Raw genomic sequence first — 72089 nt, 5'->3', positions numbered from 1 at the left:
CCCCGGGACCCAAAGCAGTGGAAATAGCAGTAATCAAGCTCACAAGCCATTTGTTGGCAACAGACCGCTGTCTTTGGGCTAAAATTGGAACGATACAGAGAAGATTAGCATGGTAACATAAACCATGTAGAGCATTCAAGCCAATTTTAGTACCACTGCCACTTTATCTCATGGTTCCACCTCATATATATATATATATAGTCTCAATAGAATATAGCCTCCCAAAAAGTACCGCCCACTTCTCTAGGGGGCTCAATAGGAAATGAGCCCCTTTGTGACATAAACAAGGGCCCGATTTCAAAAGAGTACCGCCCATTCAGAAAATCACTGAAATGAAAGGCAAGGCTTAGAGTTAATGAATGGGTTTTTGGGGGGCTGGAAGAGACACCGAAGAAAAAAGAAAAAAAAAAGAAAATCATGGTGGGTCCTTTAAGTTTGTTGCAGCTGGAGCATAGTATTGCAACTGCTGCTTATTTCAATTGTCCAGCAACCACAATTGTCTATCTCAGTCTTTGTGCAAGTGTCATTTATTGCACCACATTTTACAATAGAAGCGTAATTACTGTTAAAGAAAAAAATAAAACTACATGTGCTGCACCTATACAGAACATGTTTGCTAAATTGTTTCAAGTTAAAACGAAAATTACAGCAAGAGTTCAACAACTCATTATGCCTTTATGATATGTATAAGGGCAGAGAGACGCTTTCAAAATTAATAACCTATTGCGTATACTTATGTCTAAAGTTGAGAAATAATATGTACAGTCTAAGTCAAGAGATGTGCCATTTTGTTTTTAGAAAGCCTGCTGTCCCTTAAGCTTGAGATATGAATGTTCTTTTGCTTACAGAGGGCCCATCTTCACTGAAAGCATTTTCAATTTTGGAAATGAAAGAGCTCAGCAATTTCTGCTTCATGTCTTTGCCCATGAATGCATAGAGAAACGGGTTCATGCAACTGTTTGCACTTAGGAGAGTCGCAGATATCTTTAGTCCAGTTTCAATGAATGTGTGGTTAATTTCTAGTAAAACGAAGACGTGGTAGGGAAGCCAACAGATGACAAATGTGACTATCAGGGCAGTCATGACTTTGAAGGGCTTTGTGGACTTGACCATCTTGTTGTTCTGTAGCCTCACAATGATAATAGTATAACACACAGTTATGATTACAAGTGGCAGTACAAAGCCTAGAACAAAGCGAAAGACAGGAATAATGTTTTCACTGTTGAGTAGAATTGCAAAGTTGTTGTAGCAGAGAACCTGCTCATTAACAGATGTAACATTAGAGCCAGATGTAACATCACGAACCACTAAGGAGGGAATGCTCAGCACCATGGAAAAGACCCAGGCAACAACAACTGCAACTGCTGCCTTTTTCACCGTACGATTGTTTTGGGCCCAAACTGCATACACAACAACCACACAACGGTCAACACTGATAAGTACCATTAGGAAAATGCTGCTGAACATGTTGAGGAACAAAACAAAGGAGGTGAACTTGCACATGAAAAGTCCATCAGGGTGATGTTGAAAGGGAGAGTTGCACAGAAGATGACGTCGGAGATGGCCAGGCTGAGGTACCATGTTGTGGTGACTGTCTTCTGTTTTATCTTGAAGCCAATAACCCACATGACCAGGCCATTCCCCAGAATCCCTAGCAGGAAGATGATCACATTAATCACAACCAGGATGACACACAGTGCTTCGCATGGTGAAGGCTTATCGTCAAAGTCGAATGGATTTGGACCATCAGTGTATTCTGGAAAATCAGTGGTGTCGTCATCAATAGGTGTCATCAACAGTGATGGCACATATGTCATGGTAGTTAAAAGTGATGGCACATACGTCATGGTGCACTCCTATAGAAAAGGAAACATTGATTTGTTCAAGTTAGGTACATTATTGTAGACAGAGGTTCGGGCCGCTACACGTCCCTCACACCTCACGCTACACGTCGCACCGCCCACATGACCAATATGTCTGAGTCGTAGTGTCAGGGGTTTTGTCAGAGTACCCGTTGTACCAGTCTGTCCTTGTCCCTTTTATGCCCAAATATGGAGATCCATATATGGGCATATCAATATTGTTCAGTGGTTCTGGACAAGATATGCGGGCAGTGGGCACCACACGCCTCGAGTCCTTGCCGATGTGCACGCCTAGTTTGTGATGGTCGGTCACATATGCACAAGGCATAGTGCCTTCTTTGGTTTCCTACATTTCCGAAATATATTTTTTACAGTAATATTCAACACTACAGAGCATTTATTAGACACTTTTTAAAAATAATTTGAACACAACATTGAGGGCACATATTTAATGAAAACAAAGTGTAATGTAAATGCATTTTGCAATAAAACAAAAGTATAATAATCACAGTGGATGTATACTGTAAAATAACACAGTTTTAAAACATGAAATGAAAAGTGCATGCTGAAATATACTGTGCAAGTGCAAAATCAATGAGAGACCAGAACATTTAGTTTTGTGTTTTAGCAATTGTGAAAAGCTGGAAAAAGCTTTTTCTATGAGATTATTTTTGAATAGGACTATTTTTAAAATCCTCTTTTTGAAACACAGGTTAAAAAAGGCTTAATGAGATCAAATAAAATGGGAAAATGTTATTGACATGAAAAGTGCAAACAAGAGTATGTTAACTCACCTCACACAAGAATGTTGAGAACAGGTCTGGGTATGCAGTAGTAAAGTCTTTTAGCTGTTTCTACTTTCTGCAGCCAACAGGGAGTGGGGGTTGTAAAAGGGTGCAGCCTATGGGAGTTTTGACATGACCCAAGGAAAAATGTTGATTGTAGGCCCTACAGTTAAAGAGTTATAGGTCAAAATGTTTATAAAAGCCTTCCTGAGGCTACTGCAACCTACCCCGTTCAGTCCAGTCCAGCAGTGGCCCAGGCCTATAGCTGCGTATACAGTCAGAGGGACAGACGGACTGATGGACAGACAGAATCACGAGGGTGAAAACATAATACGCCCAAAAGAGCTACTGTTGAGTCAAAGCCTGCTTTCTTACATTTGTCAGAATTGTAGTTAAGAAAGAAGGAAGAAACATAGGCATAGATGAGCAGATTTGTTAATGCAGCACATTTATTGTATTCTTATTTTATATATATTTTTTCATTTGGCTACTATTATACAACTATAAAGTATATAGGGCTTAGGTGGATCAAATAAATTGAGGTCAGGCCAGGATACTCCATGAAGCGGTCCTACAGACCTTACCATGTCTGAGGAAGGACTTCATAAGAAAATGTTTTTACCGTATTAAACTCCTTGTTGAGATTTGTTTCAGTTTTGGCATTTGAGGCCTCTTAGTTTTTATTCTACATGAAGATACAAAAAGTCTTTGCACTTTTGTTGGAACAGAATAAAGAAGGTGGAGGACTTTAAGTACTTAGGGTCAACATTCCAGAGCAATGGAGAGTGTGGGAAAGCGGTTAAGAAACGAGAGCAAGCAGGTTGGAACGGGTGATGTATGATAGGAAAGTATCAGCAAGAACGAAAGGGAAGGTGTACAAGATGGTGGTGAGACCAGCTACAGCATGTTGTACGGTTTAGAGACAGTCGCACAGAGGCAGGGACGTCCTGGCCATTGGGAAAAGTGAGACAATTCCTGAACGGCCGGTACCAGTTCAGGCTGAACCAGGCCGGCCGTTAAAAAAGATAAAGAAAAAAGCCAATAGCCTATATAAATGTCCAAAATCCACAATTATCTTTTAACAAGGTACCGGTAGCATGCAGCATATAATAATGTCACAAAGCAACATGCACAGCATGGGCCAGCCAGGTGTGTGTGTGTGTGTGTGTGTGTGTGTGTGTGTGTGTGTGTGTGCGTGCGTGCGTGCGTGCGTGCGTGCGTGCGTGCGTGCGCACTAGCCTATCCTTTAAGCTACAGTCTATCTATGCTTGCATCACACAGATACACAATCTCTCGCCTTGCTTGGATAGATTGGAATGCTCTTCAATACTAAATCTTAAATATAACCTTTGTGTGTATTGTGTACCTTGCTGTTGTAATCGCCAATTGACCAAAATACAATCCATGTCAGTTTCAATAGATTAGGGTAGCGATGTCTCAGTAGATATTTTCAACCCAAATGTGCATGTTATAGTAGGTAGCTTAACCCTTAAGTCTATGTTTGCATCATACAGACACACAATCTCAATGACGTTATCAATGACAAGTGAAACATTGGGGGCAGATATTCTGCTCTGGCAACCAGGGAGTGTGCATGTACGGTTTCGCTGCCATCCTGCCAACGGTGCCGGAGATTAGCTGTCCACAGACGGAAGGACGGAAGGACAAAAAACAAATAATTGGAATAATGATGAGAAAGCTCTGTTCAGTTCCATGCACAAATACTGTACATAAATATAAATTAAATTCTAATGGGAAGGTACACAAATACATATGGCTGAGATACCAGTTCCTTTTTCTCAGTTCTCTGTCTGCTGGAAAGTTCGAGTCAAATGAGTTGTGGTTTGTCAGAATGTTTCTTCAAGTTACCTTTCGTCACTATCACTGCATAATCGTTGCAATTCATTTTCCCATCAAAACATTATTCGTTGTATGTATTTTGTCTCGTGAAATCTGTTCCAGGGCTCAACTGACTTCTTGTCTCATTAGTTGTGGTTGAAAAATAATAGTATAGCGTAATAAACAGGTAACAGACCTCTGATATACTGCCATGGTCAATCCTGTGTTAATTCACACTGCCCCGCTCATTTGTTAGTTTCAAGAGTTGTGGCTTCCACAAAGGTGAGAAAGCTTATTCGATGATGAGAACGTCTTAGACCAGCGCTATTCAACCTGCGGCCCGTGGGCCGCATGCGGCCCCAGCAGCATGTCTATGCGGCCCTCCATGGTCATACCAATAAAAAAATATTTTGAGGACAAATAATGTCGGATAATTTTTCAGTTACTCTCCAAAACCACTAAGAAACAATTTTTGCCTTGTTTTATACAAGACTTTTTTGCTTCTTCATACTTCATTAATCATTTCTTCTTTTTTTTCTTTGAGGTTTGTCCTTACAGATGGAAATGTGGAAATGTTTTCTAGTGCATTTCCTTCTTTTTTAGACTACTCATGCAGTGTGTTACAAAATCATTGTCTAGACTAAATGTCCGAAATATGACCGTCATTTTTATCTTGCAGCCCTCTGACTTTTTGTATTTTGCTGAGTGGCCCCTGAGCCATCTTAAGTTGAGTAGCCCTGTCTTAGACCATGCATGCGCAGGTGGTGGTAATGTAAGGGTACGCCAGTGGAACAATGGCTGTCTGTCTTGTCTTGCATCCTCACCTGATGCAATAGTGTACGCAATCTACGAATACCAATACGACAAATCTACAGAAACATATTTATGAGCATGTCATCTCGACACTTTAAGAGTCACCGATTCAAACAAATTCCAAATTCTTTAAAGACAATAATGTGAATATTTATAATTCTATTGTATAAAAATACAAAATGTTCTACAGAGATGGACAATTCTTTCCACGGACACGTTTGTCCGTGTATGGACATGTTGATGACCCCTGCCACGTATTCATTGCATCTTATGAGCAGTGAGGTTCATTTGGTGACCTGCATGTGCATACATGGTTCTTATCAGTGTGAGGTTGTCTGATAAGGGGGATACAGTATATAATCCAACTTTTCCACAACCACTTAAGAGAGAGGATTATATTGTAATAGTATATTTGAGTTAATTTAATGTTCACATCCCAGAATTCTTCAACAACTTTGTTTTAGTGTTATTCCCATCATGTTTGATGATTTTGCTTATATTGAAAGGGCATGACTACATTTTATGCTTTTGCTATAGTTGCTTTAATGCAAGCTATACAGAAAATTACCACATAACCCATGTAAATGTATGTGTGTGTGTGTGTGTGTATATATATAAATATAATTATATATATATATATATATATATATATATATATATATATATATATATATATATATATATGTTTTAATAAAGCAAAAACAACAGCAGCAGCAGCAGCAACAACAATAACAACACAAAATGGAAGAAATAATTTATATTTTTGACACATACTTGTAAAACATCAATATATTAAAATGAATTCTCTCTTCACAGGCCAACAACTATATGTGATGTACCTACATGTTTGCTAAATAACTTAAAAAGAGAATTACAGCTATAATCAAGTGTTCAACAACTTATTGTGCTTTTATGGTATTACAGTATAAGGGCAGAAAAAAGATTAATATCCTATTGAGTACACTTCTGCACCCCTCTTTCTTCTCCTCCGGTCAGTGCTATTGGCTGCCTTGCTGCGTCATGTGACTTGTCAGGAACTACTGGCACTACTTTTAATGATAAACAAAACAATGCTCTTCTGCGACATAAATATATTTACACCTCTTCATAATAATGTTGACATTCGGTCATTTCGGATCTCGGCTCAGGTTCCGACAGCTCTGCCCGGGTATCGGATCTCATTTTTCTAATAATGGCCGGTTCCGTTCGGATCGGCTCTAACATGTCTCGGTGCCGCTCAGGTATCGGTTCCCATATTTCTAATAACAGGTGGGTCCATTTGGGTCGGGCTCCATTTTCCCCGGGTCCATTTGGGTTTGGGTAGGTAAAGTTGGATCCGTGAAGACTTCTACTTGAGATAGGCCTATGGTTGCTGCTTTACTTACAGAGGGCCCATCTTCACTGAAAGCATTTTGAATTTTGGAAACGAAAGAGTTCAGCAATTTCTGCTTCATGTCTTTGCCCATGAATGCATAGAGAAACGGGTTCATGCAACTGTTTGCACTTAAGAGAGTCACTGATATATTTAGTCCAGTTTTAATTATGTTGTTAATGTGTTTAATTTGTAGTAAAATGAAGATGTGGTAGGGAAGCCAACAGATGACAAATGTGACTATCAGGGCAGTCATGACTTTCAAGGGCTTTGTGGACTTGACTATCTTGTTGTTCTGTAGCCTCACAATGATAATAGTATAACACACAGTTATGATTACAAGTGGCAGGACAAAGCCTAGAACAAAGCGGAAGAGAGGAATAGTTGTTTCACTGTTGGGTAGAATTTCAATGTTGTTGAAGCATTGAATAACCTCATCATTATCAGATGTAACATCACGAATCACTAAGGAGGGAATGCTCAGCACCATGGAAAAGACCCAGGCAACAAGAACTGCAACTGCTGCCTTCGTCATCGTACGATTGTTTTGGGCCCAAACTGCATACACAACAGCCACACAACGGTCAACACTGATAAGTACCATTAGGGAAATGCTGCTGAACATGTTGAGGAACAAAACAAAGGAGGTGAACTTGCACATGAAAAGCCCAAAAATCCAAGATCCTGTTGCCATCAGGGTGATGTTGAAAGGGAGAGTTGCACAGAAGATGAAGTCGGAGATGGCCAGGCTGAGGTACCATGTTGTGTTGACTGTCTTCTTTTTCATCTTGAAGCCAATAACCCACATGACCAGGCCATTCCCCAAAACCCCTAGCAGGAAGATGATCACATTGATCACGACCAGGATGACACACAATGCATTGCATGAAGGCTTACGGGTGAATGGATCTGGACCATCAGTGCCGTAGTCATAGTCAGTTGTGAAATTGCCATAATCATCTCCACTGGTGGTAGGTAACAGTGATGGCACAGATGTCATGTTAGGCAATGGTGAAGATACAGTTGTCATGTTGCACTCCTATGGAAAAGGAAATACATTGATGTGTTCAAGTTAAGTAACATTTTGTCATACCACAAGAGTGCATCACATGTATCAGTTGCACATTTTGGGCTTCAGAAAAAAAAGTCTCTTTACGCTATAGTTTCCCTCATTGTATTTACTAATATATAAACACTACAGACCATTGATTAGACACTATATAAACAAAGCAAAGATACAGAAAATGTTGAATATTGTATAGGAAGTACTGCAATACAGTGATTGTTTTCACTTTCATACAAGTAAAGAAGAAAGAATACTATGTAAATGAAAAGCACATTATGAGTACACTGACATATATTGTGCAATTTCTTTGTGAAAATGTATAATTTAGCAATGTGGAAAAGTGCTAAGACTGAAAACTGTATTTTTTTACATGGTGAAGGTGAACTGATTACAGTATCAGTTTCTATCTATTTTACAAAAAAAGAAAATAATAATAATGAGGCTTAATGAGATCAAATCAAATGGATTTTCGTCAAGCGTGGACAGGTGCATATATAGGTAAAGACCTGAAACTGTACAAAACAAGCTGAGAGATTCCTGCACACTGTTAATTCACTAGCAATTTAAACATTTATTGATCAAATAATGTGCAATAATTTGACTCACCTCACACAAGACTGCCTGTTGAGAACAGATCTGGGTATTCTGCAGCAGTAAAGAAGAAGTCTCTTACCTTTTCTACTTCTCAAATTCAGTCAACAACAGGGGTGGAAGTGGGGGTGGGGGTGATAAAAGGGGGGCCTCAAGGGAAGGCATTTAGGACATTTCAACAACAGGTACATTAACACAGCCGACGTTGCAACATTGACCACTGTGTTCCACAATTTCCACTCACATTCTCTCTCCACACTCCTGACGGTGGGGGAGGGGGGACCCCCTCCCATTACATATTGTTGCGACCGTTAGGTCGCAAGTTACTATGCAAAGCTCCACAGGCTGTCCCTCCGTCAGTCAGTCTGTCTGTCCGTCACGTCACTTTTGCCCTACTCTTATCTCCGGAACCGTTTACCCTATCCATGCCAAACCTTGCACACACAATCCTTGGATGGCAACTCACAACCTCCAGCCCTGATTTCTCACATGGCCGTCTTTTAGCGCCACCATGAGTCAGATTATTGCAAAACACATTTTTGGACACTGCTCCTACAGATTTTGACCTAAAATCACACGAAGCGGTGCACACTACACAGTATCTCTAAAGTCATGTCATCAACAAGGATCTGCTCCATTTCCCATATTCCCTCCTGATTGGCTACGATTGCCTTCTAAAGTTTGTGTATGCGACCTGACGGTCGCTTACAAGCTCTACAAGCTCTCTTTTTTGAGAGCTTGTAGATCGGCTATTTTTGGCTAAAGTGCTCCTCAGAATATGGATGTGAGGGTTCAAGTTGTCAATAATGCCCTTGTCATTATCCACATTGAAAACTTTGACGGCACTGGCTCTCTTTCCCCTGTAGAAGGCTGTGATGTTGGCCAAGAGCAAACACAGGTTGAGGCAAGTAGTCGTCTCTGGTTGACCTTGTCACATTTCCTGGGGCAATTTGCCCAGATCAGGCATGTCAGGGATGTCATGCATGTCATGTGATTTTCAACTGTCCGCCACTAAGGGGCAGTGGTGATCTGCTGCCTTGTTACTGTTTGTATTTCAAATGGTCAGTGGTAAGTACTAGACTACATACTTTCTGTTAATGTTTATGGGGCGGCATAGCTCAGGGGAAGAGAAACCGCTATTAGAGCACAAAGGGTTCCTGAAGGGTTCCCAGTTCGAATCCGGGCTCCCCATGAGTTAATGTCGAAGAGTCCTTGGGCAAGACTCTGAACCCCTAATTGCTCCCGGTGAGCAGGTTGGTGCCTTGCATGGTTTCCTCCCCCATGAATGTGTGCGTGAATGGGTGAATGTAATGCACAATCTCTGTAAAGCGCTTTGGATAAAAGCGATATATAAATGCACCATTTACCATTTATGCTAGGTGTATGCATGTTTTCTCAAGACAGCTCATTTGAATTGAGAAAAGGGAGAAAAAATAAAATAATAATAATGTGTTTGTTTCCTTAATATATATATATATATATATATAAAGAAATGGAAGGGAACAAAATGTTCCCTTAATTTATTTGAATTTATTTGAGTATAGTATACTGTAGTACTGCTCAAAGAATTAAAGGTGATACACCATGAAATTTCACTTTTCCTATTTTAAAACCTTTTTTTGGGGTCCCACTAGCACCTTCTATCCTCACAAAGTCCCATTTCTGACCGTTGTGTCTTTCTCTGGTTTTGAGAAGGCGAAGGTGAAGGTTAAAAGTATCCCACGGGTTCTCAAAACAGGCTGTCCAGATATAATATTATAAATAATAATCAAAAAAAATATTTTTTTCAAAAAACGTTTTTCTTTCAATTTTTGAGGGGGGGGTGGCGCAGTTCAGGCCAAAGGCGGTACTGCAGCTGAAAATGCTCTGAGAGCCATTCAAAAATGAGAGGCTCTCTATTTAGGAGTGGTAATTTAGCCTCAAACCTTTTGAAAAACGTTTTTGGGACATAAACAATATGACATAACTACTTTTTAAATGAATGGTGTATCACCTTTAAGAGAATATTTTGTTCCCTTCATTTCTTTGAGCAGTATATATTATATAGGCCTACACCTATTTCATCAGGAAATTAAGTATTTTCCCAACCTAGCTGATTTGCTGCCCACAAGGAGCGTGTGAGAAATTAGGGGCTAAGAGTCTTGCTCACAGACACACATTGACATTGCTACCTTGGCCTGGAATTGAACCAGGGCCAACCAGAGGCCCTGGTTTCCCAGGCGGGCTCCCTAACCATTCAGCTATGCTACGTTATTTATTTCAGTTTAGTTTTTTATTTATTTAATAAATTAAATAGCAAAACTAACTAAAATGTTTATAGTGTTATATGGGTGGCTGACTACATTTTATTAAAAGGAGTTTTGATAAGACAGACTGATGCTCTGCAAATGTACTCAGAAGGATGTATGTGTGTGTTTTACGAAAGACCATAGAGTTACCATGGCTTGGTCGTAGAATCAATGTGTTGTAATGTCTTGATCCTTGGGTAAGGCAGTTTGAATCCGGGAAGAAGATCATCATGTAAATTAGTTTTTCAATTTGAGTTTTGCCTATTATGTGTTCGTGGCAAAGACAGCCATTAAGATTAAGAATCCTTGTGCAAGGCTCTGAAGTCTCAACTCCTAGTTGCTACCGGTGAGCAGGTTGGTGCCTTGCATGGTTTCCTGCCATCTGTGTGTGTGAATGCAATCTGGCAAGCCATCGTCAAGAAAAGGGACCGCCCACTCATCCCTTTCATAGCCATCATTGACTCTTGTCTCGCGAGATTGGTGTGAATGTAATGCACAATCTATGTAAAGCGTAGATCGTCCATTTTCAAAAAGCCAAGGTATAAAATAGGATTAAAGTGGTTAATGTTAGTTTTGTAATATTATAATTTACTTCTGCAAAGTCCAACATTATGAATTGCTCAGCGGCAGCTCCGACTGATGTGTGCAGCAATAACAGCCTACAATTAAAAGTCTTTAGCAACTCTATCATCAGAAGCTTAGAAAGGGGCAGCCATAGCTAAATGGTTAGGGAGCCCGCTTGGGGATCCAGAGCCCCTGGTTGTCCCTGGTTCAATTCCAAACCATGGTAGCAATGTTGATGTGTGTCCCTGAGCAAGACTCTTAACTCCTAATTGCTCACATGCTCCTTGTGGGCAGCAAATCGGTTGGGCTGAAAATACTGAATTTCCCTCGTGCAAGGAGTAGGTAACTATTATTATTCAAATGTAGTTGACATAGGTAAGAAACCAATTCTGATTGTGATTGAACATAACCAATTCTGATTGTGATTGAAAATAAGAATAAGAAAGATTTTTGACATTTTTAGACACAATATTTTCTTTAATCTTAATTAAAACATAATTTAGCTAAATTGCATGACTGTGGTGGGGAAAGAAGAAACCAATCTGTTTCTGATTAACATTTGTATTTACTTTCCATAACATGCCATGGATAAATACATTTCTTGTATGAGACATTATATATCCTGCTGATGTTTGCTGACTCCTAAGTGCCACCCCGTGGCTGTATTTGAAACTACATTGCAAGACATACTTGTGTGAAGGCAGTAGAACGTGTGAAGTAAGTGAGATGAAAAAACCTGAGTGAAATGTGACAAAGTCAACCAGAGACGACGGGTAGATGCCAACTCGTTCATTCTCTTGGCCCTGACCCTTATTGCATTGAGAACTCGTAGATCGGCTATTTTTGGCTATAGTGCTCCTCAGAATATGTGAGGGTTCAAGTTGTCAGTAATGCCCTTGTCATTATCCACAATGAAAACTTTGACAGCACTGGCTCTCTTTCCCCTGTAGAAGGCTGTGACGTTGGCCAAGATCAAACACAGGTTGAAGCAAGTAGATGCCAACTCGTTCATTCTCTTGGCCCTGACCCTTATTGATGGTAACAGAGAAAGCTAAGCGAATAGGGAATCGTCGTCTAATGAAGGTGAAGGGAAGCTCATCACCTCTGTCATAGTGAGGTATTCTTGGTTCACCCCTGTTTGTGACTACTGCAATTCCACACTCAATGACTTTTTCCATCATTAGTGTGGTTGCCAACAGGGCAACACACTATTGTATGCCCAACTTTATTATTCAAGAGTGACCAAAGGTTTGGCGCGATACTCCTCCCACAGTTTTTGTGTCACACTCATTATGCCTCACTCATTACCACCATTGTGGAGCCATTCTTGAGAGTGCAGTCAGGAAGGTAACACTTTCTATGAAGCCCACATTTATAATGCATTATGAGGACTCATGATACTTCATGGGCTATTATAACATACTATGAGTCGTTACTACAGTTGACTTGAGTTGTGTGTGTAGGTAATCATAATGTATTACAAGTCAGTCAAGAGTGCATTATAATGCACTATGAGTGTCCTCATAATGCATTATAGATGTGGTCTTCATAAGTATTCAAGAGCATCCATAGAACACTTGGACTTAAGTAATTATAAGTGTCATTATAATGTTGTATGACTGTTGATATAGTGCATCATAAAGCATTATGTGTGTTTATGAGTGTAGTTATGAAGCATTATGAATGCATTATAATGCATTATGAATGCCCTCATAATGCATTATAAATGTGGGCTTCATAGAAAGTGTTACCCAGATTTCTAAGCAGCATGACTGGTGCACCTACTTTCAACTTTAGATGATCAGGGATTCCAGAGGGTGTCAGTGATCCCTGATGGCATCAGCAAGTCTGTGAGTGTCAGTGTGACATAAATCGCAACCGAGATCTCTGTATCTGTCTCTCCCCAGGGAGTGTGCATGTACGGTTTTGCCAACGGTGCCGCCGGAGATTAGCTGTCCACAGACGGAAGGACGGACGGACACGCACGCGGACGGACGGACAGGGGCGAAATCATAGTCTCGGCCATGCCTTTCGGCCTGGTGGAGACAATAAGTCAATAGTTAAATGTATAAAAGTATTTTAAAAGGTGTACTGCACATCAAACAATAACTAGAAATACTGTTCCTACAAAACAGTGTGGGCTGGCATGGAACACCATGTATGGGCACAAAGATCTACCAACGGGCACTACAACATAATATGGGCATAAAGATCTGCCCAACGGGCACTCCAACATTACTTCTCCTGCATTCAATCCCATATATATCCCAACATACCGGTACTACCAAAGATTACATGTGGGTGTTGTTGTTATTTATATCAGGTTGCAGTTGTTGGTGGTGATGTCACCAAGAACGCTGCTCCCTTATTGGCTAAATTTCTGCTCCTCATTGGCTAAAGGCCCTGCCTTTGTACTGTCGGTAATTTATTTAGGAGAATAAACTTGGTCTATAAAGATTTGGGAGAACATGTAAGGATATGCCAGCTGTCTTGCATCCTCACCTGATGCAATATTGTACGCAATGTACGAATACCAATACGACACATTTACGGAAACATATGAATGAGCATGTCATCTCGACACTTTACAAGTCACTAAATCATTCAAACAAATTCCAAATTCTTTAAATAATGTGAATATTTATTTTTCTATTGTATAGAACTTCCAACGAAAAAGACTGCAAAAGGACTTATTTGGGATGTTCTTTTTAGGCAGGGTGTTTAACTGTACTTGTACTGTGCTACATTTCTATTGTATTGACTATACTTGTACTAGTCTCCATTTTTGTCTAATAAAATAATCAATCAACCAATATAAAAATACAAAATGTGTCACAGGGATGGACAAGTCTTTTCACGGACACATTTGTCCGTGTAAAGGCATGTTGCTGACCCCTGCCACTTATCCATTGCATCTTATGAGCGGTGAGGTTAATTTTTGTGCTGACCTGCATACTGTACATGGTTCTTATCAGTTTGACGTTGTCTGATAAGGGGGATGTAAAGTATATAATCCAACTTTTCCACAACCACTTAAGAGAGAGGATTATATAATATAATATTTTAGTTAATTTAATGTTCACATCTCAGAATTCTTCTCAGAATTCTTCAACAACTTCTTCTACCCATCATGTTTGATGACTTTGCTTATGATGAAAGAGCATGACTACATCTTATCTTTTGTTATACATGCTTTAATACAAGCTATACAGAAAATGACCATATACTATAACCCATGTAAATGTATTAGATATTTTTAATAATGTTTCATAAAGCAAAAACAGCAGCAACAACATTTTAAAATGAATTATCTCTTCACTGGCCAATACAGACAACTATATGTGTTGATGCATGCACCTCCATATTTGCTAAATAAGTTAAAAAGAAAGTTACAGCTAGTCAACAACTCATTATGGCTTTATGTTATGTACAGTATAAGGGCAGAGAAAAGATTAATATCCTATTGAGTTCAGTATACTTCCGTCTAAAGCTGAGACATAAGTAGTCTAAGTCAAGAGATGTGCCATTTTGTTTTTAGAGAGCATGAGATATAGATGTTCTTCTACTTACAGAGGGCCTATCTTCACTGAAAGCATTTTCAATTTTAGAAACGAAAGCATTCAGGAATTTCTGCTTAATGTCTTTGCCCATGAATGCATAGAGAAACGGGTTCATGCAACTGTTTGCACTTGCGATAGTCACTGATATCGTTAGTCCAGTTTCAATTATCTTGTTAATTTGTTTAATATGTAGTAAAATGAAGACGTGGTAGGGAAGCCAAGAGACGACAAATGTGACTACCAGGGCAGTCATGACTTTCAAGGGCTTTGTGGACTTGACCATCTTGTTGTTCTGTAGCCTCACAATGATAATAGTATAACACACAGTTATGATTACAAGTGGCAGTACAAAGCCTAGAACAAAGCGAAAGACAGGAATCATGATTTTGCCATTGGGTAGAATTGCAAAGTTGTTGAAGCATTGAACCTGTGTAACCTCAGAGCCAGATGTAACCTCACGAACCACTAAGGAGGGAATGCTCAGCACCATGGAAAAGACCCAGGCAACAACAACTGCAACTGCTGCCTTTTTCACCGTACGATTGTTTTGGGCCCAAACTGCATACACAACAGCCACACAACGGTCAACACTGATAAGTACCATTAGGAAAATGCTGCTGAACATGTTGAGGAACAAAACAAAGGATGTGAACTTGCACATGAAACGTCCAAAATTCCAAGAATCTGTTGCCGTCTGAGTGATGATGAAAGGGAGAGTTGAACAGAAGATGAAGTCGGAGATGGCCAGGCTGAGGTACCACATTGTGTTGACTGTCTTCTTTTTCATCTTGAAGCCAATAACCCACATGACCACGCCATTCCCCAGAATCCCTAGCAGGAAGATGATCACATTGATCACAACCAGGATGACACACAATGCTTCGCATGGTGAAGGCTTATTGAACATTTTGAATGGATCATCTGGACCGTTAGTGTAGTCATAGTCAATTGGATAGTCAGGGACATATTCATCTCCACTGGTAGGTAACAGTGATGGCACAGATGTCATGTTAGGCAATGGTGAAGACACAGTTGTCATGTTGCACTCCTGTGGAAAAGGAAATACATTGATGTGTTCAAGTTAAGTAACATACCAAAGAGCGCATCATGTGTATCAGTTGCACATTTTGGGCTGCAGAAAAAAAGAAACGTCTCTTTACGCTATAGTTTCCCTCATTGTATTTACAGTAATATATACACACTACAGACCTTTTTTTTAGACACTATATAAACACAGCATAGATACAGAAAAATGTGAATATTGTATAGGAAGTACTGCAATGATACAGTGATTGTATTCACTTTCATACAAGTAAAGAAGAAAGAATACTATGTAAATGAAAATTACATTATGAGTACACTGATATATATTGTGCAACTGCTAAATCAATTTTGTGCAAACACTAAAACAGGACAATGTGAAAATATTATATGTATAATTTAGCAATTGTGGAAAAGTGGTAACACTGTTGAGGAAAACCGTACTTTTTTCTTTACATGGTGAACTGATTATAGCATCAGTTTCTATCTACAGTATTTTACAAAAATGAGATCAAATCAAATGGAGTTTTTTCAAGCGTGGACAGGTGCATAGGTAAAGACCTGAACGTATACAAAATAAACCGAGAGAGATTCCTGCACAGTGTTAATACACTTTAAACACAACACAATTTAAACATTTATTGAACAAATAAAGTGCAAGTAAGTTGACTCACCTCACACAAGACAGATCAGGGTAATCTGCAGCAGTAAAGAAGAAGTCTCTTATCGTTCCTACTTCTCAAATTCAGTCAACAACAGGGGGTGGAAGTGGAGGTGGGGGTGATATAAAAGGGTGGGCCTTGCCCTCAAGGCAAGGCAAGTTTATTTGCATAGGAAATTTCAACAACAGGTACGACATTGCAACATTGACCACTGACCAAGTGTTTCACAATTTCCACTCACATTTTCTCTCCACTCTCCGGCGGTGGACTACAACATATTAATTGTGTTGCAGATTTTCATCAACTTGTTTGTCATCAGTATATGTTATTCATTTTAACGTGTGTTGTTTTTTTTTAGACATTTTACCACTTAAATCGTCATTGACGTTTCACTGTCAACGCCTCACAGCGTACTACGCGGTACGTTGTACTGCATAGTAGTTGTGTACATGTAGTAAGTAAGGAAGGTGTTAGTTTGAGCAATTGGGTATAAATGCATACAGTATTCAGTATGGGCATTTGTTGAAGGAAATGAGATAGCATTTGTTGTTAGATGTAATGTTGTAATAGGACAGTGTTTGTTGCAACATATATACAAATAAGAAAGGAAATATTACTAAAATGAAATTATATCCAGAATGACAGTATGTCAGTATAGTATGAACATTAACAGTGAAGCAGATGTGTATTGTTTCAGGGGGGGAAATGGCAAAGATCTGTTGAAGAATGAAGGTCATTTGTGAGTATAGATCCAGATAGGAGCAAATGCAAAGTGCTTGAGGTAGGCAAAATATTAGGCAACAGCAACATTAAGAATTAATTAAGAATTAAGAATGATAAGAATGAAATGAATGATAGTCTGCGAAGTGTCTCTATAGCAGTTGTAGTAACAGCAGTGTAAAAGAGTATTCATGTATGAATGACTTTGTCTTTGGATAATTAAAGGAGCTTGCTATAAACAATGTTGTCAGTAATGCCCTTGTCATTATCCACAATGAAAATGTAATTGTGGGCGCTGGCTCTCTTTCCCCTGTAGAAGGCTGTGACGTTGGCCAAGAGCAAACACAGGTTGAGGCAAGTAAATGCCAACTCGTTCATTCTCTTTGCCCTGACCCTTATTGATGGTAACAGAGAAAGCTAAGCAGATAGGGAACTGTCGTCTAATGAAGGTGAAGGGAAGCTCATCACCTCTGTCATAGTAAGGTATTCATGGGAGGAAGATTGTTTCACCCTTGTTTGTGACTACTGCAATCCCACACTCAATGACTTTTTCCATCATTAGTGTAGTTGCCCTAACGGGCCAACCACACTATAATACTTGCGCGGTACTCATCCCACTGTTTTTGCGCCACATCACCCTCGTTTGCATTACCACCATTCTGGAGCCATTCTTGAGAGTGCAGTCAGGACCTGCTTGCAGGTTTCTAAGCAGCATGAATGGTGTGCATACTTTCAACTTTAGATGATCAGGGATTCCAGAGGGTGTCAGTGATCCCTGATGGTATCAGCAAGTCTGTGAATGTCAGTGTGACATAAATCACATATGTGCCCATATATGGAGATCTCTGTATCTGTCAGTCCTTGTCCCTTTTGTGGGCATATTTGTTGGATCGGCGGTTTTACAAAAAAAAGAAATGTTTTGTACAACTGTACATCGTGAAAGTACAGTAATGGCAGGGGAAGCTGCTAATAACATTCCTTTTTATGAGCATAATTATTGGTTGGACCAGTGGTTCTACAAACATTTTTTGTTTCAACTGTTCATCGTGCAGTAATGGCAGGGGAATCAGCTAAGAACATAGACAATAATCTGAGTGCAAAAAAAACAAAAAAACGTTGGAGTCTTTTGCACACATGTTTTTTGGCATTGTGTGTCCTAATGCCCAGCATAAATGTTTTGGTCCCGTGGACAGACAGCAGTAAAACCTGTCGCTGTGTCCACCATATGACTGTAGATTCATACGGTGAAGGTCGGTGCGTGTAAGTATCTGTCAAATCAACAGAGTGCAATTTGAAACAGAAACACAAGAAGACTCAAGTGATCTCTCAACCACATACCCTGTTGGTACTGAAATACAGTAGTAAAGTTATCTAGCTATAATAGCTACGCCACAAGTAATCTCTCATGAACAGACTCGATGCAAATGAAAAGGATAGCTAGCCAGAATGCACCACAAGTGACTAGTGGTTATGAAAGAGACTCACTCAACGCTTAAACGCTGTATGGCAGGAAACATGCGGCTGTTGCAATATACTTAAATGTATGTGAATTGTGACCGACAGGAAATCTCACTATCACGCTGCAAAGATACACACTCAGCAGGCTTAAAGTAGGGCAACACACACTTTTAAAGACAATGGAATTTAAAATAAGACATAAGTACACTAGGGCTGGGATTCGATTAACAAAAGTTATCGAATTATTAAAGGCTTTGTATTTAATTAATCGTGCATGTTTAATAGCACATACATATTTCACCTGATAAGCTTTTTTTTTCTTTCTTTTTTTTAATTAAAATGCATTTTGGTATATACGAGTGAATCAATGAGCACGTTTTTTAAATCTAAATTTCCCATCCACTGGGCCAAGCAAAGCTTCTTCTCCCGTTGTGTGCGCTGGGGTTTATTGTCTGTTGGTTGGTGCACCATTATGATAGCCTGAAAGCCTGAAAGGTTGCGTGGTGAAAGCTTACAAATACCAAAGGCATTTTTGTTTTGATGAGTAGCGAAAGTTTATGTTTTATCTTCTAAGGGCAGAGCTTACTTGACAAAGACACCGATGTGTTCCTCTTGAGACATTTTTATTTAGTTTATGTTTTATCTTTACTGAAGACGTAGGCTGCGCGGCCTGGGGTGTGCAGGGTGCAAGGGCTCATCAGTTCCATGGCATTAAGGAGAACTTAAGTGTTTTACAAACTGCTCAAAATGGCAGAAGATCTAAGGACTAAGGGCAGAGCTTACTTGACAAAGACACCGATGTGTTCCTCTTGAGTCAAGGCACGCGTGTAAGCAAGTTGCATGTCTTCAAGCCAAGCGAGGCATGACTTATGCCTGTTTCAAACGCCTCGTTTAGAAAAGAAGTTATTTGCAAGTGACGCGAAATTCCCAGGAGGAGATAGATTTTAACTGTTTTTCATATAATTCAAAATCTGTTGCCATCAGGGTGATGTTGAAAGGGAGAGTTGCACAGAAGATGAAGTCGGAGATGGCCAGGCTGAGGTACCATGTTGTGTTGACTGTCTTCTTTTTCATCTTGAAGCCAATAACCCACATGACCAGGCCATTCCCCAAAACCCCTAGCAGGAAGATGATCACATTGATCACGACCAGGATGACACACAATTCATTGCATGAAGGCTTAGGGGTGAATAGATCTGGACCATCAGTGCCGTAGTCATAGTCAGTTGTGAAATTGCCATAATCATCTCCACTGGTGGTAGGTAACAGTGATGGCACAGATGTCATGTTAGGCAATGGTGAAGATACAGTTGTCATGTTGCACTCCTATGGAAAAGGAAATACATTGATATGTTCAAGTTAAGTAACATTTTGTCATACCACAAGAGTGCATCACATGTATCAGTTGCACATTTTGGGCTTCAGAAAAAAAGTCTCTTTACGCTATAGTTTCCCTCATTGTATTTACTAATATAAACACTACAGACCATTGATTAGACACTATATAAACAAAGCAAAGATACAGAAAATGTTGAATATTGTATAGGAAGTGATAAGATAATTGATTAAAATGTTCCTGTTGTTAGGATTAACACGGTATAGATATCATTTTCAGTGTTAAACGTCAATGCCATACTGTGTTAGGACAAATGAGTAATCCTCGCAATGAGATCTGTCCGCTGCAGGTCACAATGCCCAGGATACAGGATAACAAAATGATATTACCAAGCCATGATATCTGGCCTTGCTACTGGGGCCAACAACACGAAAACATCTCCTGATACCTTGTTATGCTTAATTGTCCAATCAGAATGTGACTAATGTATTCTGTAACTCCATATATCTGTGAAATCATTATGCTTTGTACTCAGAGCTACGATGGGTGATTTTGCTCTACTGTACTTGCTGTACTTGCTACAATTTGAACTCTGAACTATATTTTCAATACATCTAATAGAAAAACGGACTTGTACACTGTGTGGGCTCCTTCTATTGTGTGAGACTCTAACTGTGATTTTATTCTGTGGAGAGAAGCTGAGTCTTCTTGTGAAAGGATAACATTCTGAAGGAATTACAAATATGGGAATAAACCAAAACCCATCAGGAAGTACTGCAATAATACATTGATTGTTTTCACTTTCATACAAGTAAAGAAGAAAGAATACTATGTAAATGAAAAGCACATTATGAGTACACTGACATATATTGTGCAATTTCTTTGTGAAAATGTATAATTTAGCAATGTGGAAAACTGTATTTTTTTACATGGTGAAGGTGAACTGATTACAGTATCAGTTTCTATCTATTTTACAAAAAAAGAAAATAATAATAATGAGGCTTAATGAGATCAAATCAAATGGATTTTCGTCAAGCGTGGACAGGTGCATATATAGGTAAAGACCTGAAACTGTACAAAACAAGCTGAGAGATTCCTGCACACTGTTAATTGCGACCGTCAGGTCGCAGTTTAGTTGCGACCGTCAGGTCGCAGTTTAGTATCAAAACCTCCACCGGCCGTCCGTCCGTCGGTCGGTCACAGGTCACACGTCACACCTTTGCCCTGCTCATATCTCCGCATCAGTATGACATCACACTGCTGACATCAGTATGACATCACACCGTACACAAATGGACCCTTATATAAGACCGGCATTATCTACCGACAGATTAGTAACAAGATGTCAAAATCGTCTAGGAAGGATGGTGTGAGTCATGCTGGCACCCTTCGCGGCAGGAGGAAGCTGGTGCAATCGACCCCTTGGCTTGTCGGGACCCCTGCCTACTAACAGGGTGGCAGGCTATCACCTCAGACTAGAACCCGTACGGGGTGGCCGACACCAGCCCATTGACAAGAGAGAGGCCTTGATGTCCCTTTACTCTTTGATGGGGTGGCCAGTTGACTAAGAGTTTCCGTTCGGGCCTTCTCGATATTGTACAGATTTCCACGGGAAATCTGGGGGTGGCTGTTACAAAGACCCTCACTCACCTTCACGTCATGTGGCTAGTCGTTAGGTAGCCATAGTTACACGTTGAAGGTTGAATCTCCAGATATGGAGATAACCAACACATCCCTCCATATATGGAGATAACCGACGAATCTCACTAAGTCTGACCTCACAAGCCCCATATTTGGACACGAACAACATATAACTCCATATATAGAGACATAGCTGCTGACATCAGTATGACATCACACTGCTGACATCAGTATGACATCACACCGTACACAAATGACCCTTATATAAGACCGGCATTATCTACCGACAGATTGTGGAGATAAGCGACCAACGGTCGCTTATCTCCCGATTAGGGAGTCTTACTGGTATCAAAACCTCCACCGGCCGTCCGTCCGTCGGTCGGTCACACGTCACACGTCACACGTCACACCTTTGCCCTGCTCATATCTCCGCATCAGTATGACATCACACTGCTGACATCAGTATGACATCACACCGTACACAAATGACCCTTATATGAGAGACAGCCGCTGGCCGCCGCGTCCACGTCCATGGACGCGACCGTGGACGCGTCCATGGACGCGGCCGCGAAAAAAACGTCCGTGGACGCGAGGCCGCGTGCACGGACGCAAACGGCCGGCCGTCCCGGCCGTGGACGCGACCGTGGACGCGGCCGTGGACGCAGACGGCCGGGGACGCGGCCGTGGACGAGGCCGCGGCCGTGGACGCAAACGGCCGGCCGTGGACGCAAACGGCCGGCCGTGGACGGGCTCATGGACGAGGTCGCGAAAAAAAGGCAGCGAAAAAGAAAAAAAAAGGTGTCTATTGTATGTATTTTTTGATGGAGAATTCAAATATGACCTTCTTTTTTGCATAGGACAACTCTAACCTGCATCAATTGGTATTTTATAATTGCCAATTGTACCCTATCCATCTAAAAAACAAATTGGATGTCTATTGTATGTCTTTTTTGATGGAGAATTCAAATATTACCTTCTTTTTGGGATAGGACAACTCTAACCTGCATCAATTGGTATTTTATAATTGCCAATTGTACCCTATCCATCTCAAAAACAAATTGGATGTCTATTGTATGTATTTTTTGATGGGGAATTCAAATGTTACCTTCTTTTTTAGATATGACAACTCTGACCTGCATCAATTGGTGCATCAACCTACTTACTATCTATCTATCTATCTATCTATCTATCTATCTATCTATCTATCTATCTATCTATCTATCTATCTATCTATCTATCTATCCATCTATCCATCTATCTATCCATCTATTTATTTATACTTCACCTTTAGTCCAGAAGAGAGTTCAGCCTCAGGAACTTGCACACATGGAACTGTGTCATGACTGTGTCATGGAGCTAAAACAGAGCCATGTTAAATACTCACAATGACTCTGATGGACCAATCAGGGTGGTGGTGGGGGGAGGGATCAACAATAGACAGAAACTGGATAATGCTTTGTTAACTGTCCCACCTAAGTCCCTGCTAGTCTGAACAAACATCACCTTCCCTCTCATAACACTACTACTACTACATTTATATAAAGCTGCTCTTGCATTTGAATTCAAGTCTGACACAAGTTAAGGTTAACTTAGGTAGTATTTCATTTTGCTGGCTTTTAGGGTCTGTGTGAGTGTGTAGGCTCACAAATTATTATAATTGTCATTAAGTGTCTGAGATCTATCCATCCATCCATCCATCCATCCATCCATCCATCCATTTATTTATACTTACTGTTTACATTTTCTATAAATATTTATTTCTATATAAAACTCAGTTGTGTGGAGTTATTGTGTGCCTTTTCTTGTTGCTAAAGAGTCCATTTGTTCACTAGACATTAAGTCAAGGTTACTATTTTGAGTTGAAGCTAAGTGTTTTATTGCTTTGTGGTTTAACATGATTTAAAAGGCAAATTCATTGTTATGGTTACTTTAGAAGACTGCTTTTGCATTCATGAGTTAAGAGAGCCAAGCTAATTCAAAGAGTTAGGTTAAAGGAACACAAAACATGACCTAACTCACAGCTGCCATTGGACAGACAGTTACAACATACTCTTATCTTTCACAGAACAGACAATTATCATTTATTTGATCTATTTGAGACTATGTAGCTGCTCTAGGGGAAATAGAGCATTATATCAGCCTATTCAATTGATAATGACCAATGGGTGCCAGTTTCTAAGTAGTTAAAGCATATTAACATAACAATATATGTGGCCTAGACATGGACATTGCCCAATCAACTCGTAATCTACAGAAATGTCCACCACATCACACAGTATAAAACCTAGTAGGCTTAGTGGATTACCTATGTTAAATCATGTCAGGTTAGTTTGGTTCAAGATTCAAGTATAATAATTTATGAGACAAAAATGTAAACAGCACAAATGTACAATCACATCTAGGCTAGAATGATAACATAAAGTCCTGACTACTCCTTGTTATTGTGGTCCTAAATACTACAATGATTAGTTTGGATGCATTGCTTCTATCATGTCCAATTAAAAATAAATACATTACATACATACAGAAATCTGCCTTCTCCTGTATTGTATTAGTGACATTCATTATAAATAGTAAAATAACAGGACAGAGCAAAAAAGGCCTCTGTTGTGTCTTTATCTGATCACATGCAATCAGACACTCACACTGCACAGCAATACTTTATTACAGGCTCAAGGCCCACAGGGTAAGAAGACCATACATTACAAAGATAATAATTAAAAAAACAACAACAGAGTACATTCACCAAGCCCCAACAGAGCTAAAAAGGCACTCATGCCAGTGGCCTCTAACGGTAGACATGTACCTGACAGAGTTTTCCCCACATTGGTTACAGATATAAGGTTTCTCTCCGGTGTGAATTTGTTGGTGTATTTTGATATGTTCCAGTCTAGGAAAGCTCTTTCCACACTGGTCACAGCAATAAGGTTTCTTTCCAGTGTGATTTTTCTGGTGTGCTTTGAGATGATGAATATCACTGAACCTTTTCTCACACTGGACACAGCAGTATATGGCTTCTCACCAGTGTGGATTTTCAGGTGTCTTTTCAGAGCCGTCTTCAGAGTGAACCTTTTCCCACATTGGTGACAGCAGTAAGGTCTCTCTCAAGTGTGAATCTTCTTGTGTTGTACGAGGCTAGATTTTACAGTGAAACGTTTGCCACAGTGTTCACAGCAGTAAGGCTTTTCTTCGGTGTGAAATCTCTGGTGTACTTTCAGAGCAGCCGTTAAACTGAACTTTTCCCCACATTGGACACAGCTGTACGGTTTCTCTCCTGTGTGAATTCGTTCATGTATTTTGAGATAAGACAATCGAGTAAAGCTTTTCCCACACTGGTCACAGCAATAGGGCTTCTCTCTAGTGTGAATTCTCTGGTGTTCTTTTAAAATCCCCTTTTGAACAAATCTTTTCCCACACTGGTCACAACAATAAGGTTTCTCTCCAGTATGTGAACGCTTATGATCTTTTAATTGTCCAGACGAGCAAAATACTTCCCACATTGTTCACAGCTGAATGGCTTCACTCCGGTATGAATTCTCTGGTCTACTTTGAGATAATAAATTGAGCTGAAGGCTTTTTCCACATTGGTCACAACAGTACTGTCTTGGTTTAACTGAGGACAGCACAGGACAGGGAGAGAAACACACACCTGATAAGAGCCAGATTCACACATTGATCAGCATTTAAGTAACATCATCATTATTATTGTTGAGTCTGAAAAGAACAATACAATGTGATAGATCTTTACACATCTGACCCATAACATTATTAGCAATTCACATGGTTACTATAATAGGTGAGTCTTCTAGCTTTTAAAAAAAATATATGTCATTAATTCTTTCTCTTACTAAGTGGAACATCCCACTTCTTAATTGTATATTATTTGGAAAGGGTTGAGTAGCAAAATGTTTGCCATAAATTCAATGCTGAGTTGCATTTGTTTTCCTACATTTCCCCTTCAATGTATTATTACAATGTATTTACTATTTCTTACTTAGGTCTACTTAACTTTGTATTTTTACATTATTATATTGATCAACATTAACACATAGTGTGTGTTAGGTTAGGTTAGTTGCAGAGGCCTTTTTTGCAGAGGCCTTTTTTGCTCTGTCCTGTTATTTTACTATTTATAATGAATGTCACTAATACAATACAGGAGAAGGCAGATTTCTGTATATGTAATGTATTTATTTTTAATTGGACATGATAGAAGCAATGCGTCCAAACTAATCATTGTAGTATTTAGGACCACAATAACAAGGAGTAGTCAGGACTTTATGTTATCATTCTAGCCTAGATGTGATTGTACATTTGTGCACATTTTTGGCTCATAAATTATTATACTTGAACCTTGAACCAAACTAACCTGACATGATTTAACATAGGTAATCCACTAAGCCTACTAGGTTTTATACTGTGTGATGTGGTGGACATTTCTGTAGATTACGAGTTGATTGGGCAATATCCATGTCTAGGCCACATATATTGTTATGTTAATATGCTTTAACTACTTAGAAACTGGCACCCATTGGTCATTATCAATTGAATAGGCTGATATAATGCTCTATTTCCCCTAGAGCAGCTACATAGTCTCAAATAGATAAAATAAATGATAATTGTCTGTTCTGTGAAAGATAAGAGTATGTTGTAACTGTCTGTCCAATGGCAGCTGTGAGTTAGGTCATGTTTTGTGTTCCTTTAACCTAACTCTTTGAATTAGCTTGGCTCTCTTAACTCATGAATGCAAAAGCAGTCTTCTAAAGTAACCATAACAATGAATTTGCCTTTTAAATCATGTTAAACCACAAAGCAATAAAACACTTAGCTTCAACTCAAAATAGTAACCTTGACTTAATGTCTAGTGAACAAATGGACTCTTTAGCAACAAGAAAGGGCACACAATAACTCCACACAACTGAGTTTTATATAGAAATAAATATTTATAGAAAATGTAAACAGTAAGTATAAATAAATAGATGGATGGATGGATGGATGGATGGATAGATCTCAGAGTCACTTAATGACAATTATAATAATTTGTGAGCCTACACACTCACACAGACCCTAAAAGCCAGCGAAATGAAATACTACCTAAGTTAACCTTAACTTGTGTCAGACTTGAATTCAAATGCAAGAGCAGCTTTATATAAATGTAGTAGTAGTAGTGTTATGAGAGGGAAGGTGATGTTTGTTCAGACTAGCAGGGACTTAGGTGGGACAGTTAACAAAGCATTATCCAGTTTCTGTCTATTGTTGATCCCTCCCCCCACCACCACCCTGATTGGTCCATCAGAGTCATTGTGAGTATTTAACATAGCTCTGTTTTAGCTCCATGACACAGTCATGACACAGTTCCATGTGTGCAAGTTCCTGAGGCTGAACTCTCTTCTGGACTAAAGGTGAAGTATAGATAGATAGATAGATAGATAGATAGATAGATAGATAGATAGATAGACAGATAGATAGATAGATAGTAAGTAGGTTGATGCACCAATTGATTTAGGTTAGAGTTGTCATATCTAAAAAAAGAAGGTAACATTTGAATTCCCCATCAAAAAATACATACAATAGACATCCAATTTGTTTTTGAGATGGATAGGGTACAATTGGCAATTATAAAATACCAATTGATGCAGGTTAGAGTTGTCCTATCCCAAAAAGAAATTAATATTTGAATTCTCCATCAAAAAATACATACAATAGACATCCAATTTGTTTTTTAGATGGATGGGGTACAATTGGCAATTATAAAATACCAATTGATGCAGGTTAGAGTTGTCCTATGCAAAAAAGAAGGTCATATTTGAAATCTCCATCAAAAAATACATACAATAGCCACCTTTTTTTTTCTTTTTCGCTGCCTTTTTTTCGCGGCCTCGTCCATGGACCCGTCCACGGCCGGCCGTTTGCGTCCACGGCCGGCCGTTTGCGTCCACGGCCGCGGCCTCGTCCACGGCCGCGTCCACGGCCGCGTCCCCGGCCGTCTGCGTCCACGGCCGCGTCCACGGCCGGGACGGCCGGCCGTTTGCGTCCGTGGACGCGGCCTCGCGTCCACGGACGTTTTTTTCGCGGCCGCGTCCATGGACGCGTCCACGGCCGCGTCCATGGACGTGGACGCGACGGCCAACGGCTCTTGCTGGATTATATAAGACCGGCATTATCTACCGACAGATTAGTAACAAGATGTCAAAATCGTCTAGGAAGGATGGTGTGAGTCATGCTGGCACCCTTCGCGGCAGGAGGAAGCTGGTGCAATCGACCCCTTGGCTCGTCGGCTCGTCGGCTTGTCGGGACCCCTGCCTACTAACGGGGTGGCAGGCTATCACCTCAGACTAGAACCCGTACGGGGTGGCCGACACCAGCCCATTGACAAGAGAGAGGCCTTGATGTCCCTTTACTCTTTGATGGGGTGGCCAGTTGACTAAGAGTTTCCGTTCGGGCCTTCTCGATATTGTACAGATTTCCACGGGAAATCTGGGGGTGGCTGTTACAAAGACCCTCACTCACCTTCACGTCATGTGGCTAGTCGTTAGGTAGCCATAGTTACACGTTGAAGGTTGAATCTCCAGATATGGAGATAACCAACACATCCCTCCATATATGGAGATAACCGACGAATCTCACTAAGTCTGACCTCACAAGCCCCATATTTGGACACGAACAACATATAACTCCATATATAGACATAGCTGCTGACATCAGTATGACATCACACTGCTGACATCAGTATGACATCACACCGTACACAAATGACCCTTATATAAGACCGGCATTATCTACCGACAGATTGTGGAGATAAGCGACCAACGGTCGCTTATCTCCCGATTAGGGAGTCTTACTGGTTCACTAGCAATTTAAACATTTATTGATCAAATAATGTGCAATAATAATTTGACTCACCTCACACAAGACTGCCTGTTGAGAACAGATCTGGGCATTCTGCAGCAGTAAAGAAGAAGTCTCTTACCTTTTCTACTTCTCAAATTCAGTCAACAACAGGGGTGGAAGTGGGGGTGGGGGTGATAAAAGGGGGGCCTCAAGGGAAGGCATTTAGGACATTTCAACAACAGGTACATTAACACAGCCGACGTTGCAACATTGACCACCGTGTTCCACAATTTCCACTCACATTCTCTCTCCACACTCCTGACGGTGGGGGAGGGGGGACCCCCTCCCATTACATATTGTTGCGACCGTTAGGTCGCAAGTTACTATGCAAAGCTCCACCGGCTGTCCCTCTGTCAGTCAGTCAGTCAGTCAGTCAGTCAGTCTGTCCGTCACGTCACTTTTGCCCTACTCTTATCTCCGGAACCGTTTACCCTCCATGCCAAACCTTGCACACACAATCCTTGGATGGCAACTCACAACCTCCAGCCCTGATTTCTCACATGGCCGTCTTTTAGCGCCACCATGAGTCAGATTATTGCAAAACACATTTTTGGACACTGCTCCTACAGATTTTGACCTAAAATCACACGAAGCGGTGCACACTACACAGTATCTCTAAAGTCATGTCATCAACAAGGATCTGCTCCATTTCCCATATTCCCTCCTGATTGGCTACGATTGCCTTCTAAAGTTTGTGTATGTGACCTGACGGTCGCTTCTACAAGCTCTACAAGCTCTACAAGCTCTACAAGCTCTCTTTTTTGAGAGCTTGTAGATTGGCTATTTTTGGCTAAAGTGCTCCTCAGAATATGGATGTGAGGGTTCAAGTTGTCAATAATGCCCTTGTCATTATCCACAATGAAAACTTTGACAGCACTGGCTCTCTTTCCCCTGTAGAAGGCTGTGACGTTGGCCAAGATCAAACACAGGTTGAAGCAAGTAGATGCCAACTTGTTCATTCTCTTTGCCCTGACCCTTATTGATTGCGACCGTAGGTCGCATTTACTACCAAAACCTCCACCGGCTGTCCGCGGGTGAGTGAGTGAGTGAGTCAGTCCATCACACTTTTGCCCTGCTCATATCTCCACAACCGTTGCCCCCATCCATGCCAAATTTTGCACACACACTCATTGACTGCCAAACTACAACCTCCAAGGACCCCCACAGCCCCAGGGACCCCCAGGTCCCTGGGGGACCCCCAGATGTAAAAAATGACCAAATGTGGTCACACGTCACACTTTTTCCCTGCTCATATCTCCGCACCCGTTGACCCGATCCAAGCCAGATTTTACACACACACTCCTTGCCTGCCAAACTACAACCTCCAAGGACCCCCGGAGCCCCAGGGACCCCCAGGTCCCTGGGGGACCCCCAGATGTAAAAAATGACCAAATGTGCAAAAATGACCAAATGACCACCCCAACGGGGCTGCTCACGAGGAATTCCCGGGGACCACCGACTCCTGGTGCTCCAGAACGGATGCAAAAGTGGTGGCGCCCCCAGTGGAGGACCCCCTGCCACTGCAGCGCACATAAAATGCCGTAACTCGGGCTAGGAGCGTCCGGGAGAGCCGGGGCCGGTACCTATTCGTCCGCCAAGGCAACGCGGAGACCCCACCCCTCATTTCTCACATGGCCCTATTCTAGCGCCACCTTCAGGCTGATTTTTAAAACACATTTTTGGACACTGCTCCTACAGTTTTTGCCCTAAAATCACGAATATCACTACACAGCATGTCTACACTCATGTCATCAACATGGATCAGGAAGATTTTGGAAAAACAAATTTTTGCCCTATTTGTGGAGATAAGCCACCTACGGTCGCTTATCTCCCGATTAGGGAGTCTTACTGGTGGTAACAGAGAAAGCTAAGCGAATAGGGAACTGTCGTCTAATGAAGGTGAAGGGAAGCTCATCACCTCTGTCATAGTGAGGTATTCTTGGTTCACCCCTGTTTGTGACTACTGCAATTCCACACTCAATGACTTTTTCCATCATTAGTGTGGTTGCCCACAGGGCAACACACTATTGTATGCCCGACTTTATTATTCAAGAGTGACCAAAGGTTTGGCGCGATACTCCTCTCACAGTTTTTGTGTCACACTCATTATGCCTCACTCATTACCACCATTCTGGAGCCATTCTTGAGAGTGCAGTCAGGAAGGTAACACTTTCTATGAATCCCACATTTGTAATGCATTATGAGGACTCATGATACTTCATGGGCTATTATAACATACCAGTAAGACTCCCTAATCGGGAGATAAGCGACCGTAGGTGGCTTATCTCCACAAATAGGGCAAAAATGTGTTTTGCCCAAATCTTCCTGATCCATGTTGATGACATGAGTGTAGACATGCTGTGTAGTGATATTCGTGATTTTAGGGCAAAAACTGTAGGAGCAGTGTCCAAAAATTTGTTTTAAAAATCGGCCTGAAGGTGGCGCTAGAATAGGGCCATGTGAGAAATCAGGGGTGGGGTCTCCGCGTTGCCTTGGCGGACGAATAGGTATCGGCCCCGGCTCTCCCGGACGCTCCTAGCCCGAGTTATGGCATTTTATGTGCGCTGCAGTGGCAGGGGGTCCTCCACTGGGGGCGCCACCACTTTTGCATCCGTTCTGGAGCACCAGGAGTCGGTGGTCCCCGGGAATTCCCCGTGAGCAGCCCCGTTGGGGTGGTCATTTGGTCATTTTTGCACATTTGGTCATTTTTTACATCTGGGGGTCCCCAGGTCCCTGGGGCTCCGGGGGTCCTTGGAGGTTGTAGTTTGGCAGGCAAGGAGTGTGTGTGTGTAAAATCTGGCATGGATCGGGTCAACGGGTGCGGAGATATAAGCAGGGAAAAAGTGTGACGTGTGACGTGTGAGCACATTTGGTCATTTTTTACATCTGGGAGTCCCCCAGGGACCTGGGGGTCCCTGGGGCTCCGGGGGTCCTTTGAGGTTGTAGTTTGGCAGTCAAGGAGTGTGTGTGCAAAATTTGGCATGGATGGGGGCAAGACAGACAGCCCGGGGAGGTTTTGGTAGTAAATGCGACCTACGGTCGCAACTATGAGTCGTTACTACAGTTGACTTGAGTTGTGTGTGTAGGTAATCATAATGTATTACAAGTCAGTCAAGAGTGCATGAGTGTCCTCATAATCATAGGCGATTTTAAGGGGTGTCCTAGGGTGCACGTGCAACCCCTGGCCGCCAGGCGGCCATTTTTTTTTTTTTTTTTTTTTGTAATGTAACTTTACATCCACTCAGACCGAATACAACAACACCCCCTAGTGGTAGTGATAGAGGCTGGCAGCTCCAGGCAGCCCCCCCCTCCCCTCCTGATGTGATGTCATATCCACGCGCCAGTATTGAAATTGAAAACAACATCTGTTAAAAATAAAGCATGGAGTTCGAGCTCTTCACTACTATGGACGTGACTACCGGTAGATATTATAATATAGCTGCTTGCCCTGAAACATCACATGGAGAGGATCATTTTGTACCTGACTTTCCTCTACAAAACACAGACCTCAGGCTCTATCAGCCAGGACTCTTGTCTCACTGTGCGTGACTGAACCATTTCCTCCTGACCAGCCCAAGGTAAGACTAAGACAGTCAGATCATGCTTTTATAAACCCTATTATATTAAGCCCAAAATGGTTCTGCCGCCGTGTAGAACCGAACACAGCAGCGGATTATTACCGATGTGATATTCTGTATAGAACACTGGACACACTCATACAACAGCTTGAGGGGCGCTTTTCTGAAAACGATTTTCATATCCTCCAGTGTCTTGCTGATGTTGTAACCTCAGATAGCCCTTCAGAAAAAAGTGTGACAGACGTATGTCAAACATACACTCTTGATGCAGATGTTCTGAAAGCTGAAATCTCTGTAATGACTGACTTCCATGTACAGGGAAGAGAATGTGCGCAAAAAAAAAGAAATGGAGGACACGACACTGTTTGAAAAGAAACTTGCTTTTTTTCAAGAGAAGGGAATGCATAATTCTGATTCATTTGGTACATTAAAACACGTCTACACACTGTACCTCACCATACCAGTTACGAGTGCTTCAGCTGAGCGCAGTTTCTCTACTTTGAGACAACTAAAAACGTATTTACGGACAACCATGACTGATAAAAGAGTGTCAGATATAGGCATTTTACAGATTGAGAAAATACACGAAATTAAAGTGCAGAAAATAATTGAAAGGTTTGCAAGTGTCAAAACCCGGAGGCTGCAGTTCATTGTGTAATAAGGATGTGTCTACTATTTGTTTTTGTGAAATGCTTATTTGACACTGTAAATGACTGCTTGATTGCTTGATGAATGATGATTAACTTGATGTTTGGCTTTGCTGCCTCTGTCTGCAAAATAAGTAAATAAATCCTATACTAGACATGCTCATGGTGTCTAGAAAAAGAAGCACCTGTTTTACACTTTTTTTGTTTATATTGTGTTACATTTGGGTACAAAATTAACTGCAGAAATCCGCTAAAACAACATTACAAAACCGCTCGCACGCGAACGTCGTGCACGCGCGCTGTGCGCGCGTGCATGCGGCGCCGCGCGCGTGCATGAGGTAATAGAGGTCGTGCACCCCCCGCTGGAAGAGGCTAGAATCGCCTATGCTCATAATGCATTATAGATGTGGTCTTCATAAGTATTCAAGAGCATCCATAGAACACTTGGACTTAAGTATTTATATGTGTATTTTTAGATGTGACTGAACTGTTTAATTTGAATTGTTAATTATTATTTTTTTGTATTCATTTATATATATTTTTATTTTATTTTTTATTTTTATTTGTATTTTTTAATTGTATATTTGTATTGTATTTGCCTGATTCAGGACCCCAGGAAGACTAGAGGCTCATTCGTGAGTCTCTAATGGGGATCCTTTAATAAACATAAACATAAACATAAACATAAGTAATTATAAGTGTCATTAAAATGTTGTATGACTGTTGGTATAGTGCATCATAAAGCATTATGTGTGTTTATGAGTGTAGTTATGAAGCATTATGAATGCATTATAATGCATTATGAATGCCCTCATAATGCATTATAAATGTGGGCTTCATAGAAAGTGTTACCCAGATTTCTAAGCAGCATGACTGGTGCACCTACTTTCAACTTTAGATGATCAGGGATTCCAGAGGGTGTCAGTGATCCCTGATGGCATCAGCAAGTCTGTGAGTGTCAGTGTGACAAAAACCGACAACCGAGATCTCTGTATCTGTCTCTCCCCAGGGAGTGTGCATGTACGGTTTTGCTGCCATCGTGCCAACGGTGCCGCCGGAGATTAGCTGTCCACAGACGGAAGGACGGACGGACACGCACACACGCGGACGGACGGGCAGGGGAAAAATCATAGTCTCGGCCATGCTTTTCGGCCTGGCGGAGACAATAAGTCAATAGTTAAATGTATAACAGTATTTTAAAAAGTGTACTGCACATCAAACAATAACTAGAAATACTGTTCCTACAAAACAAGTGTGGGCTGGCATGGAACACCATGTATGGGCACAAAGATCTACCCAACGGGCACTCCAACATATATGGGCTTAAAGATCTGCCCAGCGGGCGTTCCAACATTACTTCTCCTGCATTCAATCCCATACCGGTATATATCCCAACAACATACTACAAAAGATTACATGTGGGTGTTGTTGTTATTTATATCAGATCACTGCTCCCTCATTGGCTAAATTTCTGCTCCTCATTGGCTAAAGGCCCTGCCTTTGTACTGTCGGTAATGTTTTTAAGAGAATAAACTTGGTCTATAAAGATTTGGGAGAACATACTGGTCTCGCCTTTCAGCGAGCCCAAATATTTCATGTGGGTGTAGTTGTTATTTAGCCTGTATCAGGTTAGTCTGGGATCACTTCACTTTTCTTGGTTTGATTCGGTTCGGGAGCGTGTTAAATTATTAATTAAGTTAAATAAGTATGGATATATATAAATCCATAACCAAAATAAAACAGAGACCAAAGGACGTATATCTTAGATTGCTGTATTTTAAGAGAGCAGACAAGGAAGACAGACAGTGAGCATACCATCCTAGTGGCAGCTTGCTAATTCTCTCTCTCTTCCAAGATGGAAGTTAACATGTATATAAAGAGTACAGTTATAACAGTATAAGTCGTGGGACTCATTGATTGGTACCCAGATCATAACAAGGAACAAGGAACAGTGACACGTAGTGTTGGTAATTTTCCACTAGTGACATACAGTATAAACCAAAACATGATTACAGTCATGGCAACCAAAGTTACCATGACCTGTAATCTATTAGCCTGAGCTTAGAGTATCCGACCAAAATGTGGTCTGGCTATACTGTAAGTTCAGTTCATAATATAACTTATATGGTCATATGAGCTTCATACACAAATCACAGAATTATGTATCATAATTCCTTATCAATCTACCCTTTTATTTTTGTATGAGGTTCATATGACCTCCACATTAAACATTTTATCAGGGTAATAATAATAATAATAATATGAAGACTTTAATAATATTTAGAAATTCAAATTTTCAAAAAGGACTGTAATAAATCCTTAAAGTTAAAGAGACATGACACCAATAAAAATATTTCATCGTTTTTTACAGATGAATGAAGACAGAATTAAAATGTAATAAGCAAATAAAAATAAAGAATGAAAACAAATAAAAGATGAATTAAAAAGTCCATAAGTCCAATGATCGGATGATGATGACGGTGGGGCGTGGGGCATGGAGAGACGTGTGGAGGAGGACATGCAGAAGCTGTGGGTTCTTCTGGGTCGTCTTCTTTCAGGTGGTTAATTCCTACGGGGCAGAGAACCTTTGGCCAGTTTACTGTTTCCAAAACAATTTAATTCTTCAGGTAGCGTTTGTACTACATGGCATAACTTCAACAGTGCAACAGAAACTCACCGACCAGGCACGATTTGACTCGTGCCGCTGCGGTGGAATGGCATGCACTGTCCTGGCCTCAGATGGTGGTTCGTCTGCACCCCGCCTCAGTCGTGGTTGTTTTCCGGTGACCCGATTCTCCTTCCCCACACTCCATTCCTCTCTCCGTCCAGTCTCAAGCCCATGAAAACAGAAATATTTCAAATTAAGTTTCAAATAAATCTTAAATCAATGAAAAACCAAATTAAATTAATCAAAAACCAAATCAAATTAAAAATATATTAAACCTACTCCCCCGTTTTGGCACAACAATAGTTGTGACATAAAGTTAAATTATTTAAATTATTTAAATCAATAAAAAGGGCTTTAAATCATACACTGCACATACAGTAGCAGTGGGGAAGGGGGAGAGTGTCAGTGCTTAGTAATATAGTGGGGCTGTTAAGCTCATTATATGGAAGGTATTGTGCATTTTATGATAGAAGCATGAAACTTTCTACAGTGTTTCTATATACTATGAAGTTTGTTTTCAGACGTGGAACCACTTCTGAATTGACCTCTGCGGCCCCCAAAATCCAAGATGTCCGTCCAAAAAAGTGTTTTTACCTTTATAACTCCAAATGCATTGATTTTAAGACCCATAAATATATTAAAGTTGAATATAAAATCAGGCATTGCGGACATTTTGGTACCAGGTACGTGTCTGTATCCATTTCAGTTCTTGAGATACAGTATATAGGTACACCTGAGTCTGTAAAAGTACCTATATGTTGTATCTCAAAAACTGTAATAGATACAGACACATACTTGTTACCAAAATATCCGCAATGCCCAACTTTATATTCAACTATAATATGTTTATGGGTCTTAAAACCAATGCTTTTGGAGTTATAAAGGAAAAAACACTTTTTTGGACGGACATCTTGGATTTCGGGGGCCGCCATCTTTGATTTTCATGTGGCTCGGCTTCTTAAATCAAAACGTGGCCTCCAAAGATGATGTGTACCAATTTTCACGCTTGTATCACCGAGTGAACGATTGCTCTTAGTATTTCCTGTACTATGAGGCAAGAATCCTGATCAAGATCTAATTCTTCATTGCCAGTTTCTTCATTGACAAATTAGTTTTTGTACCAAGCTGCACAGGCACATCCCAACCCATTCTCACTCCCTTTGCTTCACCCTCCCGACACTGTGTCTTTGCTTTCCTTTGCTTCACCCCTGTGAAGTTTTGGGAGTGACTATTGCGTCTAGGGTGCGACGGGGACGGAGAGTTTTTGGACGAGACAGAGTCTTAGTACGCATGCGCCGACATGTGTTTACTGGAATATTTTTCACTGACGGCCGTCACGGGGAATCGAACCCCGGTCCCTGGATTTGTATCTCCATGCTCTACCGACTGAGCTAACCAGAGTGACTAGGAAGTTCCTTTTTTTTGGTGGTTTTATCTTTGACAAAACGTGGAATGATAACGTAGTCCCTTCTTTGAGCCACATTCGGAGGCGGAAGCAGTCCCCTGGTCAAGATTTACTATTCTGTCCATAACGGCACGTAATTCGGTAACGCGGCTGAGTCGGCTCATGCGCCGTTCCCACCGCTCGTCGCAGCAACTCGGCTCGCTATCGCTCGCCTCGGTGGCGACTCACGGGGGTCATCGGCGCCTGAGACGGCACCGCTCCGTCGTTTATAGTGGCGTGAACGGTAGCGACGGGTGGCTGGTAAACCAAGAAGCCTTCAGAGCGGTATCGAATCCCGCATCAGGAACTACTTTTTTTTCTTTCTTCTTAGACCACCCAATGCGTCTAACCCTTGAGACATTAGGCAATCCGTCCGCGTCTATGGTGAGAAGCATTCGGTATTTAAGATCGCGTCGGTTGTATGAAGCATTAGGGGTGAGAACCTGTTGCACATCCATATGCTCCACTTCAGTAAAGCCCTCTTTTATGACAGAGACAATGCCCTATACTGCACTGGTTTACACTTGCCTGTAAGTGGAAACCACAAACCAGTGCACAAACTGTTCCAAGCATCTGGCCTGAAGAGGTTCTTAAGTTTAAAGCTGGGGGACCAACCTGCCTTCTACCATGTGCCAGCCACAATTCATTGGTGAGGGCTTTGGATACCCTTGTTGATAGTGGATCCTCACTGTATACTTAAAAGTGGTAAAATCAGATTTTGCTGCTATAATGTTGAGTGAATTTCCAAACGTATTACTGCTAATGTGGTAGTGAAATGAAATTGCAAGTAGCAAAGCAAATATTAGTTGATGCTGGCAAAAGTGATAATGAATATAATTGTCTTTGGGTGTGATGGAGGATATGGCTGATTCTGTGTGTGCAGTCATACCTGGTTGTCAGGGGGCCAAAGCTGATATTGACTTGACCTAAGATAACACCTCCTGGTTGTATTCTCACAAATCAGTACTGACCATTTATTTTACATTTGCTGCAATAATGTTGAGCAAAGTTGCATATGTAAATGTACTGCTAATGTGGTAATGTAATGAAAATGCAGCAAAGCTAATATTAGTTGATGCTGGCAAGAGTAATGGTGAATATTATTTCAAGAGCATGATGCCCTGGTTTGCTGCTTATGATCACAGACATGAGACAGTTATAAACCGTTGGTACATCACCTACAATGAAGGTGTTTGTGCAACCGTGGCAGAGGATACCAGATCATGTTTTGGACTGACACATGATGATGAAGACACCAAGAATCAAAAGATATCACATCTTCCAATAGGAGAATGTTTATGATCTAGTGTCTCTGACAACTGGGGATGTTGATTCAGAAGATACACTGAAGGACCTTGGAAATGCTGCAGTCTGGCAAGAAAGTTATCACTTAATTTGTTGGGAACCAACTGGTCACAAAGAATAAAGACTTCCACAAAAGACTTCCACGACAGCCTCTTCAAAAACATACTCAAGCCTGTGCTCACTGCCCGAGTGCTCACTGCCAGTTCACTATAGGAAAAAAGAGAGCCTGGAAATTGTTCCAGCCCTCAACTTCTCCATAACTTTGGTGAGGATGAAGTACCAAGTACAGCTACTATATTATTATTATTATTACTATCTCATTGGCAGTTTGTATGCACACTCTATGACCCCAAATCAACAGCAAATCAATTCATGCAGTTTCTGTGGCCTGTTTTGAAAACTGAAAGCCAATATTGATACAATGCCGCCAACAAGTGATGCACATCATGAGGACCCACTATCAACAAGGGTATCCAAAGCCCTCACCAATGAACTGTGGCTGGCACATGGTAGAAGGCAGGTTGGTCCCCCAGCTTTAAACTTAAGAACCTCTTCAGGCCAGATGATTGGAACAGTTTGTGCACTGGTTTGTGGTTTCCACTTACAAGCAAGTGTAAACCAGTGCAGTATAGGGCATTGTCTCTGTCATAAAAGAGGGCTTTACTGAAGTGGAGCATATGGATGTGCCTGTGCAGCTTGTTACAAAAACTAATTTGACAATGAAGAATTAGATCTTGATCAGGAGTCTTGCCTCATAGTACAGGAAATAATAAGAGCAATCGTTCACTCGGTGATACAAGCGTGAAAATTGGTACACATCATCTTTGGAGGCCACTCTTTGATTTAAGAAGCCGAGCCACGTGAAAAACAAAGATGGCGGCCCCCAAAATCCAAGATGTCTGTCCAAAAAAGTGTTTTTTCCTTTATAACTCCAAAAGCATTGGTTTTAAGACCCATAAACATATTATAGTTGAATATAAAGTTGGGCATTGCGGATATTTTGGTACCAAGTATGTGTCTGTATCTCTTATTATTTTTGAGATACAACATAGAGGTACTTTTACAGACTCAGGTGTACCTATATGCTGTATCTCAAGAACTGAAATGGATACAGACACGTACCTGGTACCAAAATGTCCGCAATGCCTGATTTTATATTCAACTTTAATATATTTATGGGTCTTAAAATCAATGCATTTGGAGTTATAAAGGTAAAAACACTTTTTTGGACGGACATCTTGGATTTCGGGGGCCGCAGAGGTCAATTCAGAAGTGGTTCCACGTCTGAAAACAAACTTCATAGTATATAGAAACACTGTAGAAAGTTTCATGCTTCTATCATAAAATGCACAATTGGTTTGGTTAACCGCCCCACTAATACGCCTTAAGGGCGAGAAGCAACCTTGTGTCCTTCTCAGCAATGGGGTCTAAAGGTTGTTATGGTAACCAGGGAACAGGAAGTTTCGAAAACAAGAGATTTATGGGTAATGAAGTTTTTCTAAAATGTATTCATAGATAGATAGATAGATAGATACCTTTATTATCCCAAGGGGGAAATTTAGTTGTCCAGTTGTAGCACAGCAGTATACAGTTATTTACAAAGTTACAGAGAAGTAGGAAAAAATAGATAAGAGTAAAAACAAGAGCAGTACAGTACCAAAAAAGAGAAGGTGCATCAAATAGAGGGGGCAAATTAAATATAAGTATATATACATAAAGTGTCTTACAAAAAGAGACCAAAGCAGTCAATGCTAGTTAGTGCAACAAGTATCTCACTGTCATTGTTAAACAAGACAAGACACATACTCAGAAACTACCAACACAACCTAATAGTGCAATGTCGAAAAACAGTGCGAAAAAAACAGAAAACTAGGCAGCGTGTCACCGCAAGACGCACATGAGCACTCTCCCTGGAAGGTCCTTAGAGGTCAAAGTCAATACAGCAATAGTTCCAACTTAATAGTGCAAAGTCAAAAAAACAGTGCGAAAAAAACAAAACAATAACAGCTCAGAGAAGAAGAAACTAGGAAGCATGTCACCGCAAGACGCACATGAGCACTTTCCCAACAACAAGACAGGATAGAACATCAACAAAATACTTTAGACAAAAAACAATCAGGATGTTGATGAAAATGGAAGAGAGGAGGTCTAAACAGAGACATGTTCCCAAAACAATTCTCTCACACACAGACCATCTGACCTTGACAGATACAGGTGGTTACTCACATACACGGTGACACACACGCACACACCTCAACAGGCATGAATCACAGTCACAAGCTCGCTCACGCACGCACTCACATGCACGCAGAGACGCACGCACACGCTCATGCTCACAACTCATGTTTGGTATATGCATCTTTTAGTCCAACTCGTAGCGACTAGCGCGACTACACTAGGCTACTCGAGCATTTTAATAGGGATTGGGGAAACAAACGGAGGGAACCAAATCAAAGCGACGCCGCTGCTTCTAGTGGTTTCCGCCGGGCGTTGGGCGGAAACCAAACGTCCTGTTGTGAACGAACACCAGGCTTTCCCCCAGAAAGCCTGTTAGGCGAGGTTAATATCAGGTCGCACTTGTTGGTTGTGATGTCACCAAGAACGCTGCTCCTCATTGGCTAAAGACCCTGCCTTTGTACTGTCGTTAATTTTTTTAGGAGAATAAACTTGGTCTATAAAGATTGGGAGAACGCTCTGTCCAGTTCCATATACACAAATACTGTACATAAATATGAATTAAATTCTAATGGGAAGGTACCAGGATGTTATACCGTCTTAGAGAGTGGGGGGGATGACATAACCGCGCCCTCATGCACGCGTGCGAAGCGCGCCTGCACGTCCCGCGCGCGTGCAGCGCGCGCGCGAAAATTGGCGTTTTTTCGCGGTCTTGATCGCGTTTTATTCGGGTTTCCGCGGTTTATTTTTTTGCTAAACAATCGAGAACGGCACACTACACTTTCCCTTTGCCTCTCTCCACATGCACCAGCCAGCAAGATAGTCTATAGTTATAGTAGATGGAATTCTTGGTACCAACACTCCAACAGACAGACAACACCAGTATCATATAATCATTCAGTTCCAAAAGCTTTTCAGTTAATCTACTTAATTTTACACCACTGTCTACTACTACAGCAAGCATGATGGTTCCCAAACGTTTTAGCCCGTGAACCAAACTAAACGTTAGGGTTACCCAAACTAGTAGTAGTGAAAATAGCAGATCTACAAGCTCACAACGAGTCGCTTCGCACTGCGTTGTGAACTTCTAGATCGGCTATTTTCAGGACCCATACAATGTGTCCGCAACGCGACCCACGCATCGATCGATCCCAGTGTTAGGAAACAGTGGTTCTGGTTCACGTAGCCACTAGCCCACAACAGTGTACATTAGCCAGCAGGCAGCATAGCATTAGCATCCATCATCATTACTCTAACTCTAATATAGCCACGACTCACCAAGTGTTGAGTTAGGATGAGAGGAGCAGAGGACGATGTTTAATGCCTTTATAGCCTACATGATCTTGTCTTGGTGTTCTGTTTATATTCCTTTATGCCTGTGTTGTTAATTTCACCATGAGTCCATGACGCAAAGTATACGCACGGACGACAGAGAGGTAAATGGGCGTCCTATGAAAGCCATTTCCTCTCTGCACAGAAGCGCATTTCAAAACAAGAGTCTTTATTTTATTTTTTTCATATACAATCGATCATTCAACATGTTTATTTTGAAATTGTCCTGGAAATATAAGTAGCCATAGCCCTTACTACGCGTTTGTGTTGATGAGAGCCAGCTTGCAGCGCAGGGGAGAAAAAAAAAAAAAAAACACCCCGGCCGGCAAAAAAGTTGGGGGGGATGAGATCACGGTTTTATGAAAGTGGGGGTGTCCCGTCGTACTCACAATGAATGGTGGTGACGCGCCTGGAAGGTACACAAATATGGCTGAGATGTCGGTTCCTTTTTCTCAGTTCTCTGTCTGCTGGAAAGTTCAAGTCAAATGATTTGTGCTTTGTCAGAATGTGTCTTCCCAAGTTACCTTTCGTCACTATCACTGCATAATCGTTGCAATTCATTTTCCCATCAAACATTATTTGTTGTATTTGTCTTTTTTCTCGTGACATCTGTTCTAGGGCTCAACTGATTTTTTTGTCTCATTAGTTGTGGTTGAAAAATAATAGTATAGTGTAATAAACAGGTAACACACCGCTGATATGCTGCCATGGTCATTCTCACTGCCCCGCTCATTTGTTAGTCTCAAGAGTTGTGGCTTCCACGAAGGTGAGCAAGCTTATTCGATGATGAGAAAGTCTTAGACCATGTAAGGATATGCCAGTTGAACAATGGCTGTCTGTCTTGCATCCTCACCTGATGCAATATTGTACGCAATGTACGAATACCAATACGACAAATTTACGGAAACATATGAATGAGCATGTCATCTTGACACTTTATGAGTCACCAAATTATTCAAACAAATCCCAAATTCTTTAAAGAGAATAATGTGAATATTTATTATTCTATTGTATAGAACTTCCAACGTAAAAGACTGCAAAAGGACTTATTTGGGATGTTCCTTTTAGGCAGGGTGTTTAACTGTACTTGTACTGTGCTACATTTCTATTGTATTGACTATACTTGTACTATTCTCCATTTTTGTCTAATAAAATAATCAATCAATCAATCAATCAATCAATCAATCAATCAATCAATCAAACAAACAAACAAACAATATAAAAATACAAAATGTGTCACAGGAATGGACAAGTCTTTACACGGACAAATTTGCTGACCCCTACCACTTATCCATTGCATCTGAGCGGTGAGGTTAATTTGGTGCTGACCTGCGTGTGCAGTAAATGGTTCTTATCGGTTTGACGTTGTCTGATAAGGGGGATGTAAAGTATATAATCCAACTTTTCCACAACCACTTAAGAGAGAGGATTATATAATATTATATATTTGAGTTAATTTAATGTTCACATCTCAGAATTCTTCAACAACTTCTTCTACCCATCATGTTTGATGACTTTGCTTATGATGAAAGAGCATGACTACATCTTATCTTTTGTTATACATGCTTTAATACAAGCTATACAGAAAATGACTATATATTATAACCCATGTAAATGTATTATATATTTTTAATAATGTTTCATAAACGCACTCACATGCACGCAGAGACGCACGCACACGCGCATGCTCACAACTCATGTTTGGTATATGCATCTTTTAGTCCAACTCGTAGCGACTAGCGCGACTACACTAGGCTACTCGAGCATTTTAATAGGGATTGGGGAAACAAACGGAGGGAACCAAATCAAAGCGACGCCGCTGCTTCTAGTGGTTTCCGCCGGGCGTTGGGCGGAAACCAAACGTCCTGTTGTGAACGAACACCAGGCTTTCCCCCAGAAAGCCTGGTAGGCGAGGTTAATATCAGGTCGCACTTGTTGGTTGTGATGTCACCAAGAACGCTGCTCCTCATTGGCTAAAGACCCTGCCTTTGTACTGTCGTTAATTTTTTTAGGAGAATAAACTTGGTCTATAAAGATTGGGAGAACGCTCTGTCCAGTTCCATATACACAAATACTGTACATAAATATGAATTAAATTCTAATGGGAAGGTACCAGGATGTTATACCGTCTTAGAGAGTGGGGGGGATGACATAACCGCGCCCTCATGCACGCGTGCGAAGCGCGCCTGCACGTCCCGCGCGCGCAATTGGCGGTTTTTCGCGGTCTTGATCGCTGAGATGTCGGTTCCTTTTTCTCAGTTCTCTGTCTGCTGGAAAGTTCAAGTCAAATGATTTGTGCTTTGTCAGAATGTGTCTTCCCAAGTTACCTTTCGTCACTATCACTGCATAATCGTTGCAATTCATTTTCCCATCAAACATTATTTGTTGTATTTGTCTTTTTTCTCGTGACATCTGTTCTAGGGCTCAACTGATTTTTTTTGTCTCATTAGTTGTGGTTGAAAAATAATAGTATAGTGTAATAAACAGGTAACACACCGCTGATATGCTGCCATGGTCATTCTCACTGCCCCGCTCATTTGTTAGTCTCAAGAGTTGTGGCTTCCACGAAGGTGAGCAAGCTTATTCGATGATGAGAAAGTCTTAGACCATGTAAGGATATGCCAGTTGAACAATGGCTGTCTGTCTTGCATCCTCACCTGATGCAATATTGTACGCAATGTACGAATACCAATACGACAAATTTACGGAAACATATGAATGAGCATGTCATCTTGACACTTTATGAGTCACCAAATCATTCAAACAAATCCCAAATTCTTTAAAGAGAATAATGTGAATATTTATTATTCTATTGTATAGAACTTCCAACGTAAAAGACTGCAAAAGGACTTATTTGGGATGTTCCTTTTAGGCAGGGTGTTTAACTGTACTTGTACTGTGCTACATTTCTATTGTATTGACTATACTTGTACTATTCTCCATTTTTGTCTAATAAAATAATCAATCAATCAATCAATCAATCAATCAAACAATATAAAAATACAAAATGTGTCACAGGAATGGACAAGTCTTTACACGGACAAATTTGCTGACCCCTACCACTTATCCATTGCATCTGAGCGGTGAGGTTAATTTGGTGCTGACCTGCGTGTGCAGTAAATGGTTCTTATCGGTTTGACGTTGTCTGATAAGGGGGATGTAAAGTATATAATCCAACTTTTCCACAACCACTTAAGAGAGAGGATTATATAATATTATATATTTGAGTTAATTTAATGTTCACATCTCAGAATTCTTCAACAACTTCTTCTACCCATCATGTTTGATGACTTTGCTTATGATGAAAGAGCATGACTACATCTTATCTTTTGTTATACATGCTTTAATACAAGCTATACAGAAAATGACTATATATTATAACCCATGTAAATGTATTATATATTTTTAATAATGTTTCATAAAGCAAAAACAGCAGCAACAACAACAACAAAAAATGGAAGAAATTATTTATATTTTTGACATACTTGTAAAACATCAATATATTAAAATTAATTATCTCTTCACTGGCCAATACAGACAACTATATGTGATGCACCTCCATATTTGCTAAATAAGTTAAAAAGAAAGTTACAGCTAGTCAACAACTCATTATGCCTTTATGTTATGTACAGTATAAGTGCAGAGAAAAGATTAATATCCTATTGAGTTCAGTATACTTCCGTTTAAAGCTGAGACATAAGTAGTCTAAGTCAAGAGATGTGCCATTTTGGTTTTAGAGAGCATGAGATATAGATGTTCCTCTACTTACAGAGGGCCTATCTTCAGTGAAAGCATTTTCAATTTTAGAAACGAAAGCATTCAGGAATTTCTGCTTAATGTCTTTGCCCATGAATGCATAGAGAAAGGGGTTCATGCAACTGTTTGCACTTGCAATAGTCACTGATATGATTAGTCCAGTTTCAATTATGTTAATGTGTTTAATATGTAGTAAAATGAAGATGTGGTAGGGAAGCCAAGAGACGACAAATGTGACTATCAGGGCAGTCATGACTTTGAAGGGCTTTGTGGACTTGACCATCTTGTTGTTCTGTAGCCTCACAATGATAATAGTATAACACACAGTTATGATTACAAGTGGCAGTACAAAGCCTAGAACAAAGCGAAAGACAGGAATCATTATTTTGCTATTTGTTAGAATTGCAAAGTTGTTGAAGCATTCAACCTGTGTAACATTAGAGCCAGGTGTAACATCACGAACCACTAAGGAGGGAATGCTCAGCACCATGGAAAAGACCCAGGCAACAACAACTGCAACTGCTGCCTTTTTCACCGTACGATTGTTTTGGGCCCAAACTGCATACACAACAGCCACACAACGGTCAACACTGATAAGTACCATTAGGAAAATGCTGCTGAACATGTTGAGGAACAAAACAAAGGAGGTGAACTTGCACATGAAACGTCCAAAAATCCAATATCCTTTTGCCGTCTGAGTGATGATGAAAGGGAGAGTTGCACAGAAGATGAAGTCGGAGATGGCCAGGCTGAGGTACCACATTGTGTTGACTGTCTTCTTTTTCATCTTGAAGCCAATAACCCACATGACCACGCCATTCCCCAGAATCCCTAGCAGGAAGATGATCACATTTGTCACTACCAGGATGACACACAATGCTTCGCATAGTGAAGGCTTTGAGGCGAATATATCGGATTCGGGACCGTCAGTGCCGTAGTCATAGTCAATTGTGCTTAAGCCATATTCATCTCCACTGGTAGTTAGTGATGTCACAGATGTCACGTTAGACAATGGTGAAGACACAGTTGTCATGTTGCACTCCTATGGAAAAGGAAATACATTGATGTGTTCAAGTTAAGTAACATACCAAAGAGCGCATCATTTTCATCAGTTGCACATTTTGGGCTGCAGAAAAAAAGAAACGTCTCTTTACGCTATAGTTTCCCTCATTGTATTTACAGTAATATATAACACTACAGACCTTTTTTTAGACACTATATAAACACAGCATAGATACAGGAAAATTTGAATATTGTATAGGAAGTACTGCAATGATACAGTGATTGTATTCACTTTCATACAAGTAAAAATGAAAATTACATTATGAGTACACTGATATATATTGTGCAACTGCTAAATCAATTTTGTGCAAACACTAAAATAGGACAATGTGAAAATATTATATGTATAATTTAGCAATTGTGGAAAAGTGGTAACACTGTTGAGGAAAACCATACTTTTTTCTTTACATGGTGAACTGATTATAGCATCAGTTTCTATCTACAGTATTTTACAAAAATGAGATCAAATCAAATGGAGTTTTTTCAAGCGTGGACAGGTGCATAGGTAAAGACCTGAACGTATACAAAATAAACCGAGAGAGATTCCTGCACAGTGTTAATACACTTTAAACACAACACAATTTAAACATTTATTGAACAAATAAAGTGCAAGTAAGTTGACTCACCTCACACAAGACAGACCAGGGTATTCTGCAGCAGTAAAGAAGAAGTCTCTTATCGTTCCTACTTCTCAAATTCAGTCAACAACAGGGGGTGGAAGTGGAGGTGGGGGTGAAAAGGGTGGGCCTTGCCCTCAAGGCAAGGCAAGTTTATTTGTATAGGGAATTTCAACAACAGGTACGACATTGCAACATTGACCACTGACCACGTGTTCCACAATTTCGACTCACATTCTCTCCTCTCTCCGGTGGTGGACTCCAACAATGATTTTTTGTGACATATTAATTGTGATTTTCATCAACTTGTTTGTCCTCAGTATATGTTATTCATGTTAATGTGTGTTGTTTTTGGGGGGGCATTTTACCACTTAAATCGTCATTGACGTTTCACTGTCAACACCTCGTACGTTGTACTGCATAGTAGTTGTGTACATATGTAGTAAGTAAGGAAGGTGAGCAATTGGGTATAAATGCATACAGTATTCAGTATGGGCATTTGTTGAAGGAAATGAGATAGCATTTGTTGTTAGATGTAATGTTATAATAGGACAGTGTTTGTTGCAACATATATACAAATAAGAAAGGAAATATTACTAAAATGAAATGATGTCCAGAATGACAGTATGTCAGTATAGTATGAACATTAACAGTGAAGCAGATGCAGGGGCGCAGGAGGCATTTTAAAAGTGAAGGGGACATATCTGGGAGGTATGTGCGCGCGAAAAGTTTTGGGGTATCCCCCCCACTTTTGGTGATATCCCCCCCACTTTTGCCCCGAGGAGGGGGGGGACATATCCCCTCCACTTGAGCTGAATTACACAGTTGTTTTACGCAGATTTCAAGGCATTTTTAAAATGAAATACACATGAATTCATTAAGTCTATATTAGATCTTTTTATTGAAGGAGTAACAGGCCAACAGCTGCAGCACTTTATTTTTATACACAGTATATATTTTTTTCCCCTAAAAATATACTGTATTACCAGAGATCACACTAGTATTTTAAACTGCCGGTCAGCATGACATGGCACGATTAAAATCTACCAGACATCTAATAAAAAGACCTTTCATAGATATCTGTATGCATTAATGACAACCAGGTCCGTATAAAAGCAGCCTAACACAACCATAAGCATTATGTTTTGGATTGAACTGTTTGAACATAATGCATAGGCAGGGTTGTTAGGGTTACTTTTAAAAAGGAATCCCCTACAGTTACAAGTTACTTTGCAAAAAAGTGTAGTCAGTAACGTAATCCGATTACCACAATTTAAAAAGTAACTACTGGTTACTTTCAGTTACTTTTGGATTACTTTTAAGCAAAACTCGATTTATTATGACTGATAACAGTATTATCATAAAATATCTAATTTTGAAGATTTGCATACTGGATAACACCACTTGTACACATACTGTAATTCACACAAAATACTGCATGTTCAGAAAATAGGTTAGATCAGGCTCTCAACCTTATTTTTTTACCAGTACCACTCAAGACAATATTTTTCTCTCCAAGTACCACCATATGATGTTAAAATACAGTAGTGTACACCTTCCCCATCCTATTCATAGGCATGCAGGCACAGTACACACAGAAGGCAAAAGTATACCTACAAACAAAATAAAGAAAAACGACTCAATAGCTTTATATGCAAATGACTGGTACTCTCTTTCTAAGCAATGGCCAAATGTTTAATGTCCATATATACTGTATACTGTACATAGAGTAGGCATATATAAGAAATATGTATATTAAGGTGCTGTACTGTTAATTTCCAATTCCAAGCATTCACTTGTGACGTCGGCCGCCTCTCAATGCAAACAACCAACCTCTGTCACTGACATACTCTTGCTGAGAACGACCAGCATCCGTTCTCCCATAAAAAAAAATAAAAAATAAAATCATGTTTTACTCATAACAATCCATAGCCAGCCTCGATACAAGACTGACCTATGACTGTCTTGATCCAAGGCTAAACAAGCGAAGCTTAAACCAGCGCCCACCAAGTTACACCACTTTTTCATGTCAAGGACCCCCAAATGGACACTTATTAGCCAATGGACCCCCATTTATTCTATCTCTGACCCCAATTTATATTGTAAAATCAATGTTAATTTTAACTCTCACTGTACACAGTGAGAGTTACAGACCCATGGCATGGTCCATTTGTTTCCAAACTAGCATTTAGCTGGGGGTGCATTTAAATTGTGTACACTCTACAGACCCATAAGGGTCCATTTGGTTCCTAACTATCAATTAGCTGGGGACTCCCTGGGCTGGAACTCCCTCAAGGACCCATGTAGGTCCCCGGACCCCACTTTGAGAACCAATGGCTTAAACAAGCCACCTTTAGCCTGAAGCTAACACTAGCCAGATGCTATATGGGAAACTTTATAAGGACAGCCTTTCGCTTACCGTTGTAGAAACAGCATGTGTAAGCCTTCATCGATCATATCAGTATCTCCTTCTGTCTTGTGTGCAGTTTTCCTTTCAGATGGATTGTTGTAAATATTCTATAAATCGTCCCTGAACCTATTTGTTAGTGTTAAACTTATCAGTGCTGCCATTGTAATTAAAGGCAGAAACAGCGTTCCAAAATAAGATTATTAGCTTTTATTTCCCAACAGAAAACGAATAAATGCCCAAGTTACACGTTTTTTGTAATCTGATTACGTAACGCGTTACATGTAATCCGTTACTTAACAACCCTGTGCATAGGCTATCCACAATTGTAGGGCCAACTTGCACAAATACTGTACATTAATTACTGTACCCACATTACCATTTGCGCATTGGCGTGACATGTTAAGTAATACATTAGGATACTCACAAGTTATATTGTGGATACAAGCAGTGGATGCTGTCCCAGCGTCTGGTTTAATAGGACAGGACAGCCTTTTGGGGAAGTTGACAACATAATTGCTCCTCAGATATATATTCCATTCAAGGTAACGTTTTAACGTGTCCAGCTGTCCACATGACATGATTAACACCGTGTTTCATCTGACTGGATACGACCATAGGATGCGACAGACAGACCAGTGTTACGTCCATGTTTGTTGTTGCCATCTTAAAATGAGCGTGCATTGTTGTTAATTAGTGGTTGAACAATCTTGCCAACTTTACTCACAAGTGCCCTCTCGTTTGAAAGGCTCTGTGATGTATTCTAACTAATAACAACTTGTTTTGATAGTCCATCCAACAACTAAACCGCGCGCCTAGCTCGTATTACAAAGTCAAGCCGATCGGTGTGCACTGCAGCGTCACAGGCACAGCGACAGCGTGATAGAGGGGGGCCCATTGAGGGGGGCTTCCGATGGAGGGTCAATCGCATTGAGCGTCATTTATTTGGACTGAGATTTACCGGCAGTCGGAGTCCCCCCTGGCAACAGGACATAGGCAGAACTAGCACGTTAAAGGGGGCCCAAATGTGAGAGGGGGTTTTCGATGGACGATCATTTGCATTGACCATCATTTGGACTTAGACTGACGGGCAGTCGGAGGCCCCCTTGACGGCCGAGGCCCGTTTCAATTGAAACCAATGAAACATAGTTAAGGCCGCCAATGTGTACAGTATAATCGATCATATTTGCGGCTTTTTCTTGGACCTGAACACTGGAGGGGATATCCCCCCCACCCAAAAAAAGTGGAGGTGTTAATCCCCCCCGTCCCCCCCTACCCCCTGCGCGCATGAGCAGATGTGTATTGTTTCAGGGGGGGAAATGGCAAAGATCTGTTGAAGAATGAAGGTCATTTGTGAGTATAGATCCAGATAGGAGCAAATGCAGTGTTTGAGGTAGGCAAAATATTAGGCAACAGCAACATTAAGAATTAATTAAGAATTAAGAATGATAAGAATGAAAAGAATGATATAGTCTGCGAAGTGTCTCTATAGCAGTTGTAGTAACAGCAGTGTAAAAGAGTATTCATGTATGAATGACTGTCTTTGGATAATTAAAGGAGTTTGCTATAAACAATGTTGTCAGTAAATGCCCTTGTCATTATCCACAATGAAAATGTCATTGTGGGCGCTGGCTCTCTTTCCCCTGTAGAAGGCTGTGACGTTGGCCAAGAGCAAACACAGGTTGAGGCAAGTAAATGCCAACTCGTTCATTCTCTTTGCCCTGACCCTTATTGATGGTAACAGAGAAAGCTAAGCAGATAGGGAACTGTCGTCTAATGAAGGTGAAGGGAAGCTCATCACCTCTGTCATAGTAAGGTATTCATGGGAGGAAGATTGTTTCACCCTTGTTTGTGACTACTGCAATCCCACACTCAATGACTTTTTCCATCATTAGTGTAGTTGCCCTAACGGGCCAACCACACTATAATACTTGCGCGCTACTCATCCCACTGTTTTTGCGCCACATCACCCTCGTTTGCATTACCACCATTCTGGAGCTATTCTTGAGAGTGCAGTCAGGACCTGCTTGCAGGTTTCTAAGCAGCATGAATGGTGTGCATACTTTCAACTTTAGATGATCAGGGATTCCAGAGGGTGTCAGTGATCCCTGATGGTATCAGCAAGTCTGTGAGTGTCAGTGTGACATAAATCACATATGTGCCCATATATGGAGATCTCTGTATCTGTCAGTCCTTGTCCCTTTTGTGGGCATATTTGTTGGATCGGCGGTTTTACAAAAAAAAGAAATGTTTTGTACAACTGTACATCGTGAAAGTACAGTAACGGCAGGGGAAGCTGCTAATAACATTCCTTTTTATGAGCATAATTATTGGTTGGACCAGTGGTTCTACAAACTTTTTTTTGTTTCAACTGTTCATCGTGCAGTAATGGCAGGGGAATCAGCTAAGAACATAGACAATAATCTGAGTGCAAAAAAAAAGAAAAAAAAAACGTTGGAGTCTTTTGCACACATGTTTTTTGGCATTGTGTGTCCTAATGCCCAGCATAAATGTTTTGGTCCCGTGGACAGACAGCAGTAAAACCTGTCGCTGTGTCCACCATATGACTGTAGATTCATACGGTGAAGGTCGGTGCGTGTAAGTATCTGTCAAATCAACAGAGTGCAATTTGAAACAGAAACACAAGAAGACTCAAGTGATCTCAACCACATACCCTGTTGGTACTGAAATACAGTAGTAAAGTTATCTAGCTATAATAGCTACGCCACAAGTAATCTCTCACGAACAGACTCGATGCAAAGGAAAAGGATGGCTAGCCAGAATGCACCACAAGTGACTAGTGGTTATGAAAGAGACTCACTCAACGCTTAAACGCTGTATGGCAGGAAACATGCGGCTGTTGCAATATACTTAAATGTACTGTACTAGAGGTTCGCGGGCCTTCGGCCCGCTCACATCTAGTTAAAAAAAAAAAAAAAAAAAAAAAAATTTTAAAAAGTAAAAAAAAAAAAAAAAAAAAAAAACGTTTAAAAAATAAAATAAAAATAAAAATAATTTAAAAAAAAAATTGGGGGGGGGGACTATTGTGGCGGAACTATTGTGCCGCAGCGCACGTTTCCGGTCGGACATATTTGACCGCCGGACACACTTCCGGTTAGGAACTCCGTGTGCCACGTGATCAGTCCTAGCCAATTGGAGTGCTGCATTTGGTCGTGTGGTGACAAATAAAAACCGCTGGCTGCAGTTTACAAATGTAATATAAGATGTAAATTGTGACCGACAGGAAATCTCACTATCACGCTGCAAAGATACACACTCAGCAGGCTTAAAGTATAGTTAGGTCAAATTAGCCAAAAGTTAAACCAATCTGGGAACTAAATCAAAATCAAAATCTTTTTTCACAAATGTGTTCATAAAGGTGTCAACTATCACCTCTGAACTTTCTCAATCACAACTCCCTTTGGAAACTTTGTGGGAGCCAATCAAAGTTGGGGGTATCGGGATACCTGGGCCTGGGATTAAAGGGGATACAATCAAAAAAATGGCCAATATGAGCGTATGAGGTGTGTAATTAGGGTATGTTTGGGCTGCTGAATCCATTCCAACCATTAGTTATCAGTTAAAATGACTCCTTGGCCATAAAATAGGCCTAATTGCGACCGTCAGGTCGCACTTACTATCAAAACCACCACAAAGTGTAAGTAACTCTGTCCCTCCGTCTGTCTGTCACACCTCACACGTCACACTCTTGCCCTGCTCATATCTCCGCAACCGTTGCCCCGATCCATGCCAAATTTTGCACACACGTTCCTTGCCTGCCAAACTACAACCTCCAAGGACCCCCGGAGTTCCAGGGATCCCCAGGTCCCTGGGGGACCCCCAGATGTAAAAAATGACCAAATGTGCAAAAATGACCAAATGACCACCCCAACGGGGCTGCTCACGGGGAATTCCCGGGGACCACCGACTCCTGGTGCTCCAGAACGGATGCAAAAGTGGTGGTGCCCCCAGTGGAGGACCCCCTCCACTGCAGCTCACATAAAATGCCGTAACTCGGGCTAGGAGCGTCCGGGAGAGCCGGGGCCGGTACCTATTCGTCCGCCAAGGCAACGCGGAGACCCCACCCCTCATTTCTCACATGCCCCTCTTCTAGCGCCACCATGAGGCCGATTCTTGCAAAACACATTTTTGGACACTGCTCCTACAGATTTTGCCCTAAAATCACACAAATCGGTACACACTATGTCTACACGTCCCCCTACACTCAGGAACCAATGCCACTTACAGCCCTCTTTGTGTACATGTCACCTGACGGTCGCTTATCTCCCGATTAGGGAGTCTTACTGGTTGGCTAAGGCTTAGCCAATCATGTAATTCGAGTTCTGTTAGTCCCTATGTTTTAAACCCTTTTAAGTGTTCCTTGTCAGATTGTATCATGTGTCCTGTGTCATGTATCCTGTGAGTCATGATGTGTGCTTACCCACCTGATCTTGAATAGTTTTCATGAATTCAAACCCTACTCCAACCATTTTTTTTATTGCCAATGGCCAAGGAGTAATTATTACTGATAACTAATGGTTGGAATGGATTCAGCAGCCCCAAAATACCCTAATTACACATCTCATACGCTCATATTGGCCATTTTTATTTTTTCCCCCCTTTAATCCCAGGCCCTCGGGATACCCCCAACTTTGATTGGCTCCCACAAAGTCCCCCAAGGGAGTTGTGATTGAGAAAGTTCAGAGGTGATAGTTGACACCTTTATGAACACATTTGTGAAAAAAGATTTTGATTTTGATTTAGTTCCCAGATTGGTTTAACTTTTGGCTAATTTGACCTAACTAGTAGGGCAACACACACTTTTAAAGACAATGGAATTTAAAATAAGACATAAGTACACTATGGCTGGGATTCGATTAACAAAAGTTATCGAATTATTAACGGCTTTGTATTTAATTAATCGTGCATGTTTAATAGCACATACATATTTCACCTGATAAGCTTTTTTTTCTTTCTTTTTTTTAATTAAAATGCATTTTGGTATATACGAGTGAATCAATGAGCACGTTTTTTAAATCTAAATTTCCCATCCACTGGGCCAAGCAAAGCTTCTTCTCCCGTTGCGTGCGCTGGGGTTTATTGTCTGTTGGTTGGTGCACCATTATGATAGCCTGAAAGCTTGAAAGGTTGCGTGGTGAAAGCTTACAAATACCAAAGGCATTTTTGTTTTGATGAGTTGCGAAAGTTTATGTTTTATCTTCTAAGGGCAGAGCTTACTTGACAAAGACACCGATGTGTTCCTCTTGAGACATTTTTATTTAGTTTATGTTTTATCTTTACTGAAGACGTAGGCTGCGCGGCCTGGGGTGTGCAGGGTGCAAGGGCTCATCAGTTCCATGGAATTAAGGAGAACTTAAAGGGGCACTCCACCACTTTTCAACCTGTCTTCATATAATAGGTCCTCACTAATGTTCATGATAAAATATCAAAAAATATTTCTACTCAGTTTGGGTCTCATAGGAGAGCTGTGGGTGGGTCAAATCCTTCTACCGGTGACATCATCAATGGGAAATGCAAGCTAATAGAAACTGCAGGCTTTCTATTCCTGAAAAAGTTGCAATGTTAAAGTGGAAGCCATTGTTCTCGTGATAATAAAAATCTTTTTTTTTTTTCAAAAATATTATTTAAATTTATTTTGTCAAACGATGATGTCACCGGTAGAAGGATTTGACAGCTCTCCTATGAGACCCAGACTGAATAGAAAAAAATGTGCTATTTTATTATGAACATTAGTGAGGACCTATTATATGAAGACAGGTTGAAAAGTGGTGAACTACTCCTTTAAGTGTTTTACAAACTGCTCAAAATGGCAGAAGATCTAAGGGCAGAGCTTACTTGACAAAGACACCGATGTGTTCCTCTTGAGTCAAGGCACGCGTGTAAGCAAGTTGCATGTCTTCTGATCTTTAGATATTGGTCCAATGTTCATATAGTAACCACTGTCCCAATATCTCCATTTCGAAAACCCGCCATTTCGAAACCTGACAGTCTACCCTACTGACTCAGACTAACCCAACCTCACAGATTGGTGCATTATTTTGAGAGAGATATCAGTACCGTTCCCACAGCAGCCTTTTCAGAGCGCATTTGTCAAACCAAACGTTGTCAAGTATGACATATAGCCTAGATATATCTATCTGATTATGTCCATTTTATGGACGATGACCGCCAAAAATCGGAATCATTCTTTGCTTATTAACAGCCCCTGTGTGCCATTACGCATAGCCTCACAATGCAAATTTTGTCTTTTTAGGGGCAAGGCCACTTGGCCTTTGGTTTTGTCCATTTTTTGATGGCACAAAGGCCAAATGCTAGGCAGGAACGCCATCAAATAAAATAAGGTTTTGTCCATTGAAATAATTAATTGAATTTGAGGTTTACACTTTACTTATTGCATTGGTTTAAAGATGGGGTCTTAAAAATTATATATCAGTTTAGTTCAATATCACTAAACGTTTTTTTTTCTTTCTTTTTTTTCCTATTTTGAAAAACATTTTTGAATATTTCAAATAGCTGATCTCACAACATGCCGATGTACAGGGGTCATCACCATGTCAGCTTGTGATGGACATTTTGATTTAGTTTATGTTTTATCTTTGCTGAAGACGTAGGCTGCGCGGCCTGGGGTGTGCAGGGTGCAAGGGCTCATCAGTTCCATGGCATTAAGGAGAACTTAAGTGTTTTACAAACTGCTCAAAATGGCAGAAGATCTAAGGGAAGAGCTTACTTGACAAAGACACCGATGTGTTCCTCTTGAGTCAAGGCACGCGTGTAAGCAAGTTGCATGTCTTCTGATCTTTAGATATTGGTCCAATGTTCATATAAAAGAAGTTATTTGCAAGTGGCGCGAAATTCCCAGGAGGAGATAGATTTTAACTGTTTTTCATATAATTCAAAATGGTGGGAGATCAAAAAGTCAGAGGTCAAAAGTCAGAGTAGCAAAGTTGTTCGGCATGAGGAAACGCATATGTGTGTCTAGTGCCCCGTTTTCATAGAGCAAAACTTCTGGAAGTTTTTTCGAAAATGACGGCAATTTTGAAATTCACGCCATGTGAAAACGGCCACTTATTTTGTGTGCTATACTGCTATTAAAGGTCTATTAAAGCCTTAAGATGTTCATCCGTGGCGGGACCGGAGCATCACGGAGGGTTCGATTTTAACCCGCGGCGGGACCGGAGCATCGCTGAGGGTTCGATTTTAACCCGCGGCAGGACCGAGCACCGCAGAGGGTTACATTTTAACCCGCGGTGGGACCGGAGCATCGTGGAGGGTTAGATTAAAAAAAAAAAAAGCAGCTAATCGTCTAGATGTCCACAAGTGCAACGCGTTGCATCAGAGATCCTTTGTGAATAAGTGTTGTTGCATGAAGAATATGTCTTGTAACTTGTTAAATCATATTAAATCTCCATTTAGGGTCTAGCCGTCCAGGGTGAGAGAAAGAAAGAGAGTGCAAAGACAGGCTGAAGCGAGTAAGCCAGTTGCCATGTCTACAAATTATAAGCGACTATGGTCTTGATTTCCGTAAAGTTGCTTGTATAATTATATTAATCGTTTCTGGTTGCGTTTTATTTGTTGTGATCTTTTAGATCGGTAATTGTCAAATAGCTGATGTGGCGATGCTTATAGTTTTAAATTGCTCGTAGTCGTAGGGCCCTAGATAATATCACTTTTTGGGGCTTATTTTCGTACACCTGGTTGCTTATTTCTCTCGCAAAGTCTGGCAACACGTACTTTCATACCACGACAATGGTTTAGTGAAAACGATGTAGGATGTATTTTATGGCTATGCCAGCATTTTTGCTCATGTGAAAACACCCAAAAAAACTAAACTCCCGGCAAGTTGAAAATGATTATGCAAATTATTTTGCAGGAAAAATTCCGGAACTGTAGTGAAAACATGCCTTAGGTTTCATGGCTGTGGGTCAAACTGAGCATGAGCTATACCTGTTCAAAGTTTGCTCTTTCAAAGGCTTTCTACAGCACCACCCTTTGGCCGGTCTTTGCAAGTTTCGTGTTTTTGCCGTTTGGCTCCACCATATACCCGAGTTTCGTAAAAAGCACGGTCAAGCCAGGACAGAAAAAATGGCGGAAAAATAATAATAGAGAAAAGGTACAATCTCAATAGTGGGCTAGCCCCTTACAGAGCTTGGCCACTAATACAAAATAGATGCATAGAGACAGTGTAGTGCCTCAGTATAATCTTTATACAGTAGGATCATAGAAGAACCTGTCATCAGTCTAAACATTAAAATATAAACATGATATGTCCATTGAAACTATACAAACTATACTGGATGCCAGGTCAACAAATGAACCTGACATCTGTTTAAATTCCAAGCTATATAAATTGCATTTTAACCAAAAGGTCGGCATGGCTATAGGGAAAGTGCTATGGGCTTCGGGGAAGTGAAGAGGTGATTCTTCAGATTAGGGTTGGTCTAAAAAGTTATTTCGAAAAGGCATTTACATAAACCACAGGAAGTTTTGACATCTCTCTGCTGTGTTGCATGTATGTTCGTTCTTTTTTTAATTTTTTTTATCTTAAAACAGTTTCCAAAAACTGTTATCAGAAGAGACCTACTTTTGATCTTGGGTGTTTCTTTTTTTTGTACTTGGTGGTTTCCCTGTCCTTTTAAAATGTGTACATGATACAAAAAATCATGTGGTGACCCCCCTGAGGTCCCAGCCCACAGGTTGAGAACCAGCACTGCCATCAGTGGTGGAAAAAGTGCTCACATATTTTACTTAAGTAAACGTATCAATAAAGCAATCTAGAAATACTCTGTTACAAGTAAAAGTCTGGAATTCAAAATGTACTTGAGTAAAAGTATGAAAGTGTTGGCATCAAAATGTAGGCTACTTAAAGTACAGAAAGTAAAGGTACGAAATGTTTGAACATAGCAGCTCTACGAGTTCACAATGCGTCGAATCAAGACGCGTTGTGAGCTTGTAGATCTGCTGTTTTCAAATAGCTAAGGTATAAAATAGGGCTTAAGTGGTTCATGTAGGCCTACTGTAGGCTTTGTAACATTATACTTTATATCTGCAAAGTAACTAGCAACTACATTTTTCAAACAAATGTAGTGGAGTAAAAGTACAATGTTTGGATCCGAGATGTAGTGGAGTAGAAGTAAAAGTATTGGAAATTGGTAATACCAATACCTAAAAAATGTACAGTAAGTAATTGTACTTTGTTACTTTACACCACTGCTATCGTGTCACAGGTTGCTAGAGGGGTTAGTAGTGGTGTTGGTTGAAAAAAAGTTTCCTGGAACCACAGGATGATGTGTTTAAACATTTGACACTAATGCACTTTTTTTTCTCTTTCCAGCAAATTCAGCTGAAAACGTTTTCTAAGAAACGACGCATGACATGAGTTATCTTCTGATCTTCACACCTTGAGAAGCGTGTTGGTCTGCCTTATCTATCTGATCTATAGGCGTTTGGCAGGGTTCGTAATGAACTTACACAAGTTCACACTCCCCCCCCCCTAGCACATACAGACCACATCAAAATGTAATTGAAGACAAATCTTTTGAAAATAGTAAATCTACAAGCTCACAATGTGTTGCATTGTGACGCATTGTGAGCTATTTTCAAATGGCCGAAATCAACCCCAGTACTTTGACTCCTGCAAATATTACTCAACTAGCCTACAAGAAAGCCTAAGAGAAAGTTGTTCTGTTAAATTTGCACTTGAGTTTAAGCAGTCGTTGTCAACCTGTTGACATATGACAGAAGTGACAATTTAAGGACCCTTAAGACCTTTTTACCTTTTGGAGACCTTCTCCATTTTGAAAACCCGCCATTTCGAAACCTAGGTTCCAAGTAACCACTGTCCCAATATCTCCATTTCGAAAACCCGCCATTTCGAAACCTGACAGTCTACCCTACTGACTCAGACTAACCCAACCTCACAGATCGGTGCATTATTTTGAGAGAGATATCAGAACTGTTCCCACAGCAGCCTTTTCAGAGCGCATTTGTCAAACCAAACGTTGTCAAGTATGATATAGCCTAGATATATCTATCTGATTATGTCCATTTTATGGACGATGACCGCCAAAAATCTGAATCATTCTTTGCTTATTAACAGCCCCTGTGTGCCATTACGCATAGCCTTACACAATGCAAATTTTGTCTTTTTAGGGGCAAGGCCACTTGGCCTTTGGTTTTGTACATTTTTTGATGGCACAAAGGCCAAATGCTAGGCAGGAAGGCCATCAAATAAAATAAGGTTTCGTCCATTGAAATAATTAATTGAATTTGAGGTTTACACTTTACTTATTGCATTGGTTTAAAGATGGGGTCTTAAAAATTATATATCAGTTAAGTTCAATATCACTAAACGTTTTGTTTTTTTTCTTTCTTTTTTTTTCCTATTTTGAAAAACATTTTTGAATATTTCAAATAGCTGATCTCACAACATGCCGATGTACAGGGGTCATCACCATGTCAGCTTGTGATGGACATTTTGATAAATATTTTATTTTTGTCACAGACATTTTACAAAAAAAAATGATGTGTGGTTTGTCCGCAAGTTCTCTTTCTTCAACATCTTGCTGATGTGACAAATACTTGACAGAGCTCCATCCATAAGTGGTGTGATGTAGGTGTTATGTAAGGTATACCAGTGGCAAGTATAAGCAAACATTACTTCTATCTCTGTCTTGTCTTGCATTGCATCCTCACCTCATGCAATCATGTAGCCAACACGACATATTAATCATCTTGACACTTTACCAGTCCCCAAGATAATTCAAACAAATGCTTTATTATTATTACTATTATTATTATTATTATTGAACATTTTGGATAGATTATGTACACATGATAACCAAAATACTAAATGTGCCACGGACATGGACAAGTCCGTGTACGGACATGTTGATGACCCCTGCCGATGTAGATCGGATATTTGAAGTATTTTAAAATGTTTTCCAAAATATAAAAAAAGGCAAAGAAGTTTATAGGGATAAGGGGTACAGTCAGCTGGGGCATTAAGGCCACTGTGTCCTCAGGACATGCCATTTTTTTAGGGGCACAAGGCCAAACTGAGGGGCAACGACAGCCATGGCTTTCATGGCCTCCCTGAAATTCCTGCCCTGCATAGTGCTAATGATTACCCTTCTGGCAGAAGCATTCTGCCCCTCAGCTCAAAGCCAAACAGAATATGTCATAGACAAGGGGAAGTGGTGATGATTTTCCATGAATCATCAAAAAGCCTATAGCACAAACCGTATTCTTTTTTTTTTTTTTTTTGCGACCGTAAGGAGCAGAAATAAAACATCCCTCAAATTCCATTAAAGTTGTACTATGTAACTTTTTTTATAAAACAAATCTTAAAATTCTCCTAACTATTAAATCACAAAAGTTTTAGAAGATCCGCGCCGTGAATTTCAGCCTGTAAAGCCTTCTCTATATGTAAACTGAGATCCTTGCCGTGGACCGGATCTCGCGCCAAAATTGCGTCATCACACTACCGGCCAATCACAGCGAGGGTTATACAACTGCCGGCCAATCACAGCGCATCTTGAAGTGGGGTCGCTATGGCAGCCATATTTGTTGTCGCCCGTTTGTACCATCCCTTCTCTAGGTAATTTCGCCTACCAGGCAGGGTGAAGGAGTCCGTATCTCTGGAATTACTGAACGCACAGGAACAAGGGACCCCTTAAAAGATAGATCTCAGCGAGGTGGAGGCAGACGCGGGGGTCTGAAGGTACGAAAAACGGACGAAAGACGCGGACGCGACCGCGGTTTGCTATAGGGCTAATGACCACTAGTTGGGCAACTTACACAGTATGGCTTTAAAGTTTTTGATTTATATAGGGATGTATCTTTTCAGTCTCGAGCTGAAAAGGTTTGGGAACCACTGTTCTAGCTTTTCCACTAGATAGCCTTAATGTCTCCACTATCTCTGACGATAATTACACATTTCTAGAGAACTTTCTTTCTGGGTCAGATGACTAGAACATAAGAGATCACACCTACATTTCCTGTTCTAGGTGAGTCTGAAATTAGCTTCCTGTCAGAAAAGAAAGTAAGGTAAAGGAGGATTTGGCAGAAACCAGAGGAAGATTTCAGAGATTAGGCTGGAGGATGCTGTGTAGACTACACACAAAACAAACATAGCTTTAAAACAAAGACTTTTAGACCCCATTTAGACTTTATTTCTATGTTGGAGTTGTGTTTATTGTATAGGTATAAGATATAGAGGTTTTGATTTGGAGGGTGACTATCCCGTGTGGGAACCCACCTGGTGGTCCTGGATATGGCAGGACTCTGTGGACTGAAGATCCGGCTTCTCCTGACCTGGCTGACTGGCTTTCCGGTAGCTAACTGTGAGTATAACGCAAGGCAAGGAAAGGTGATTTTATTTGTATAGCACATTTCAACAACACAGCAATTCAATGTGCTTTACACAGTACATCAAGCAAAGGAAACGCAATTATGACATGACATTAGGATGCATAAAACTAAATATGTAAGAAATAATAAAACAGAAAGGAAAAGAAAAGTAACTCCATCAAAGGCAGCGGCAAACAGAAATGTCTTTAGTTATGTTTTAAAATAAACTAGAAGCAGTGCTTTTCCAGGCACAGGTCTCAGCCAGGTCAGGAATATTTGTTCCTCAACGTAGTGGAAATGTGCCGGCATTTAGACACTGTGTGTTCGTGATTTGAGGCACTTTGTTCAAAAAGAATACCAGAAAACTCGCCCCAAACTCGTTTCCCAACGGGTCTGTGGCCTTAAGCTAGATGCAGATTAGACTAAAATCAAATCTGTGCTTCTGGGGGTCCCTGGAACAAAAAGGTTTGCAATAGGGGTCCATCCGTGGAACAAAATATTTTGAGATGGGGGTCCATGGCCAAAAACACATTTTGGGGTTCCTTAACTGATAGGCACATTCTACAAATGTCTTCTAAATCATAAAAATGTTCTGAAAAAGACTTATGTTGCCATCTGTGTTTCTCAAACTTTGTCATGTGAAGGACCCCCAGAATGATATGTATTTGCCCATCACAAAATATTTTGTTCCAGGGACCCCCAGAAGCAAATGTTTGATTTTAGTCTATTCTGCATTTAGCTGCTTAAGGCCACAGACCCGTTGGGAAACGAGTTTGGTTGCGAGTTTGTTTTAGGGCGAGTTTTCCGTTTACTGTTCAAAATAGACCACACCTGCAAACTTAAGATGTCAATCTTAGCCAACCAAAAATATGACTTACCCTACCTTTAATCATAAAAGAGATTTGAGCAAAATGAAACCAAAAATACTTTGTAGGTCAGGGGAGAACATTCAGTGCAGCAGGACATTGTGGTTTGGGTTATGAGTGTTCATGCCAGCACCATATTTCCGACCACCTCAGAATTTCCGCTGAAAATCTGCACTTGTAGCATTAATCTTTCCTTTGGCAACTAGCAGACACTTTCATCAACACTCACACAAACAAACAAACACGCACGCACATATGCAAGCACGCACAAATCACGCACACATCACACACGCACGCACGCACGCACGCACGCACGCACGCACACACGCACGCACGCACGCAAACACACATTTAATAATAATAATAGGCACTATCTCAAATATATATTGCGCTTTTCTGAGTACCCAAAGACGCTTTACATGGGGCAACAAGAACAAAGAATAAACAACTTTATTAAGGATTAAATAAATAAAAAACACTAAGACTTAGGATAAAACCAATTAAAACAAATAAACATAAGGTGGGTTAGCTGGGGAAAGCAATATGAAAGAGGTGGGTTTTGAGGACTGTTTTGAGGGGTTAGCTAAGACTGGCTTAGCTGACTGTGAGTATAATGCAAGGTAAGGCAAGGTGATTTTATTTGTATAGAGGTTATGTGTGTGACATCATCGTAGCTGGAAGTTATGCAGGAACGCCTAATGAGTGGCAAAAAACAGTCACAATACCAGTAAGACGCCCTAAGGGCGAAAATTTGCACAGGACAGAATTCATTTGCAAGTGTGATTCGAGTTGCGGTTGGTTGTTTAAGTTGGACAAAATGTGTACAAATATTTCCCCAAATATGGATATGACTGACGTTCCTTTATAATGTCGGGAAAATCCAGTTGATGCAACAGGTGTTTCAATAGACAAGTTGGATGGTTCAGTCTGTTCGTATGAATCGATGCACTTTCAATTCTATTTTTAGATTTTTCCACACAACTAAGAGACACAGAAGAGATACATTCTGAGAGCAATGTCAACATTGGAAAACACACAAGCTGTTGCTCTTTCACGGTTCACGGCAGCAAACGCTACTGCAGCCTCTAAACACTGGCAGCAATGGTAGAGGCTGTTACATTCATATAACTCTCAGAGCCTCCCTCTGCTGTCCATTTGGTGCATGTGTTCATCATTGATTTTTCCCCATTCAGATGGAGGGTCATGGCATTTCCTATATCAGGGAATATAATCCTACATTTTGTCCAGGAGTATAAAAATCGACCTGTCCCTAAAATACAAACTATCCACAAGTTTCCGCGGGAGTTTACTGGAGACCATCGGGACCAAACTTCCGGGTTTAACAGCAGACATACAAGCTCACGTCGCGTCGCAGATGCAACCCGTTGTGAGCTTGTAAATCGGCGCCGGAAGCTTGGTACAGACGTCTGCGCAATGCACTATGGGGCGTTGGAAACTCGTGGATAGGCCTACAGTAGCCTGGAATCAGAGGAATCCGCCGGTGGAAAAATGTTTTGCCCGTGGTGGTGATATAGTCTGGCTATGCGAGGCCAGGCCTATTTTTAGGGTGATAAAAGGTGATTTTGTGATTGTGTTAATGTGGTTGTTTATATTCAGGTCTGAGTCCATGACTACAAGAAGGTTTTTTTTTACTTGGCTATGATGAGATTATTAACACCAGTAAGACTCCCTAATCGGGAGATAAGCGACCGTCAGGTCGCAGCGTGATTTTAGGCCAAAATGTGTAGAAGTGTGGAAAAATGTGATGGTGGCGCTATATGGGACAGATGCATGTTGATGAGATGAGTGTAGCCATACTGTGTACCGATTTGCGTGATTTTAGGGCAAAATCTGTAGGAGCAGTGTCCAAAAATGTGTTTTAAAAAATCGGCCTGAAGGTGGCGCTAAATGGGACAGATCCATGTTGATGACATCAGTGTAGAGCAAGTGTGTACCGATTTGCGTGATTTTAGGGCAAAAATTGTAGGAGCAGTGTCCAAAAATGTGTTTGAAAAAATCGGCCTGAAGGTGGCGCTAAATGGGACAGATCCATGTTGATGAGATGAGTGTAGACATACTGTGTACCGATTTGCGTGATTTTAGGGCAAAATCTGTAGGAGCAGTGTCCAAAAATGTGTTTGAAAAAATCGGCCTGATGGTGGCGCTATATGGGACAGATCCATGTTGATGACATGAGTGTAGACATACCGTGTAGCGATTTGCGTGATTTTAGGGCTAAATCTGTAGGAGCAGTGTCCAAAAATGTGTTTAAAAAAATCGGCCTGAAGGTGGCGCTAAATGGGACAGATCCATGTTGATGACATCAGTGTAGAGCAAGTGTGTACCGATTTGCGTGATTTTAGGGCAAAACTTGTAGGAGCAGTGTCCAAAAATGTGTTTTAAAAAATCGGCCTGAAGGTGGCGCTATATGGGACAGATCCAAGTCGATGACATGAGTGTAGACACACTGTGTACCGATTTGCATGATTTTAGGGCAGAAATTGTAGGAGCAGTGTCCAAAAATGTGTTTTGCAAGAATCGGCCTCATGGTGGCGCTAGAAGAGGGCCATGTGAGAAATGAGGGGTGGGGTCTCCGCGCCACCGAGGCGGACGAATAGGTACCGGCCCCGGCTCTCCCGGACGCTCCTAGCCCGAGTTACGGCATTTTATGTGAGCTGCAGTGTAGGGGGTCCTTCACTGGGGGCGTCACCACTTTTGCATCCGTTCTGGAGCACCAGGAGTCGGTGGTCCCCGGGAATTCCCCGTGAGCAGCCCCGTTGGGATGGTGATTTGGTCATTTTTGCACATTTGGTCATTTTTTACACCCGGGGGTCCCCCAGGGACCTGGGGGTCCTTGGAGGTTGTAATTTGGCAGGCAAGGAGTATGTGTGCAAAATTTGGCATGGATCGGGGCAACGGTTGCGGAGATATGAGCAGGGCAAAAGTGTGACGTGTGACGGAGGGACAGACGGACGGACAGACAGCCGGTGGAGGTTTTGGTAGTAAGTGCGACCTGACGGTCGCAATTACTGATTGGAGCTGGATGGTGACTTTTAATCTGTCTTCAGATTAAATGTGTCTTAAAAATGTGTTTTAAAAAATCGGCCTGAAGGTGGCGCTATATGGGACAGATCCAAGTCGATGACATGAGTGTAGACACACTGTGTACCCAGTGTGTCTACACTCATGTCATCGACTTGGATCTGTCCCATATAGCGCCACCTTCAGGCCGATTTTTTAAAACACATTTTTAAACACATTTAATCTGAGTCGGCCAGAGCAGTCGCATTTTCGCTACGTCCAGGGACAATGAAAAGGAGGGATACTTTTTCTTCTTTTTTTCCTATTGTTCCTTGTATGGTTTGCCGACTCGTGGAACGCTCATAATTGTATATACGGAGAATTATGTGCGGAATGGAGAGGAATCACGCAGTGTTTTTTTTCCTCCACGTTGGATCGGAGCCAACGTGCGGAATGGAGAGGAATCACGCAGTGTTTTTTTTCCTTCACGTTGGATCGGAGCCAAAACATCTCGGCTTCGGTAAACTGACGGTCCTTGGGTCGCTGCTGCTGACTAAGAACAAACCCCAGATAGGCAGAATGGACAGGCGGTCCATCATTTACTTTATTCTGCTTCTTTCTGGTGATATTGAGGTTCATCCAGGGCCCGTAGTCACTCGGCAAGCCGCCCGTCTCACGAGGGAACAACAACTGCTTTCGGAGACAAAGAACCCCAGCGGTGGTAACATCGATACGGGTTCTACTGGTTACGAGTGCTATGGCTGCCCACGTGGCTCTCTACAGCAAAGCCCCAACATTGAGGCTACTTGTGACCTGCTCGCGGCCGTGGTTTTCGAGCCGCCGCCCGATAACAACAGCGCCGACGTGGACCTGGATGTCCCCCTGGATGTCCCCCTGCCGCCCCCCCTCGTCACCGAGGATGTCCCCCTGCCGCCCCCCCTCGTCACCGAGGATGCTGGTGCCCAGCTCGCAGCCGCTGGATCGCCGGAGATGTCCGTCGAGCCGGATGCCCCCCCGCTGGTCCCGCCACCCCCCAGGGATCGTGATCAGTCGTGGCTGGCGCAATATCTTGGCTTTGAAGCTGTCGGCGCCGCTACACCGACCCCCCGTGCGGTCGAAAAGGCATGGATCTCCTCCTGTTTGAGCTCACAGTCGACACAGGAACCTGAGCTCCCCACCCCCACCCCCGCTCCCCCACTTCAGCCTCAACTACAACCGGACTATGATGACCACCTCCCCCCCACGACAAACTTTCCTGTCTCGGTCGTAGACAAAAAGCCCCCCAGCTACGACGATGGCTCGATTACTACAGAGAACATGCACTCTGTTGTTTTTGCCAAACCAGGACTTCATCATGTCCATTTGAACATCAATAGCTTGAATCCCAAAAAACTGGAGTTAATTAAGGGAATGTTTCATGACGGTAAGGCAAAGATTTTATCCTTCTCTGAAACTAAACTTGATGACTCGTTTACGGATGCTAGCATTGAAATTGCCAACTATACTGTAATCAGGAATGATAGAAACAGGTATGGAGGCGGAGTTTGCATGTATGTACACAATGATGTCAATTTTGTCCCCCGTCCAGACTTACACCACAGTTCACTTGAAACTGTATGGATTGAGGTAATCTTTGAACATGCCAAAAACATACTAATATGCGCTGTCTATAGACCACCTGATCAGAATGATTTCTTTGAGCTGTTTGATGAGAGCTTAGCAAAGGTGGACGGTACCGAGTGTCACATTTTGGGCGACTGGAATGTGGACATTTTGCGTAAAGACGCACCCATGTTCAAGTCCTTTGATGGGTTATGCAAGCAATACAGCCTCACTCAGCTTGTCACAGTACCCACCAGGGTGACAGAGCACTCTCAAACCCTCATAGATCTCGTCGTAACCACTGACAAGTCCAAAGTCACCGCTAGCGGGGCTATTGTATGCGGTCTTAGTGATCATTATATGATCTACTCTACCCGAAAAATACACAAACCCAAAGCTAGTGGCCACAGAACTGTCGTTGCTAGAAGCCTGAAGAACTACTCCAGTGAGGCTTTTAATCTCAAACTAGCGGGTGTAGACTTTTCCCCAGAGCTGCAGTGTACAGATGTCGAGGAAGCATGGTGCGGTTTTAAAACCAAATTGACCGATGCTCTAGACGACGTGGCCCCCTTGAATACCACCAGGGTTAAAGCCCGCCAAGAGCCATGGTATAACTCAGATATTGCAGAATCAGCTAGACTCAGAGACAAAAAATACGATGAAAAACGAAAGTGCTGCAAAAAGCTCAAGAAAAAATTCAACCATGACCTCAAAAAACACATTGAGCATCTTACTGCTCAATGCAAGAGACTTAGAAACCAGACAACCGCCCTAGTTAGATCCGCCAAAAAAAACTACATCGACGACAAAATCGATGAATACAAAAACAACCCACGAGACCTATGGAAGTTGCTTAACAACCAATTAGGCTTAAAATCAAAAACCATATGCCACAACATAAACATCAAAACGGACGCCGCTCTCATTTCTGACAAAGGTGAAGTGGCTACCCATTTTAACAAAACCTTTACCACCACAGCCCGTTCACTGGTCAAAAGACTGGTCGCCCCATCTGGGCGGTATGGTGAAGAATTTGTTAATACATTCTACAAAAAACTGGGCGTCAGTAAAGACAGCTTTAAACTTTCCACAGTGACAACTGATGAAGTGTTTAAAAAATTGAGCGCCCTACCTCAACACAAGGCCACTGGCCTTGATAAAATCCCAGCTAGATTTCTCAGAGATTCAGCCGCCACCATTGCTCCAATCATTACCCACATAATTAACCTTTCCATCGAACAGGGTCATGTCCCCCAGGACTTCAAACTAGCAAAAGTAACCCCCCTGCATAAAAAAGGTAGCAAACTAGACCCTGGAAACTACCGCCCCGTTTCCATTCTTAGCTCCATATCCAAAGTCATGGAGAAAATAGTCTACGAACAGATTGCAAGATATCTCGATGAGAATAATGTGATTTACGAGTTCCAATCTGGATTCAGAAAATCCCATTCCACTGACACATGCCTTCTCTATTTGACTGACCAAATCAAACGCGAAGCGGATCAGGGCAAGTATAGTGGCATGGTCATGATGGACCTCCAGAAGGCATTTGACACCGTGGATCATGCTATTCTGATTGAGAAACTAAAAGCCATCGGTCTTGACAGCGCAGCAGTGAGCTGGATGCAATCTTACCTGGTGGGGAGGGAACAGGTGGTGGAGATTAACGGTACCCTGTCCCCCCCCCTCCCAGTAAGCTGTGGAGTTCCCCAAGGTAGCATACTGGGACCTCTGTTGTTCCTAATATACGTGAACGACATGGCATCTGCTTGCGACTGCAACCTGTTCCTGTTCGCGGATGACTCGGCTCTCCTAGTCTCGGGCAAGGACCACTTGCAGGTTGAAAAGACACTTAACTCTGAACTGAGTAAGATCTGCACATGGCTTAACGACAACAAATTATCAATTCACCTGGGCAAAACCGAGTCCATCCTCTTTGGATCAAATCATAACCTCAAAAAGGTAGAGAACTTCACAATCAAAGTGGGTGACAAGGTCATAACACGAAAAAACGAAATCTCCTACTTAGGATGTATCCTTGAAGCTAATCTTTCCAGCGAAAAGATGACTTCAAAAGTAATACAAAAAATCAACCAACGAACTCGTTTCCTACAGAGGATCGCCCCAATGGTCAACTTCAACACACTGAAGACCATAGCTGGTGCAATAATCCAGCCCCTCTTTGACTATGGAGTCCACGTATGGTATCGTGACGCCCCACAAGCCCTAAAAACTAAACTCCAAACAGCCCAAAATAAACTAATTAGGGTCCTGCTTAACCTTCCCAATCAGACTCACCTCACCGCTACTCACCAGTTAAGAGTGGGGTGGCTCAGAGTAGATGACAGAGTACAGCAACTTGCAATGGGCCTGGTGTACAAGATACACTACACCACTATGATACCCAAGTACCTGTCAAAATACTTTAAAAACGTTAAGGATGTCCATAATTACAACACCAGAGGCAGTGCCACAGATCACGTTCAACCCAGAGTCAACTCAAAGAAAGGGTCGAACTCGTTCTTCTGCTACACCACAAAAATGTGGAATGCCTTACCGAAGGCCATAAAGGAGTGTGGATCACTAGCATCCTTTAAAATTGCCCTAAAAAACCACTTACAGGCAGCAGCCGTTCACAACTGGTAAAAACCTAGCCCAACCCTACCCTCCCTGCCCCTTCCTTGTATATACTGTACATACTGATTGTTTAGACTTACTGTTACCTGCCCCTTCCTTGTATATATTGTATATACTGTACTTACTGATTGTATAGACCTACTGTTTTCTTTTTTTCTTTACATATCTACTGCATAGTACTGTGTTCTATTTGTCTGTCATTCAATGTTATATGAGATACTTTAATGGTTTCCTGTTGAAATAAGCTTAGTCTTTTCATGGATCTCCTTTTAGTAGACCTTGTACCAGTGAACTGTACCGTCATGAATCTGTACATTTTCCTATGCAAACTTCTAATAAAGCCTTCAATCAATCAATCAATTCCTTGCCTCCAAAAACGATTACTTCAGTTTTGTCATTTTTTTTAATTGAAGATAAGTATTGCACGTCAAATTGATGATTTGTTCAAAGAGCATTTACTCAGTGTTTGTATTGGACCATAGTATCTGAGATGTAGTGATGTAGACTGACCATAGTACATAGGTGATACGGTTATGTAGATTTGTGTCAGACAATGTCACAATGTCCTGTCTAGCATGCATGCTAATGATGCCATATTTCACACCACCTCAGAATTTCTGCTGAGGAACTAACTAACTAACTAAATAAATAAATAACTAAGTAACTAACTAACTAACTAAATAAATAAATGAATAAATAAATACATGTGATTCAAAACATTCCATGGTTCATAGTGTTTTTCTTTTTTTATTCTAGGTTCAGATGCAAATTTAACTGGTAAGTTACAGAGGCTTTATCTTATTTAGCTTTCCAGTTGTTAACAGCTGTTGTGAAATGACCCATGCTTTCCTATTGATGTAGATAGGATTACGTTTGTTCTGAGCTAAGTTTGTAATTTTGCAATGCAGATGTCATTGCATCAAGCACCAGGCCAAACGCCAACGTAGCTACATCACCATATTCCACCACATGCACTTCCCCAGCTGCTGCAACTCTGTCTGCACACCTCGCCTAGTGTCACAGTAGCATGATGGGTCTCTGACCACAAACAACCTTTTGAGTTGAGGTCACGTCACTTACCCATGCATGCACCACCTCAGTCTGACAACTATAGCTGACACTTTTTAACAGTCAGTCAGTCAGTCAGTCAGTCAGTCAGTCAGTCAGTCAGTCAGTCAGTCACTCACTCACTCACTCACTCACTCAAAAAGTAATTAAGTAAAAAAAAAAGTGATTAAATAAAAATCCACATACACACTAGTCTATAGCTCTTGTTCAGCAACTCTAAGCTACATGTCTTTAGAGAATCAATTGATTGATTGATTGATTGATTGATTGATTGATTGAATACTTTATTAGAGGATTGCATATAGGGGTTTACAGTTTCATGGCAGTACAGTTCACTGGTACAAGGTCAACTAAAAGGATACACCCAAAAGAGCCTATGGCTTGTTTCAATTGAGATCCATTTTTAAACTCAAATAATATTGAATGACAGACAGATAGAACACAGTACTATGCAGAAGATATCATCAGAAAAACAGTCAATAACACATTTCTAGTTGTGGATTTGGGAATATATGCAATTGGAATATATGCAATTGGAGCACACTATGTTTAGACTCATTTGCATTTTGTCACGTTACTAAGAATAAGAATACAGACTAATCTTTACTCCACATTACAGGTCAACCAGTGTGTGAGTATACCACTTTCAATATTACATGTTTCAATCCATCTATTTTTCTCCTGCCAGAACATGAGTGTGTTAAACATGCTGGTTTACAATCCTCTACAGACTCATAATTCTCACTGTCAGTCTCACTGTCAATTCTCACAATTCTCACTGTCACTCTCAGTGTCAGTCTACATCACTACATCTCAGATCCAAATACTGCACTTTTACTCAACTACATTTATTTGAAAATTTCAATTCTAGCTACTTTGCAGTATTGATACTCCAATGTAGAAAGATCTTTTCTTTTTTTCGTGCAGGTTCATACACGGTTCAACCAGAGAGCTTTGGCTTTAGGATCACCATCAACCACAGCTACGCCATGAATCTGACTAAAGCTGTTAGTCAGATAGGTGTGAAGTCTACCATCAGTGTAACACTG

The 72089-nt window shown here is 41.1% G+C and overlaps 3 protein-coding genes across 3 annotated transcripts; all 3 read right to left on the bottom strand.

Annotated features, from left to right (window-relative positions):
• Positions 1–5583: 5583 nt before the first annotated feature.
• Positions 5584–7671, bottom strand: LOC308287069 (chemerin-like receptor 1; the record flags this gene model as incomplete). Its single annotated transcript, XM_080728190.1, has 2 exons — positions 5584–5595; positions 6817–7671. 2 exons carry the CDS (start codon positions 7669–7671, stop codon positions 5584–5586), a joined length of 867 nt encoding a protein of 288 aa, XP_080584316.1.
• A 2745-nt stretch (positions 7672–10416) lies between these two features.
• LOC308287068 (chemerin-like receptor 1) lies at positions 10417–15749 on the bottom strand (the record flags this gene model as incomplete). Its single annotated transcript, XM_080728189.1, has 2 exons — positions 10417–10428; positions 14883–15749. The coding sequence occupies 2 exons, from the start codon at positions 15747–15749 to the stop codon at positions 10417–10419; spliced, it is 879 nt and encodes a 292-aa protein (XP_080584315.1).
• A 19784-nt stretch (positions 15750–35533) lies between these two features.
• On the bottom strand, positions 35534–50668 carry LOC308287475 (chemerin-like receptor 1). The gene has a single exon (XM_080728656.1). It carries the CDS (start codon positions 46422–46424, stop codon positions 45369–45371), a length of 1056 nt encoding a protein of 351 aa, XP_080584782.1. The 5' UTR covers positions 46425–50668; the 3' UTR covers positions 35534–45368.
• Between the last annotated feature and the right edge of the window lie 21421 nt (positions 50669–72089).

The sequence above is a fragment of the Nannobrachium achirus genome, assembly GCF_963921795.1.
Source record: "Nannobrachium achirus genome assembly, chromosome: 6".
Lineage (NCBI taxonomy): Eukaryota > Metazoa > Chordata > Actinopteri > Myctophiformes > Myctophidae > Nannobrachium > Nannobrachium achirus.
The sequence above is the reverse complement of the archived record's forward strand: the minus strand, read 5'-3'. Positions and strand labels throughout refer to the sequence as shown.

Coding starts and splice junctions, on each gene's coding strand:
- LOC308287475 (XM_080728656.1), bottom strand. CDS start 46,424: ATGACAACTGTGTCTTCACCATTGTCTAACGTGACATCTGTGACATCA.